The sequence below is a fragment of the Mustela nigripes genome, chromosome 6, assembly GCF_022355385.1.
Source record: "Mustela nigripes isolate SB6536 chromosome 6, MUSNIG.SB6536, whole genome shotgun sequence".
Classification (NCBI taxonomy): Eukaryota; Metazoa; Chordata; class Mammalia; order Carnivora; family Mustelidae; genus Mustela; species Mustela nigripes.
Genome location: NC_081562.1, coordinates 86,748,007 through 86,818,125, shown reverse-complemented (window position 1 = coordinate 86,818,125; position 70,119 = coordinate 86,748,007). Strand labels below are relative to the sequence as shown.

Sequence of the window (70,119 nt, the reverse complement as noted above, 5' to 3'; positions counted from 1 at the left end):
CTTTCCCTTGAGACCCGGTTTCTCCGAGATTCAGTGTACCTAAGAAATGATGCAAACATTATTTAGGTCAACTTGGAGGTGAGGAAAGGGAAGAAATAAGAAATAAAGAGATACAGGGGTTCCTGAGTGGTTGAGTCGGTTAAGTCTCCGACTCTTGATTTTGGCTCAGGTCAGGATCTCAGGGCTCTGAGATGGAGCCTCGAGTAGGCTCCGCTGGGCCTGGAACCTACTGGATTCTCTCTCTCTCTCCCTCTCCTTCTGCAACCCTTTAAAAAAAAAAAAAAAGAATAAAGAGATACAGGGAGCTGGAACATACTTCTGATACTATGGAGAACACCTAGGCCAAACCCTCTGGCTGGAAATGTAGTAAAGAAGGAAACAGACACAGCCCCTGTCCTCCCGGGCATATTCTTACTGCCCAGCAGGGGGAGACTAATGGTACACATCTTGCCAAAAAGGAGTAAGGAGTAAGTGCCATAAAGAGAAAATGAGAGGGCTGCCCCTCCAGGGGCAGACGATTGGGTAAGACCTACGGTGCAGTAAATCATTTGAGGCCTGGGGAAAAAGAGACAGAAAGTGAGAGAGGAAAAAAAAAAAAAAAACCTAAATGCAGGATGCCAACAAGATATTCAGTGGGGAACTGTAATTTAAAAGGGGTGATGGGTAAAGGAATGCTACTCCAAGGAAGTAATTTTTCAACTGAGAAGTATTTGTCAGGTGGAGTATGGGGGGAAGGGCCAAGTATTCCCAGGAGATGGAACAGTATGTGGGAAAGGCCGGAGCCCAGAGGGAGTTTGGTTCCTTGGAGCAGCAGAGGAAGGTGAATGGCCCGGGGCCCTGTGACTGGGGGAGAGGGCTGAGACGTGAGGCCAGAGAAGAGAGCCTGGGCCAATCCTGCAGAGCCACGTGCCAGGCATTGGGCCAAGTACCTTCCTTGCTTTGTCTCTTCCTTCTTTCAACAGCCCTCTCAGGGGTGTACTACTTAGTATTGAGGGACCTGAGGCTCCAAGAAGTTAAAGAACAGGCCGGATGTCCCACAGCTGAGAAATAGCAGGGCGTGGATTAGTATTCTCACCAATGTGGCCTCCAAGTCTGCGCCCTGAACTGCTAGTGTTTGCCTCCCAGATCAGAGTGTGTGGTTCAGGAAGGTGAACTGATTCACCTCGAATTTCTGGCTTACAGCAGAGCCTGGGATCTCCAGAGAGGTCTGCAGATTTTTCCCTTTGCTGTGAAGAGTGATAGGGCTCAAGAAGAGGGATAGGGACAGGGAGGAGAGGAAGGATGGGAGAAAACGTGTCCTTCCTGCCCAGACCTTGGGGTTTGCTGGAAATTCTCCTAGAACGTGGGGTTCCCCAAAGTGAAAATAGGTAGACGTTATTAAGCATCTGTCTCTGGGGGTCTGCTGGGAGCCGGCAGGCAGCCGCCTGCCGGGGCAAAGCCAGATTAGCTGGATCCTACGTGCTGTCCTTGTTGCCAAGCGACACCTCCTCCCGCTGTCACCAGCAGAGCCAGCTTTGGTTACCAGCGACAACTCCCAGGGGAGTGCCTGAAGAGACATGGAGGCAGACAGAACCAAAGAGGCCAGGCCCTGGGTTTACCCTGCAGTGGGGTAGGTGTCCCCTAACCCTCAGATGCACCTTTGGGGCCTGTCTCTTCTGTGCCTTCTGCGTGGGTCCAGAAGTCCAGGACTCCCAGGCACACAAGGAGGGTGGCAGGAAATGGCCAGTGCATCAGCACGAGCAGGGCTTTCCAGAGAGTGTTGCCAGAGTGGTTTGGTGGGGAGTCCTGCCCTCCCCTTGCATTAAAGGGCTATAGGTGCAAGGGCAGAGTGGGCTGTGACACAGGCATGGGGTTGGGGCAGAGTGCAGCTCTGGGACAACGCAGCCTGCTGCTCCCATGTCACCCTCTCAATCTCCTCTTGTTCTCTGTCCTGCCCCGGCCCCCTGCCTTCCCTGTGAAGGACCCAGAGAAGCAGACCTTCCCGCTGTCCCTGGTCCTGGCTCCAGGGATCCCAAAGCACTTTCTCTGGGCCAGGCTCTGACTCCCAGCATCCAAGAGAGGGCTACAGTGGCATAGCGTAGCGTTAGCCACTCAGGCTTGTGAGCAGGATGATCCTGCAGACACTCACACCATAAATGTCCAGACGCAGAGTCATTTTGGAACTGTCATCTGCAAGCCAGGCAGGGCCTCCTCCCCGGGAGGGCTGGGTAATCTGAGCTGCCAGCAGGCCCTCAGGTCACTTAGGGAGCGATCAGCTGATGCTCCTGGGGACCATTCATCATGCCCCCGGCCCAGCCCGGCACTGCCATGGCTATTTCCAGTCCCCGGGTATGGAACAGCTTATATAACAGGTTGGAAACCAGGAGCTAGGCTGGGGGCACTTGCGGTAAGGGATGGTGTTGCTCCCACCTCCCACTGTCAGGCCAGCCCCTCAGCACCCCTATTCTACCAGTGGAGGGGGGTGGGGGTGGGGCTCTCAGGCCTGGGTGGCAGCTCTGTGGACAGCCTGGTATCTACCAGCACCCTTCACTTCCTCCCATCCTGGCCCAGAAGGTGACCCAGCCTCCTTCCTTCCACCAATATGAGGCCACCAAGCTGCCTCTGTGTCACCCACTCGGCCCTTCATAGCCTCTGTTCTTTCACCATCCCCTGATCCTCAGAGGAAAGAGCAGGCATGTTGCTGCTGGCCGGTCATCGGAGAGAACTCAGTCCCCATCTCCGCAGCCCCTTTCCTGATATATGGGGACTGGGAGGTATCACTTGGTGTTTCAGCAGGGTTCAAATATGCTTGTTTACATCATGGCCTTAGGCACCCTTTGTAAGCTTGGTGAGCCTCCGTTTCCAACCCGGGAACTAGAACAATAATGTCTTCTTTACAGAGTGGTTGGGACCACAAGGGCTTGGGAACCTGATCTGGGAGGCAGATCGCTCAGGTGTGTTATCCCAGCCCTGTCTTTGTGGCCTTGGGCAAGTTGCTCAAGCTGTCTATTCCAGTTTCCTCCTGGGAAGACTGGAGACGATGATGGGACCCAGCTCCCCGAGCTGGGAGGACCGGACGGGTTGTATGCATAAAGAGGGCACTTGAACGGTGCCTGGCACAGGGCAACAACGTCTAAGTGTTGGCTATAATTAGACAAATGTTTGGAGATCGTTTTCCTCAGCCTTGGCTCCTGATAAGCTCTTGGTGAAAGGTAGTTGTTATTTTTAACAACTTCTTTCTCCTGCACTGTCTCAATCTTCTTCATAAGTCCACCTTAGTTTAGCCTGGCAATTCCCTTCGAGTGCCCTTGGATCTCCCCTCTTCCATCGCTGAAGCTGCTGCCATTGCCTGTAGAGGAGTGTGTAAATGACATTTGCTGGGTGTTTACTTTATAAGACATTTCACACACTCTTCTGTCTGGGCCTTGCAGCACACCAGGGACCAAGCGGTGCAGTTCACGTCACTGCCCTCCTTTGGCACAGCCCAGGACAGGGCATGAGCTTCCCCTAAGCATCCGCGGCTAGGATGAGTCCCCAGGGCCAGCAGTCAGGATATATTCCGACGTCGGGCACTGGAGCACCCCGGAGGAGGCGACCAGGGCTCTCCAGCGCCATGTCTGCCAGTACAGATTAGTACAGGAGACCCTCTTTCTTCCAGTCTGAGCTCTACTGAGAGCCTGCGGGGGTCCCATCCTAGCACGGGCCAGACCACCCCAAAAAAATGCTGTGCGGTGGTGCCCCCTGCTGGACAGAAGTGGCCTCTAGCACACGGTTGCCTCTGAAGGGAGAAAGGTGAGGGGTGCATTTATTCGTATTCACAAAACAATCTCTGCAAGGCAGTCTCCTAGGAGCCACAGAGATGGGGGAGCGATTAAAACACTCCAACAGTCTCTGCTTTCCTTGGAGATATATTGGCGGGAAGAGGGGAGATACTGATAAACACATATGTAACATAACACCTCAGACCGAGAAGTGCTAGGAAGACAGGGCAGGTAAGTGACTACAGAATGGCAGGGGCTGCTAACTCTACAGGAACAGTCAGAGGGGCTTCAGGGAGTAGGGACCCCAGGGAAGTGAGGGAAAGAGCTCTTACCTGGGGAAAAGGCCAGTGAGGCAGAGAGGCAGCGAGGCAAGGCTCTAAGAGGAGGAAACTCTGAGTGTGCTGGAAGGATAATGAGACCCATAGGGCCAAGAGCAGCGTTGGGGTGGGGACAAGCTCAGAGATGGAGATCGCACCCTTTCTTACTACTAGGACACGTGTAGAAGGAAGAACATCTTTCACGCTCCAAGAACCATGGGACTGGAGAAGATTCTTGCTCAAAATACAGGCACGAGACAGCACCTGCTAGCAGGTTCTGAGCTGGATATGCCCAGGGCCTGTGAAGGGGGTATTCCTGGCATTAATGCCATTATGTAGATGAATAAACAGGTCAAGAAAGGTAGAGGTTATGTGGTTTGCCTAAGAACAGAAAGACTTGAAGCCAGTCTGTCTGACTCCAGAATCCAGGCTTCTAATCATAACTTGTGCACTTGGAGGGGGGAAGAAAGGTCAGATAAAAAACAGCACATAGGGAACGGTCACATTTGTATTAAAACCCTTTTCTATATATATATGCTTCTATCCATGGGGAAAAGACTAAGACTTTGGCAATTCACCAAAATGTGATAACCCCTAGAGATGAATTGTGCCTCTAGTTCCACTGCGGGCCAAAGACAGGGAGAAAGGTGGTCTCCCATAGCTACACCCAGAAAGTATGAAGGACTGCGCTTAGCATTAACTACATCTACACCTTGTACCCAGATGCTCCCTTGGGGTTTACAAAGTGTCACTCACCGTCCTGCCTTGGGTCATCATGACTGCTTATCACCAGGAAGAAACCCGAGCCTAGCCTGTGGCATAGCTAGCACTAGGACCAGACCTACAAATTCCGAGTTCTCCAGGGGTCGGGTAAAGGAAAGAAGAGAGATTTCAGAGAGTTCAAGGAAGGTCCCAAACCAGGTGGCCAAGGGGGCAAAGCAAAGGAAGGGACGACCTAGAGGTGAAGCAGTTCCCAAGTCTGTCCAGCAGAGGGCGGCAGCTCCCCAAAGCTCTGCGAACTTGCCCGGGCCACACCCCCTGCCCGGACCGGCCCCTCCGGGGACCCCCGGAGCAGCGAGCCGCGCCGCTGGGCACCTTCCTGCGATTCTAAAGGGTCTGAGCGGCAAGAGGGCGGAGAGACGGTGGGTGGGGTGAGGCAGGGGAAGAAGTGGGGACCCGCCGGAGAGGTTGCCCGGGGGCACGGTGTGGGTGTCTGCAATGGGGTCAAGTGTGGCTGGGGCGCCGCACGTCTGCGCCGGAAGAGCGAGCGCGAGAGCGAGCTGGAGGTGCGGAGCCCGGGTGGGCGTTTGCCAGGAGAAGGTCCCGGCGTGGGCGGGGGGAGGGGGTGCAGCATGTCTGTGGGACTTCCTGGGGCGGCAAGATTTGCTGCTCCGGGGAGGCGGTTACTCACTCAAGCTCTGCCACCTGCTTCCCTCCCAGCTTCCAGCCAAACACAACCCAGAGTCCCCATCTCCACCCCCACCCCAGCTAATGACGGCTGCTCCCCCAGGCTGGAACCTGCCTCTGCAATTCAGCCCTCAGCCTCTCAGCTTTAGAGTGGGCGAGGACAGGGAGGGGGGCCCCCGCTGATTCCACGTGGTGCACTGAAGTGGCACCCCCACTCCCACCCCACTTAAACCAAATCCAGAACTTGAAGGTCAATCCTGCAGCCCTGGAGGCAGCCCGTCGGGCTTCTCCCCCAAAACTACCACAAGTGTGATTTCCTCGTGCTGACCCCCAACTCTTGATCTAGACATGAACCCTTAAGGAGCAACCGCCTGCAGGGAAGCTCTAGCCCTGGGGTCCCAGCCTCCTCTCCCCTCCCCTCATCCCTGAGCACGGACCACGCACAGCCCCACACAGGTCCCCATACTTCTATAGTGTGCCCACACCGGCTCCAGCCTACGTGAAGACACGCATGTGTCCAATGGGATCTCCCGCCCTCCAAGAGCTCCCACCTAGCCTGGGGGGCAGGAGCCGCCACCACACCATGGAGCAGAAGGGGCCAGTGGAAGGCACAGGTCATCGGCTCCCTGAGGATGCTGTGATCTCTGGGGAGCCAGAGTGCTGTTAGTACTTGGAGTGCCAAGGTTCTAGGTGGGAGGGAGCTCAGAGGTCTCTAGAACCATCTTTAGTCAGCATCCATTCAGTAATTCCTTACTGAGCATCTGGGGTGTTTTTTAAAGTGTGGAAGCCTTAGCTTACCATGGAACTTTGGAATCAGAATCTTAAGGGAAAGGGTAGGGTGCTAGATACCATTGAATGTCCGCAGTTGATCTGTTCCCATAGTTAGTCATCACTGCTCTTGGCCTCACTGAACCAGAGACCAGTATCTCAGAGAAAGTGGGGTGAGGGCCCGGCCTTGGTTACAGTGAGATCTGGAGAGAGCTGAACATGCTATGTGTGCTGGGACCTGGGAGACTTGCCATTCTGGTGTGTGTTGGGGGGCGGGGGCTGCTGCCTGGACCTGGACAGCTGGAGGGGGTGGTGGGGAGGGGTACTTTTGAGTGACTCTGCAGAGGAGCATGGGGAAAGAGCCCCAGAGGGCCACTATTCGCATACTTTTTACTTAAAAAGAGGTTTTGTTCAATTTATTAAAAAAAAACAAAAACAAAACAATAATCCTCAGAACAGCTCATTTCTCCCATCCCCCACCTCCTGCCTCTTGCAACCACCAATTACTTATCAGTATCTAACAGCTTGGGTTGTTTCTGTTTTAGATTCTATATACAAGAGGGATCACATTGTCTTTGTCTCTGTCTGACTTATTTCACTCAGCATGATGCCCTTGAGGTCCATCCATGTTGTCGCGAATGGCAAGACTGCATTCTTTTTTATGGCTGAGTAATACGTATATATATATATATATACCCCAATTTCTTTATCCATTCAGCCCTTGATAGACACTTAGAATGTTTCCATATCTTGGCTATTTTAAATAATGCTTCGGTAAACATGGGGGAGCAGATAGTTTTTCGAATTAGGGTTTTCCTTGTCTTTGGATAGATATGCACAAGTGGAATTGTCAGAGCATATCGTACTTCCAGTTTTAACTTTTTGAGGAACCTCCATACTGTTTTCCACAGTGGCGGCACCAGTTTGCATTCCCAGCAACAGTACTAGGGGGTTCCTTTTTCTCCACCTCCTTGTCAGGATTTGTGGTTTTTCTTTTCTTTTTTGATACTAGCCATTTGGACAGGTGTGAGGCGATAGATAGCTCATGGCAGTTTTGATTTGCATTTCTCTGATGATGAGTGACATCGTGCATCTTCTCGTGAATCTGTTGGCCACCTGAATGTCTTTTTTGGAAAAAATGTATATTCAGATGCTCTGCGCATTTTTTCTTTTCTTCTCTTTTTTTAAAGACTTTATTTATTTATTTAACAGGCAGAGATCACAAGTAGGCAGAGAGGCAGCAGGGGAAGTAGGCTCCCCACTGAGGCTTGATCCCAGGACCCTGGGATTATGACCTAAGCCAAAGGCAGAGGCTTTAACCCACTGAGCCACCCAGGCGCCCCTTTTTTTTTCTTTTAAAGCAGGCTTCATGTCTGGTGTGGAGCCCAGCTAGGGGCTTGAATTCAAGATCTGAGCTGTAGTCAAGAGTAGTTTGCTTCACTGACACAGCCATGCAGGTGCCCCCCCCCGCCCATTTTTAAACTGGATTGTTTATTTTTTTGCTATTGACCTGTAGGAGTTATTTACATATTTGGGTATTAGCCCCTTATTAGATACACGATTTGCAAATATTTTTTCCCATTGAGTAGGTTGTCTTCTCATTTTGTTAATGGTTTCCTTTGGGGTGCAGAAGATTTTCAGTTTGATGTGGTCCCACTTGTTTACTTTTGCTTTTTTCACTTTTGTTTTCCATGTCAGATCATTGTCAAAATCTATGTCAGGTTGATTACCACCTACGTTTTCTTCTAGGAGTTTTATGGTTTCAGGTCTTACATTCAAGTCTTTAAGCCATTCTGAGTGAATTTTGTGTATGGTGTAAGATAGTGGTCCAGTTTCAGTTTTTTAATGTGTGGCTGTCCAGTTTTCCCAAAGCCATTTGGCGAAGAGACTGTCCTTTCTCCGTTATATACTTTTGGCTCCCTCGTAGTAAATTAATTAAACACATAAGCATGGATTTATTCCTGGGCTCTCTATTCTGGTCTATTGATCTGTGTGTCTGTTTTTATGCCAATATCATACTGTTTTGATTATTATTGCTTTGTAATATAGTTGGAAATCAGGGAGTGTGATGCCTTGATGCCCTGATGATGTTCTTTCTCAAAGATTGCTTTAGCTGTTTGGGGACTTTTGTGGTTCCATACAAACTTTAGGATTGTTCCATTTAACGATTGCTTTGACTCTGTAGATTGCTTTGGGTAGTGTAGACATTGGTTTACCAATGTAATTCTTCCACTCCATGAACATGGACTATCTTTCCATTTATTTGTCTTTTTTTTGGTTTCTTTCATTAATGTCTTACAGGTTTCAGTGTACAGATCTTTTACCTCCTTGGTTAAGTTTATTCCTAGGTATTTTATTCTTTTTGATGAAATTGTAAGTGGGATTATTTTCTTAATTTCTTTCTGATAGCCCATTATTTGTGTATAGAAACATAACACATTTTTGTGTATTGATTTTGTATCCTGCAACTCTACAGAATCTCTTCATTAGTTCTGATAGTCTGGGAATGGAATCTTTAGGGTTCTTATATATAATATCATGTCACCTGTGAATACTGACAGTTTTACTCCTTCTTTCCCATTTGGATGCTTTTTTTTTTTTTTTTTTTTTTAAATCTTACCTAATTGCTCTGACCAGGACTTCCAATCCTGTGTTAAATAAAAGTGGTAAGAGTAGATATCCTTGCCTTGTTCCTGATCTTAGGGGGAAAGCTTTTAGCTTTTCACTGTCGGATGTAATGTTAGTCATGGGTTTTTCATACAAAGCCTTTATCATGTTGGGGTTCCCACTTTATTCAGAGTTTGTATCATAAATGGATGTTGAACTTCGTCAAATGCTCTTTCTGCGTCTACTGGCTCCAGCTAATTGAATAACCGTATGATTTTTGTCCTTCATTTTGTTTATGGAGTGTCTCACATGGACTCGTCTGTGAATGTTGACCCATCTTTTCATCCCTGGACTAAATCCCACTTGATCATGCCATATGATTCTTTTGATGTACTGTTGAATTCAGTTTGCTAATATTTTGTTGAGGACTTCTGCCTCCATATTCATCAGGGATATCGGCTTGTAACTGTGTCTGGTTTTAGTATCAGAGTAACGCTGGCCTTGTAAAATGTGGAGGGAAGAGTTCCCCTCTTTGGTTTTTTAGAAGAGTTTGAGAAGGATATTAATTACTTAAATGTTTGGTAGAATTCTCTGGTGAAGCCATCTGGTCTTAGACTTTTGTTTGCTGGGAGGTTTTGTGGGTTTTTGTTGTTGTTGTTGGTTGGTTTGGCTTTTTAAAAAGATTTTATTTATTTATTTGACGCAGAGAGAGAGACAGAGAGCACTGGCAGGGAGAGAGAGAAGCAAGCTCCCTGCTGAGCAGGAAGCCCTATGTGGGGCTCAATCCCAGGACCCTGGGATCCTGACCTGAGCCAAAGGCAGAGGCTTAACCAACTGAGCCACCCAGTTGCCCCTGCTGGGAGACTTCTGATGACTGAGTCCATCTCCTTACTAGTAATCAGTCTGTTCAGATTTTCTATTTCTTCATGATCCAGTCTTGGTAAGTTGCATGTTCTTGGGAATGTACTTCTTCTAGGTTGTTCAGTCTGTTCCATGTAACTGTTCCTAGTGGTCCCTTTTGATCCTTTGTATTTCTGTGGTCTCGGTTGTAAAATCTCCTCTTTCATTTCTGATTCTATTTATTTGAATCCCCTCTCTTGTTTTCTTCGTGAGTCTAGCTAAAGGTTTGTCAATATGGTTTATCTTTTCAAAGAACCAACTCTTGATCTTTTTCTATTGTCTTTTTTTCCCTCTATTTCATTTATTTCCTCTCTAATCTTTGTTATTTCCTTTCTTCACTAAATTTGAGCTTCATTTGTCCTCTCTTTAGATCCTTGAGACATAAAGTTAGGTTGTTTATTTGAGGCTTTTCTTGTTTCTTGAGGTAGGCATTTATCACTATGAACTTCCCTCTTAGAATTGCTTTTGCTTCCCCCCCCCCCATAAATTCTGGTATATTCTATTTCTGTTTGCATTTGTCACAAGGAATTTTTGTTAAGTCAGCTACCCGCCCAACGTGGGGCTTGACCTCACCACCCTGAGACCGAGCGTTGTGTGCTTTACTGACTGAGCCAGCCAGGTGCCCCTGTGTCTCCTTTGATTTCTTCTTTGGCCCATTGGTTGTTGAGGAGCCTGTTTCATTTCCATGTACTGGTGGATTTTCCAGTTTTCTTCATGCAATTAATTTCTAGTTTCATGCCATTGTAGTTGGAAAAGATGCTTGATATGATGTCAGTTCTCTTCAATCTAGTAAGACTTGTTTTGTGGCCTAACATGTATCATCTCTCCTGGAGAATGTTCCTTGTGCATTTGAGACGAATGTATATTCTGTTGCTTTTGGGTTGAATGGTCCATAAATATCTGTTAAGTCCATCTGGTCTACCATGTCATTTAAGGCCATATTTATTGTTGACTTTCTACCTGGATGATCTATCCATTGATGTATGTGGGGTATTAAAATCCCCTACTATTACTGTTTTGCTGTCAATTTCTCCCTCTGGTCTATTAATGTTTGCTTTCTATATTTAGGTGCTTCTATGTTAGGTGCATAAATATTTACAATTGTTACATCCTCTTGCTGGACTGACCTCTCTGTCATTATGTAACACCCTTTTTTGTCTCTTATTACAGTCTCTTATTACAGTCTCTGAGACAGGACTCAGTCGTTAGGCGTCTGCCTTTGGTTCGGGTCATGATCCCAGGGCCCTCGAATCAGGTTCCCTGATCAGAGGGGAGTCTTCTTCCTCTCCCGCTCTCCCAGCTTGTGTTCCCTCTCTCGCTGTGTCTCTCTCTGTGCAATAAATAAATAAAATCTTTAAAAAATAATAATAAAGTCTATTTTATCTACTAGAAGCCTCTCTACTGGGGCGCCTGGGTGGCTCAGTGGGTTAAAGCCTCTGCCTTCGGCTCAGGTCATGATCTCAGGGTCCTGGGATTGAGCCCCACATCGGGCTCTCTGCTCTGCAGGGAGTCTGCTTCCTCCTCTCTCTCTGCCTATCTCTCTGCCTACTTGTGATCTTTGTCTGTCAAATAAATTAAAAAAGAAGAAGCAGCAGCAGCAGCCTAGCTACTCCAGCTCTTTTTATTTGTTTCCATTTGCATGAAGTATCCTTTCCATCCTTTAACTTTGAGCCTGTATGTGTCCTTACAACTAAAGTGTTCTCTTGTAGGCAGCATATAAAAGGGTACAGGTTTTTTTTTTCTTTTAAATTTATTCAGCCATTATGTCTTTTGATTGAAGAATTTAGTTTATTTACATTTAAAGTCGAATAGGTAATAGGTATCTACTTATTGCCATTTTGTTCATTGTTTTTGTAGTTCCTCTCTGCTCCTTTCCTCTTCTGTTGCTCTTCTCTCTTATGGTTTGATGACTTTTTTTAGTGGTATGCTTATGTTCCCTTCTCTTTATTTATTTTTGTTTTTACTATAGGTTTCTGCTTTATGACTACCACGAGGCTTACGTATAACAACTTATAACAGTCTGTTTTAACTTCATAACGCCTTAAGTGTGATCCCATTCTAAAGCTCAACATTTTTACTCTCCCCCACCTAGGTTTTGTGTTTTTGATCACATTTTACATCTTTTGACCTTTGTATCCCTTAACTAATTATTGTAATCATAGTTATTTTTACTACTTTTGTCTTTTAACCTTCATACTAGCTTTATAATAATTAATCTACTACTTTTACTATATATTTACTTTTCCAATGGGATTTATTCTTATGTGGTTTTTTTGTTACTAGTAAGCACCCTTTCTTTTCCATACTTTTTACTTGTACACATTGGTGCGCTCTCTGTACTCCAGGAGGAAAACGTTCACAGATGGGTTGTGTGGTTCAGAGGGGGCTCCACTTTGTGAGTGTGGGGCAGGGCTGAGGAAGTCCTAGAGAGGTGGGCTCTAAGGAAGGAGAGCCACCCTCCCGCACTTGGCTGACAGGGCACCCTACTCCTGCTAGGTCCCCTGCCGGTAAGGTCAGGACGGAGAGAGATGCAGTGTTCCGAGGGCACCACTAGGGGTCAGGCATGCCTGCTCTAACTCTGCGGTGTCCTCTCATTTTTTGGCTCTTTCTTGGCTTTGAGGAGCCCTCCTTGGTCTCCAGCCTTCTCCTTGCCCCAGGCTCTTTTCTCTCTTACTTGTCTCAGACCAGCCCTCCCTTCTTTAGACCACCCCATCCAGCCATCAGATGCAGGGCCAGACAGCCTCCCAACTAGACAGCTTGGCATTTCTCCTGACCTTTGGGGAGTCCTGCAGCCTCTCACTTCCCCGATTTGGGGAGTGACTAATTGGTGAGCAGAAAGTGCCTTCTCCTATCTTATCTCTTCTCCTGCCACCATTCAGCTCAAGTTCTACGGTTTTGTCTCCAAGCAAAATGGGAGTGTTTCTGGATTACTCCTTCTAACATCTTTTCTTACATGGGTCAACAAAGCTCTTCTCCAAGCCCAAGCCCTTGGGTGGCCCCCAGAGCCCAGTTTCAAGAGCCCCTCAATCTTTTGATGAGAAGGTTCTCACCTCATTCCAGCACAACACCCACATAAATGGAGACTTGATCCTTCTGGACCTGATCTTCATTTGCTCTCTGGCACATATCAGACTCTATTCCCTCAGGTCCCACTTTCATCCACCCTCCATGCTTCCACTTTCCCTCCCCACAGGAGAGCCCCACAGCCTTAGAGGCTCAGCTCCTCTAAACGGTTCTTTACCATCTTGACATCCGTCCTCATACTCCTTCCTCCAGGAAGTCTTCCCTCTGCCCAGTCCAGGTTCTAGAGACAACCCTATATGAGGGAATGCTGACTCTGCCAGGTACCAGCTAGGCTACCTTAACCTCTCCAACTCTTAGCTTCTTCTTCATCTGTAAAATGGGGACAGTGGCACATGGTTCTCAGATATGCTGTGAGGCCCGAGTGGTCGAAAACTCTGGAAGTGCTTCACACAGTGCCGGTACCTAGAGGTGCTCCAGGAGATAGTCCCTTGTCTTTTCCTTCAGGTACAGCGCACCCCAACTCCACCTGCTGATGGAAGCCTGTCCTTGTCTCTGTGCACTAGTTCTTTCTGCTCCCCCACTCCACTCCTGAGCAGAGCTCTGGCCAGGGCTGAGCAGGGAGAACCAGGGAGCTCAGCGGCATGCAGCCACTGTGCCAGGGAGATGGGGGGAGGTGCAGGGCTCTGTAGGGACCTCAGACCAGAGCTCCACCTGCAAGGCTGTGTCCTCACTCTACCATGAACAAGACCTAGAGTGGCCTCTACTCTTCTCCCTGGAATTATTCGGGGTCCCTTCTGGCTTGGCGATGGGAAAGGTCTCCCAGAGTCCCCTGAGGCACTGAGAGGACCAGAAGGCTGGTGGGAGACGAAGGAGAAGGAAGGGAGGCAGGGCAGGGGAATACCAGCCACACACTATTCCACGTCCCTGCTCCCTTCCCATCCACCCCCACCCTCCACCAAACACGATCCCTGGGTTAATTTTTAGCATCGCAGCTCGCACATTAGTCACTCCCTGTCACCCACCTACACGGCAGGAGGCTGCTGTGCTGGTGCCGTCATCCCATCATCTGTGAGGTGGGATTCAGCCCCCCTTTGGGCACCCCCTCACCCTCCTTTGTGCACGCTGTGGCCAGGAGTCCCCTTCAACCTGGGTGAGGGCTACAGGACATCACTCCTGAGACTAGATGCAGGGGAGGAGGGGAGGAAGAGGCTGGTCACAGAGGGGCTGGGTATCTCTGCTGGAAGGAGAAAGCCTTTGCAGAGCCCGCCCTCAGCAAGGTGCTAGGCTTTGCTGGGGCAGCTGGTCCCCTGGCAGTCCTGGGCTCTGGGAACAAAGGTAGGGAAGGGCCCCTCCCCAAGACCTGAGCCTCTGGGAGCTGCTGTTTGTCATGGCTGCAGAGCAGCTGTTCAAACAGGGAGCCTGGGGAAGCTCCATTTTCTTAATCAAATGTTCTCCCTCCCCGAGGAACCAGGGAGGGCAAGGTAGCCAGGTGCAGGTGCCTGAGCTGGGGCTGACGCCCAGCCCCAAAGGGATATCATGAGAGGGGCCCACAGGTGCCAGCATCGGCTGGAGCAGGGAGGGGCTTCTTCATCACCCCTACCCCAGGGCTGAGAACAAGGCGGGGGGGGGGGCGGGGAGGGAGGTGGTGATCACCTCTCTGCTGGACTGCCCAGTGGATGAATTCCTATTTATTGAGCACCTGCTGTGTACCTCACTGTGTTAGGCCCCAGAGGTACAGTGTAAACAAGGCTGAGTTTCCTGCCCTAGGGAAGCAGAAGACCTATCTGTACAAAAGAAGTCATGTAATTACCAATGGGGAGTAAGTGCTATAAAGAATATAAAGAAGGAAAAAAACAAAAAACAACAACAACAAAAACTAGAGGAGTCAAGGTAAAGAATGATGAGGACAGGAAACTACTGATCTGATCTGGGAAAGCTCTGTGAGGAAGTGTTTAAGCTGAAGCCGGAGGATGAAGAAATCAGTCTTGTAAAGAAGAATAGTCCAGGCAGAGAGCACACGGTGGGCAAAGGGCGAAGACAAGAAAGGGCTGGGCATATTTGAGGAATTAGACTCAAATATGGAAGAACAGTGTGGCTTAAACAGAAGTGACATTGAAGGAGAAACAATTTGAGCTTGAAGAGAGAGATAGAGACCTGACCCCGGAGGGCCTCCTGCAGGGCATTCCAGTACGCTTGCTCGCAGATGTTGTGCACTGCACAAAATCTCCTGGTTACCACATTCTTGGGCCTGTATGGCTGCTGTCAGCTCAGAGGAAGGGATGTCTTTTTGTCATTTGTCTGCCCAGGAGGACAAGATGTTATGGATAAGCCGTAGGCAACAGTTTGGATTTTATTCTTTTTTTTTTTTTTTTAAGATTTTATTTATTTATTTGACAGAGATCACAAGTAGGCAGAGAGACAGGCAGAGAGAGAGAGAGGAGGAAGCAGGCTCCCCGCTGAGCAGAGAGCTTGATGTGGGGCTCAATCCCAGGACCCTGGGATCATGACCCAAGCCGAAGGCAGAGGCTTTAACCCACTGAGCCACCCAGGCGCCCCTGGATTTTATTCTTTTATTCAGGGGATGCTGTGAGGGGTTTTAAGTGAGGAGGGTTATGGTCAGATTTCCTTTTTGGAAAGATCGAGCCCACACTACTAGGTGAGGGGATGGGCTGGGGGCAAGAGAGGAAGCAGGGAGCCCATTCAGGAGGCAAGTGCAGTTCCATGCAGGACTAAGAGGGTAGGAGATGGCCTGGCTGGGTAAGGTGCCACTCAGACCCCTTAAAGCTGCCCTTGTATGCTGGTCACTGCCAGCAAGCACTGGCACAGGAGTCTCACGTCCCAGGCCTAGCTCCTTGCTTTCTTCGTGACCCTAAATGGGTCACTTGCCTTGGGTCTCCTCAAAGAATGGTCCACCTCCCAGAGATGCTGTGAGCACGTGCTGTCGTTATTGGGGTCCAACTGTGAGCTAGTAGCAGACAAGAATGAAAGTGGCAGAGAAGACAGGAAAGGTCCCCGGAGGGCTGCTGTGAGGAGTGTGCATTGTCACAGGGAGCCAGGCCAGGCCAACACGACTCCACAGAAGTCAAGAAAACTATAGAGGGTGGTGAGTGGTAGGACAGAAAAAGCCAGGGCTCTGCCACAGGGGAAGGTGTGACTGTATTTTCGACTGGGTGGGGAGTCCTTTGGGAAGCAGAGCTGAGGACTGAGGAGGTCAATTATGGGAAGAGTGAAGGCAGAGGGCTTGAGCGGGTGGGATCTGAAGCATTCCGGATATAGTGAAGGGGCCAGAGAAGGAAGCGAGGAGACAAGAAACTGAGGCAGGCGGGGGTGTCAGACAACCCAGCATGGTAGTCAGAATCTTATTTTAGGAGTACAGTGAGGCATTCTAGAGCAATGGAATAGTCAGTAGTTAGGCCTGTCACAGGTTGGGGGGCTGGCGGCTGAGGCCTCCTCTGTGGGAGACCAAGGTCCAGCGCCAAGAGGGTTCCAAGCACAGGGATAGTTAAGTCCTTGAGAGGAGCCTTGGTCACCCCCTGTTGTGAGGATTTGGGAAGGGAAGTTCAAGACAACCAGAAGCCCAAGTTCTGAAGAGGGGGTGGGGCCTCTTCCTCAGGTTCATAAGTGGAAGTCAAGATCCCCCAGACTATGCCCCTGGCTGCAGGCTCCAAGCAAATAAGATGTAAAATACAGTGTAAGGGTGTGTGTGTGTGTGTATGTGTGTTAGGGGGAGGGGTGTGTGGTAGAGTCAGAGCTTTCTGGAGCCCCGTCCTGCCCCACCCCCCATCACCAGGCAGTCACCACGCTGACAACAGATGCAAAAAACCGTCAATTTTATACAGTTTGTGGTTCAGAAGCAACAATATGCAAAACGGTGGAACAGTCTGGGCTGCCCCTATCCCACCTGGACATGCCCACTCCTGTCCCCCAAGGGGCAGAGAACCCAGGACCCCAGCCCGGCAGGACCCAACTTAGTTACAGGCCCCTAGGAGGGGCCAAGCCCTTAGGGGTCGAGGCCGGGAAGGAGGGGGCCCAGCACCTTAGGCCCCTTCAGGGACCCACTGGTTAACTGGAACTGTGCATGTGTGTGGAAGGTAGGGGAACGACCGACGGGGAGGCCATTTCTCCCCTAGGCCAAGGGTGAGGAGCAAGTAAAGCTGAGGAGAGGGCTTTGCGGGACAGGGTTCCTCCCCTCCAGAGGGGTTTTCCTGGACACCCCACAAGGCACTACTGACCCTGATGTAGGATGAACGCCCCCAAACCTCTCCCATCCCCAGCTTGCCTGGTTCTCCCCGCCCCACCTCCCACTGTGGTTTAGGGGAGGATGAGTTGAAAAGGAATCTGGAGCCCCGGGCTCAGCAGCGTTCCACAGAGACAGCTAGGCACCAGCAGACCGGCTGGCGCTGGCAAGGACCCTCTCCCGCTGCGCTGGGCTCCTGGGGTCCCTTGGGGGAGGGCAGGTACCCGCCCCTCCCCTCGCCCCCTTTCTGCACTGGCTGGATAGAATAAATAAATAAATACCTTCCCCACCCACCCCGCCCCTACAGCTGGCTCTCCTCCTCCTCCAGTGAGCGGTTGAGTCCGGGGATAAACTTGAGCAGCCGCCGGCGGAAGCTGCGGTACTTGGCTTTGCGCAGGCCGGGGCCGCACAGGGCCTGCTCCCGGGCCTCAGTCCAGAGCGCGCCCGGCGCCCCGCCGCCGCCGCCGCCCCCAGGGCCCGCGCACCGCACGCTGGCGCTGCGGCTCAGAGCGGCCCGGAGTGTGGACGCCGGAGCCTCGGCGGGGCCTGGGCCGGGAGCGCGGGCGGGGGGCGGCGGCGGCGGCGCAGGCGGCTCGGCGCCCCCGAAGAAGCACGTGTGGTAGACGGCGTCGTCCGCGTCGCCCCCGGCCCGTCGCGCGGCCCCGCGGGGACCCCCGGGCGCGGCCAACAGGGGCCCGAAGGGCAGCGAGCCCGGGAGCAGGCCCGCCCCGTACAGGCAGGAGCGCACCGACTCCAACGTGTCGTAGATGCTCGGGTCCTTCACCACCAGGCCTGCCAAGGAAGAAAGGACAAGAGGGCGGGCCGTCAGAGCGCCCGGGGAGGGGACCTTCGCTCCTTCCTCCCGACCATCCCACTTCCCTCCTCTATAAAACAGGACTGTCCACTCAAGTCCTTAGGAGGACCGGCCAGGGTGCAAGGGCGCCGAAGGTATGTGAAACCCGCTCAGTGAGCCTCGCCGCTCCCATCTGTGAAATGGAGATACCAAGGCTTTGTTGAAGGCCATCATGAGAATGAACCCAGAATGTGTGTGCAGTGTAGTAGCCCAGGGCAGCGCTGTGCCGGGAGTAGTAACCTCTCTCCACCTGGGAGAGGGAAGGAACACTCTAGTTCTGAGGGCCAGCGGGAAGGGGGGTGTGGGTGGGGGCCAGTTCCACTCACCGTGTACCAGCCGCTGCTCCTGCACCATCAGGGACCTGTATTCTCCCCACTTCTCATACAGGGTTTGCTGCAAGAGACACCCCCCCGGCTCCCTGTCAGCAGCTAGCAAGAAACAAGCAGGAGGTGGGAAGAGACAGACTGAGGGGGCGGGCAGTACACAGAAGAAATTTTAAGGTTAAAAGCAGGTTTGCACAGGTAAATGGGCCCCTAGGAAGACTGATGCTGGAAGGGGCAGGGACTGGGGGAGGAGAGGGCCCAGGGGGCCATTATCCGGGCTCTCTTACCTTTAGGTACTGCAGTCGGGCCTCCAATTCTGCCTTCCGAATTGATGTCCCATACAGAGTTTCCAGCCTGGGGAGGTTGGGGAATCAAAAGGCTGTGTAAACCCACAGGGTGTGGAAACTGAGAGAAGCTGAGCTCCGGGATCCTCAGGGACTGCGGCACCTGGACCTACCTGAGAACGTTTCCAGATGCCTTAATGATGTCAACGATCTCTCGATGCCGGATGCCTTCCACATTCAGGCCATTGACACTGGCAATGGTGTCCCCTGCCAGGCAGAGAGGGGGATCAGTATCTGTTCCTTGAGGTATGGCCTAAGAATTCTAGCCCCCCACCCGAGCTGGAAAGGGTCAGGGTAAGAACCTCACAGAATGCTCCTGAGCTCCCTCCAGCCACTCCTCATGGTTGTGGGGGAAACCTCGTCCTGGCCCAGCACACCCGCTGCAGGAGTCAGGCCCTCATACGCCCACACCTTCACCCCACCCTCAGGAAAATGTCCCCAAAGGCTGAGCCCTCTCAGATACCCTGGGCTGCCCCTGGAGCTGGTTACTTCTGTCTAGTCCACAGGGGGTCATGAGACTCAGCCAAAACAGGGAGGGGTCAGGATGAGCACAGAGCTGGGACCTGATACCAGCACCCTGGCATGAGAGGCCTCAGCTTCTGAGAGCCTCAGCCACCTAAGAACCTCCTGACTTGAGGCAGGGGAAGCCATCCTCTCCGAGGGCCCACTTCCCATCTGTAAAAAAGGGGGTGTGGATCCCTACTGTGGCTACTTCTGGGATCCACAGGGAGAGTGGATGTGAAGGTATTGTGCAAAGTTGAAGTATACCAGTTGGCCAGCAGGGGCTGCTGGTGAGTGGGCACGGAGGTGTGGCTCAGGGAAGAAAGTGGTAATGGAATCGGGAGAGGGGCAGTGAGTTCGTAGGGTCTCAATCCCCTCCCTGGGTCCTGGGGCTCTAGATTTGGCCAATCCCAAGAGTCCCCTAGTGGAAGCATCATATCATCATTTCCTTGTTAAAGGAAGGAACACAGGTACCCCAGAGTCGGGCCAGGTCGGTGTGGGATAGGTCCTGATCTCCAATACCAAGCAGATCTAAAGGAACGTTGCACCTTTCCCAACTCCTGCCCTGGGATGGAGGGCCAGATTGCCAGGAGGAAGGAAAACAGCAGCAGAAACATCTGCCATTAACCAGGCCCTGGCTCTGTGCCTGGGGAAACCCCAGGCATGTTACTGCCCCCATTTTGCAGATTGGACTGCTCAATATCACACAGTAAATGGCATCTTTGCTTGGATCCAAAGCCTAGATTCTATCCATTCTTTTTGGCCTTCTCAAAACAGGAGGAGGAAGGGGACTGATTTCAGAAGACATTTCTCAGCCCCTCTGCTTGGGAGTAAGGTCATCCCACCTGCCTGAAGCCCTGTGTCCTGGGCTCAAGCCTCACCTGGTGTGAGCCCAGCCAGCTGGGCAGGGCTGGACTCATGAACCCGACAGACAAAAGTCACCATCTCCACACGCTGCTCCTCCCGGTGATGAAGGCCGTATGTCTGTCAGAGACAAGGGAACAATCCGCCAGGGCTGTGGCAGGGGCCAGCCATCCCTGGCCTCCCGATCCCTCACTCCCTCGGTACCCAGCTTCTCCCACCTGGATCTCAAAGCCAAAGGTCTGGTTCTCTTCCTTCTCCAAAGTCAGCACTTTCCTGCAAGGGGACACAGGGGCCATTTCAGGACTGTCATGATGAAAAGGAACTTGCTGGTCCCATAGCGTGGCCTTCCACTGATGTTGGGGGTCTATTCTAGAACACCCAGGCAGGACTCATCGGTCTCCAGCCACAACCCACTCTCATCACGGGTTGTTGGAATGCCCGTCCCAATCCCCAGCCCAGATCAGCTTCATGGAGCCACAGACAATCAATCCAACCTCCGGGGCAGGGAGGCACTGGAAATAGCTGGCCCCCAAAGGGAATGGACTCTCCGAGCTTTTGAGCTACTCCTCCAGCTTTCTAGCAAGCCCTAGGGTACCACTCACTGACTCGCTGAGGCCCTGAATTCGGGCCCCAGCCCTGAGCCTCTCCACACGGCAGCCTTGGGGAGAGGGCTGGCCCCACCCCCGGAGGCCAGTCACGAGGCTCAGCCCAGACCACAGCTGCTCCTCCCAGCTGCCCGGGCCAGCCCACCAGATGTGAGGCTGGGGGGAGGGGAACCTCAAGGCCGCCCCTTCCCGCACTGAAGGCCTGCCCACTGGACACAATGGTCTGGAGCCGCTCCAGATCCTCGCCTGCTGGGGGAGCCCAGAGTTTCCTCTGCCCACCCCCACCCCCTTCCTTCCCGCCCTGCCAGAGGCCGAGTGAAAGCAGCCTCCAGAGGCTCCTTCAAGTCTCTGGCCTCAGAAAGGCCATGGAGACCCAGGCCCACAGCTCCCAGCTTGATCCAGATGCCCCCAAATGCTGACCAGCAACTCCCAGTCCTAACTTGAGCTCCTCCCCACCAGGAAAGAAGGCCTTTACCCCCACTGTGTGTGTTGTGCGTTGGGCCGAGGAATAGGGTGACTGAAGTTGTGTATTACCCCAGTGCTCTCTGGGTTTCTGCAAGTGTTGGCCAACTTTTTTCTGCAAAGGGCCAGATAGTACATATTTTAGGCTTTCTTTGCGAGCTCCATTTGGCCCCTGTCATAGATTGTTCTTTGTTGTTATTTTTACAACCCTTTAGAACTAGAAAAACAACTCTTAGCTCAGGGGCCCAACAGGCCAATCTGGCTAGCGGGCTGTCGTCTGCTGATTCCTTTTAGCAGCCAGGCCCCAGTCTGCATGGGACTGAGCAGTGTAGGGCCTGAGGTCAGCACCTACTTCAGCCCTGGCCCCAGGATGGGGGCAGCAGAGGACTAAGCTTTTGGAGGCAGGGGTCGCTGGACTCAAACAGCCGGACACAGCCAGGCTAGGGTCTGGGCCCTAGGGTGGGCTGGGACCAGGAGAGCTCAGGGGAGACCCCGAAGACTTCCACTTCCTCCACCTCCCAGATCCGGATCTCCCTGGGGAGGGGTAACTGGCAGGACTGAGGGTGGCATGAGGAGCACCTGATGACTAAGAATCCCTACCTCCTTTCTCTGCCACCCCCTTAACACAGCCCACGCCCCCACCTGCCCCTCACTCCTAGCGAGGGAAGCCTGCTGAGAGAATGACTCCCACTGGGCCGAGAGCGGTGTCCTGCTGCTCTCCACCCCCAGCCCACCTGACCCATGAGGACCAGAGCAGGGGCTGGGATGCTGGCGACTCACCGCTGCTGTTCGGGACTCTGGCCAAGATTCTTCCAGCGGAATCCTGAGCCCTGGGTGGGCAGATACAGAGGAAGGAGCAGGTGAGGGGTACTGTCCTCTAGCCCATGCTGACAGTCCTACTCTGGCAGGTCCCTCCCCTGGGCTCCAGCCCTGGACCCAGCACCTCACTTCCTGTCGCCTGCCTGTCTGGTGCCAGTTCCATACCTGCTTTGGGTCCAGTGTAACTATTCGCCAAGCACCGCTGCGGCATCACCACACAGAGCTCTCCCTAAGGCTCTACCCCATAACTGAGACTGTGGGAACACAACAGTCTACTGGGTTCCTGATGCATGGACTTCTAAGCACTGTGCTAGCCCAGATGGCGAGGGGGGCAAAAGGGGGACTCATTAATCTAGATAGAATAGTCTCTACCCTCAGGGTGCATGTCTGCAGGACTCAGAGCCTCCAGACTCTGAAAGCTGAGATATGGGTTCTTTCCTGATGTTCCCAAAGAAGGGCAAGGGGACCCTGGGCTTGCTTATCAAGGTACTCCAGAGACACCACCACTCCCACCACCAGTTGGGCATCTCCTTCTATTTTCTCAGTCGCAAACAGAGACTTGGGGGTATTGGGGTCAGAGACCCAGGTCTGGAGGGCCAGCAGTTCCAGCCTGAACATGAAAAGTCAGGGGACAGTTGGGCCACCCCTCCTCCCCCAAACTACAGGCCGTTTCAGGAACCAACTGTGGATCCCAGCAGTAGGTGGCCAGCTGCACCCAGCTCCACCTGGATTTCTCCACGTTGCCATATTATTTTGTTGCACTCTTGGACAAAACAAACAAAAACCAGACCTCAAAGTTGTCCTTAACTCTCACTATACTTAGGAGAGAGACTGGGAGGGGTTTTTTTTTTGGGGGGGGGGGGTCAGAGCTGAAGATTCCTCCTTTCTTGGGACCCTGGAGCAACTAGTCTCTCTCCTTCCCTAAAATTATTGGCCCTTGGAAGAGGCTGTGCCAGACCAACCCCTGTCCCACAAGCCCTAAACAGCCCAGGGCCTTCTTGGTCCCTTCCCTAGTTAACCCTCCCCCCAGGCTGCCCCAAGGCTAGGAAGAGAAGTGAGCCCTCTTTTTCCAGAACCAAAGACTGGCCTCAGGGGTGGGGGCAGTTCCCAAATGGGCCAGGGTGGAAGGACTGGGCAGCATAGAGAGAGACCCCTTTGTCTTTCAACCCGATTTTCATAAAATGCAAATTCTCAACAAGCTGTTCATTGTATGGGGGGGGGGAGCCAAGGGCCTGGAAGGGGGGGGACGGGCTGAACGGGGGAAGGCCCCCCCCCCCCCCCCCCCCCCGCCCCGCAACCTGGGTCTGTGTCCCGACTTCTGAGCGTTCAGGTTCACAGGCCAGAGGAAGAGCCCCGCAGAGGGGGCGACTCCGAGGGCGGACGCGGCTCGCATCCTTCCTGCCCCGCGGGCGCCCTGCGACCCCTCCCACCGCGTCCGGTCCCGGCAAAGTCCCGGGAGCCATGCCCTCGCGCCCAGCACCTTCGTCGCGGGGCAAGGCGCAGGCCCGGAGCCCAGCAATCCGGGCGTCCCCTCGGAAGGGTGAGCTCTCGGGAGTCCGCCGTGCCGCACGCACTTTCTCGTCCACCCGCCTCCCTCTCCCCCACGGGCTCTGAGACCCTCAGCGTGTCCCGGCGAGCGGCGGGACCGTAGCCCTAGGCCTCCGCGCTCCAACTGGAGAAGCCCAGGCGAAGGGTCCAGGGGGCTTCGAGACACCCGGGCGCGGGAGGTGGGGCACAAGGGTGCTGAAGGCCAGATGGAGAGAGCCGGAGAAGAGGGTGCTCGGGAAGGAGAGGAGCGAGACGAGACGGCTGCGCGTGGGGAGCGGAGTGGGGAGCCGACGAGATCGGGGGCGGCGTGGAGGCGGGGGAGGCTTGAGCCTTTGGAGGAGAGGGCCGAGGAGCCTGACCGAGCGACAGCAGGTTCAGAACGTGTCGGGGGGAAGAGCGGGCTGGGGAAGTAGGTGGGGGACGCGGTGGTCCCCGAGGAATATGTCGTGGGGTTAACGAGCACAGATGCCGGATGTTGCGGGGCTGAGCAGGTCTCGAGGAAAAGACACCAGAGGGTACCAAGGGCTGGGGGGCCGTTGGAGTTGGGGGGTGGGGACGCACCTTTCGGCGGGGCAGGGTGCCCCCGGACACGGCGAGCGCGCGATACAGCTCAGCCGGGTGATAGTCCTCCAGCGCCGCGTACAGGTCGTCTCCGGGGGCCCCAGAGCTGGCGGCTGCAGCACGGGGGCCCGAGGCCGGGGTCGGGGCCGGAGTGGAGGGAGCGACTTCCGAGTCGGGAGCCCGCGCGGCGGGGTCCGGAGCGGCCGCCGCCTCCTCTTTCTGCTGCAGCTTCCTGAGTCGGCGGAGGGTCATGGCTCCAGCGCCCGGCGACCGGGGACCCTCGGAGGCGGTGCTCGTGCGCGCGACAGGGGTGCTTGCGGCTAGAGGGTGCCAGCCGGGCGGGCCCCGGGTCGCTTCCCTTTATAGGATCAGCGAGCTGGGCGGGCTGGGGGGCGGGCGGGGAGCGGCCTCGGATGGCCTCGCCCCTAGAGCGGCAGGCCCCGCCCCCTGGGGGGGCTGCTGCCCAGGAGCCCCGCCCACGGCGTCCACCGCCCCGCCAGGCTGGGGAAAGCCTAGGGACCTGAACACTCACTGGGGAAAGCCTAGCCACGAAGGAGGGAAGCAGGACGTCCTCGGACGGGGGTCTCCCGGATACCTGACGTGTTTGTGTGTGTGTGTGGGGGGGGGGTGTTCCCGGATACATGGTGTGTGTGTGTGTGTGTGTGTGTGTGTGTGGTTTTAAGGAAGGAGGTTTGGAGGCTCAGGGGAAGATTCTAGGAGATCCAGAGGGCTGCAGGAGACTTTGGGCAAGGGGAGAGTGGCAGCAGCGCTGTGCAGGGGTATGTACAACGGGTGGGATGAAGTCCCAAAAGAGGTTAGAGATACCCCTTACTGTGCAGAAGCCCCTAGGGAGTGACGGTCAAGGATATCCCCTTTGCACAGCTGCCCAAGAAGAGGTGAGAGAGGCTCCCTCCCTGCTCAAGGGGCAAGGGAAGCAGTGGAAACCCAGCAGCCGTGGGTGTGGGCATAATTCTGGCCTGTCCCTTAAAGGGTCAGGAGTGGTCCCTCCTGGATAAGCCTTTCCCTAGCTCCTGATGTTGGAGCTCAGACACCCCTTTTCCCAGTAGAAAGATCTTAACTATGCATTGACTCATGGGGAGGGGAATGTGCCTGAGCCGAGTGGGTGCTCAGGGCTGGGGCAGGTGCTCCATCGTTCTCTGACCCCCTCTTTGGGACCAGCCCCCAAGACTCTCCCGCCCCCCCACCCCACCCACTGCCTGTGTTACTGTGGCTGCCAGGCAGTGGGAGAGACTGGGATGGCCCAGCTGAAGTCGCTGTCGTCAGAGGTGCCCAAATAAGAAGTGAGAGGAGGAAGTGGAAGGCCAGTCTTGGCGTCTAAAGAGCAGCTAGCCACCACAGGGCGTCAGCACCACAAGCTGGGGGCCTCCACATCCCACCATGGGCCACTAAAGAGAGGCTGGGGAGGTACGGTCCCATCTGTCCCTTTCTCCTCCAGTCTTCCCAAACCTGTGTTATGCCTTTACAACTGACATTTATTGAGCAGTAATCCGGGGCCGTTCACATTGTTGTGTGTGTGCGCTGCATTACATACATGTGTGAACTCACTTGGTCTTCCTAATAAGCCTATGTAATCGGTACCTCACAGATGGGGAAACTGAGGCCCAGAGAGGTTGAATAACTCGCTCTAGGCCCCTGAGTGGCAGAACTGAGACTCCAACCCAGGGAGCCTGATTCCAGAACCTGGGGTTTTAACCCCGTGTCATGCTGTCTCCTTCAGTTCCCCATTCGCCCTACATTTCCAGCCCTGCTCCAGGCCAGGTGCTGGCTGGGCACTGAGCTTACAGAGGCTCTAGGTCTGGTTACGTACACGTTCCTGTGCTAGTTCTGAGGGCCAGCATGAGAGGTACGGAGAGCCAAGTGGCCATATCTACTTGAAGAGGCCAGGAAGGGCTTTCTGTCTCCTGTCTGTCTCAGTCCACAGGTCTGTCTCAGTCTCTGTGCTTCTGTGTCTCCTCGACTCATGTCACTGCCCCAGCCCCAGGCCCCTGGGGCCCCAGCCCCTGAAGGAGGTGTGGGTGGGAGGGGTGCTTTGCCACCCTTCAGTAATTAGCACAAGTCCAGATGGCAGGATGCTTGTTGGGTGGCGGAGGTAGGGGGGGGCACAGAGGGTGGGTTGGGGACTGCTGGGAGCCAAGAGCTAGCTCCCTTAGTGTCTTCCTCTCCCTCCTCCCACCTACCCCTTGGCACCACCAAGTGGCCATCAGCTGAGGGGCCGAGGGGGTGTTGGTGGGGAAACATGGGACTATATTGTGAAGCATGAGCACAGATGGACCCCTGGACCGTCTGCTGCCTGCTCCCGACAGACGGCATCTGTGGTGCGGGTGGGGGTGGGGTGGGGGATGGGGAGGCGATAGGCATTGGTTTCTATTCTCTTCACTCCTGCAGCTGTCCCCAAAGGGACCAGCAAAAGGGCACCTTGTACAGTCTCTTGTGGGAAGGACTACCACCCCAGCTATCACAGAGGGCAAGCCCACAGACACCACCTTGTCTGAAAGCCGAAGTGGACGCCTCAGGTATCACGGCACCAGCGTCTCGAGCCCTATTAAGACAGTCCTCCTTCAGGCTGACGTGGAGGCAATCTGCAGGTCAGTCTGCCTTTCTGCCTCCGAGTGAGGGCACAGCACCAGAGAACTGAAGTTCACACAAGTTTCCCTCTCCTATAGGGAGGGCTCGGAAGACGCAATGTGAGGCTCATTGTATGATTTGCTTAGATCCTGGAGTTGGAGAGCTGGAAAGGAAGGGTCTCATGGCCCCGTGATGATACAAGGAGGTCCAAGCACTCATTGAAAGGAGGTAAACTGAGGCCAGGGAGGAAGGATGGTGGCAGAACAGGCACTAGAACCCACGAGATCCAAGGTCTCCTGACTCCAGGGACTGTTTAATTCAGCTGCTAGCAGCTCCCCTGAGAGCTCAGAGATCCTCGCCTGCTTCCTGCTCCACATCTCATCAGTTTCTCCAGGGAGGGAAAGGGGAGCCCGGGGAGCCCAGGACGCCGCACTACGGGGTGGTGATGCCCTCTGGTGGCCATGTGTCTCTTGCTGGAAAATCTTCAAACGGGAGTGAAGGGCTGTCTGGTTCAGTGTCAGGCTCCTCCTTGAATCTGAGCAGGGTTCCCGGATCATCCACGTCTCCTCTACTGCGCAAGAGGGTCTGTGTCCCACCGAGATGCCACGCTGCACTTTGGTTGGTGTTCGCCGAGTTCTGGAGTCCCGCCGAAGTCGCAGTTCGGAGGTTCTGTTTTTGCTCTCCCCCAGGGCTGCTGTGCCGTCATTGGGGAGATTCAACAAACAGTGGCAGACAGCTGGTGGGCCTCCTCTGTGCTACAACCCCCAGAGGCCAGACACGCAGGGACCCTGAAGCTTTGCATTCTCCCTCCCTCCACTCCTCCACGACTTCCTCCTAAGCCTGAGTCTCTTGTCTAGCATCTGTTCTCCCCATCCTATCTTCTGCAGCTTCTTAAAGCTCAGGGGTGGCAAGGAGGATGGCGGGGGGTGGGGAGGGGGGAGCATGCTGCACCTTGCCCTCAGGGAGGCCTCCTTGCAAATGCCCCAGGCTCTGGGACCTCAGACATGTGCACTCCATCTGTATCCTCTCCCCGAGCCAGTCTGTGTTTCAGAATGAGCTCCCCAGCTTTGCTTACTTTCCCTCCAGCTGCCCTGGTTCTTAGCTCTCAGGATAGGGCCTGCTGTGTGTGGTGAGGGTTCCTTCCACTCATGGCCAAGGCCCGAGGAAGACCCCTTCTCTTTGGGACAAGTCCCTGCTGGGATACCTAATAGTCAACGGGCCTGGTGGAGGAAGCGGGGAGAGCTGAATCTTGTCCCCACAGGCGGGCTCAAGCTCTCGGGAAGTTAGGGTACTTGGGGGTGAGAGCTCCAGCTGCTCAGGCTGCTCTGGAGTCTAATGCAGTGTCAACTTGGGCATTTGATTCCAGAACAGGGAGGAAGAGTAATAGGTCACTGAGACTTCTATCTGGGTACTGCCGCTGCTCCTGAACCGGGGAGGCGGGGAGAGGGGGGCCTTGGACTCAGCTGGTGCTCTGGTTGGGAATGAGGGCCTGGGCCCCCTGCCTGCGGGACACCGAGGGAGGCAGAGACAGCCGGTGGGCAGCTGACGGGGCAGGGAGTGGCTGTTCTTCTTAATGGCTCTCATGACCCAACAGTTTCCACTGGGTAGTGTGGTGCTGGGGCCCAGGGGAGCCTGGCAGTGGGGAGGATCCAGCACGGCCCACAGAGCCAATTCTGGGGGGTCTGGGAGTAAGGGCAAGGCAGATACAGCAGCTTATTTGTTCTAGATCGGGGTGGCCTCTGGGTCTAGTTTGGCCAGAGGCCTGGGACCACCTTGCCTCTTGGGTGGGGATGGCAAGGTGTCTCCGACTTGAACAGGGGAGACTGACGGAAGAAGGGAGGGTTGGCTCCCCAGCTTTCCTCACCGCATCCACGCGCTGCTATTAGAACTTAGGGAACCTGTTGCTTTACCTTGGCTCCTTTCAGGATGTGGAGATAGTGAGGGCAGAAAAGGGCGGTCCTCCAGGCCTCGGACACCCCAGCCTTCCTCCCTCTGGGCACGGACAGCTGCTGGGGAGCTCATCCCCGGTTCCCTTTCCGGGGGGGGGGGGGAAGGGGGTGGAGCACCCAAGTTTCCCCCACCTACTCCCAACTGACTTTTCCCCGCCCGACTCCAGAATCAGCTCCCCTCTTTCCCTCTCTGCCTCTGGTTAGGCCCCAAACCTGTGTGTTCTTCCTCTCGTCTCTTCCTTTCCTCCAGCTGTTCCCGTGCGACCGTTGCCGCTCGTGACATCTGCGAGGTGATCTTCCCCGACATGAACAGGATCACCTCATCCCTATTCCCTCCGTGAGGGAGCTGGAACTTCAGAGAGGTTTTAACCTATGGGCAACTCCACAGAAGCATGTTGCTGAGAAACATTTCTGGAGACTGAGCCCAGGCTCAAGGGAACAAACCACTGATGGGCAGAGTCTGAGGTAGCTGTCACAAGTGATGGCACTGTTGGCCCCCAGGATGAAGTCTTTTTTATCTCAGCATGGGACAGCCCCCTTGCGCTAGCCAGCCATAGCAGAGGACATCTGTGGTTCTTGAATGGTGACACCTCTAGAACCCTCTCCTCAGTCAGCAGGCTGAGGCCTACAACAAAACAGAGATGTCACCTCTCTTGACCCCTTGCTTACTGTCTGTCCTGTGCTCCTGGGTCATTCTCTATCAACCACTCTCCTAGCATGCCCCTTGCTACATTGTGGTTGTCTGTCTACTAGTCCAGTCCACCAGTCAGGGAGCCCCTGGAGGGCAGGGATGCACGGGGTTCCCTAGGCACCCCGTCTGTGCTTCCATGACACGTTACATATAGTTCCATAAGGGGACTTGCCAGACTGCCTTATTGTTCTTTCTGTACAAACCATCTCTCTGCCTTGAAGAGCAAGGACCATAGACTGTCTTTGTATTCTCTCTGCATTAACACATTAAGGTTGCTCAACAAATTAAAGAAAGCCTAGTCCATCCGATTGTTCTTTAAACCTTCCTACCTTATTAGCCCCCTTCCGTGAGTCCCAAGGAGGATTCCTAGATGAACCCAAGGCTCTCTGCTATATTCCTTAAATCCCATCCTGTCTGACCATGGGATGCTCAACGACTTCCGGAATGTGGCGTCAGTTGTTTGGCTGAACCTGTCTAGAAGTTGCGTGAGGGTGTGCTTTAGTTGTGATTAACGTTTAAATCAGCAGATTTTGAATAAAGCAAAATACCCTCCTTTATGTGGATGGGCCTCGTCTAATCAGTTGAAGGCCTTAACCAGTTGAAGTCCGTGAGGGAGAAGGAATTCTGCATCCGGAATGCCTTCAGATCCAAGACTGCAACATCAATTCTTCTCTGGATCTCTAGCTGTTGGCCTGATTTCAAACCTGCCAGTCCCCATAGTCAAGAGTCACATCCTTAAAATATCCATCCACCCAACCATCCATCCATCTATCCATCCATCTCATTGGTTGGGTTTCTCTGGAGAACCATAGTACACCATTTCCCCCTCCTGCCACCTTCCTTATGCACCCCTCCTATGTTCCCGAGTGTCTCTTGAACTCTACTGCTTTACTTTTAATTTTGTTTTGGTTGTATTTCGCAAGCATGCTCTCCAGCCTGTAAAGATCAGAAGACAGGACCTGGTGGGGACAAAAATTGACAATGTGTGAAACAAAAACACCCAAATGATACACTATTCAAAAGAATTCAGGTCTCCTGTGTCATGGGCCTTACAAAGGCAAAACATTGTTAGTAACTGTCAAGAGCACACAAAGGCGTACCCCATGGTTGCCATTCTTTCAGGATGGTAAAGTTGAAGCTGCAATCCACAGCCTAGTGGGTTTTTTGTCCATGCCTGGCCAGGTGATGGATTCTTCACAGGATGGCTTTTTGATGGGGTTGAGATTCCCCACAAGCCATGTCACCTTTCTTTCAACAAAGAAATCCAACAGTCACAACAATACCTTGCCACTTCAGAAAGATATTTGGACTTGTGCTGTTATCTCTGTCCACAAATGAATTACCGGGAGGGCACAAGGACAATTTAATTAGCAGCTAATCCAGGTTACCGGGATATGTGCCAAACTTAAAGCCAATTTTTAGAGGTCAGTTACTTGATTTTCTCCAGCCCAATAGTCTCAGACGGGAGAACAATGGAAAACTCTGGATAACAATCAGAATTTTTTATTTTTTAGATTTTATTTTTAAGTAGTCTCTACACCCAATGTGGGGTTTGCACTCAACCCGGAGGTAAGAGTCACATGCTCTCCTTACTGAGCAGCTAGGTGCCCCAACAATTTGAATTTTTAAATCTTGACAGGTTGGAGCCATGAGCACATCCTCTGGTAAAACTTAATAGGGCAACTTTACAGGTCCTGCACTTGAGTTCAAAAAAGCAGTTTCCTGTGGATGGGATGAAGGAGGTGGCTGGGCTTCACTCAGCCCATGAGATGGGAGTCCCAGGATCCTCAGATGGGACCCACAGGAGTCAGGCAGTGTCATTTGTGTCCCAGTCTGCACTTCAGCTAGTGCCCGAACGGGATGCTACGTGCCCTTGCTGGCCCCAGGGTTTTGTGACATTCAGTGGAGCGCAGCTGGCAGGGCAGAAGAACATGGAACCATGTGGGCAGGACAGCACACAGGCCAAGAAGCCACAGTCTGTGGTCAGACATCCCAGGTCCAACGTCTTTTCCTGTCCATGAGCTCCATGGACAGCTTACTGACTTCTCTAGCCTTTGCTTCCTAATCCACAAAGGGAGGAGAGTAATGCCCACCTTGCACGCTCTCTGAGGATAAGGGCAGTGAATATATGTAAAGCAAATTTTGGGGCACTGCTTAGCACTGACTGTCAATGTTAATCAACAACACTAACTGATGGTAATGGAAGGGACCTCCCAGGACGAGAGAGTAACTGCTCTCGCCCGCCCTTGGAGAAGACACGTGGAGGCTGCCTGGCTCCCCATGACGAGGGGCTTGCTACTGAGCAGATGGCCTACAGAGAAAGGCGTGGGCCTCCCAGTAAGTGGCAGGGGGCTGCAGGGGAGCCCAGTGCCTGACACCAATACACCAGGCGACCTCTAGGGTCCCAGATACACTTGAGCTTCCATGACCCCGAGGACTTGATATCTTGGGTTCCCGTGGCCTAAAGAAAGGCATTCACTGCCACCCACATGCTAAAAAGCCAAGCAGCCACTGAAGATTCCCATCTCTAGGTCACCTACGTGCCCCCAATTCACATTTATTCTCTAATTGACAAGGGGGAAAGCACAAACCCAGCAGAGCTCTTCGGCTGCCTTCAAGGCTACGTGGTTGGTGACGCACTGGGATCAAGACCCTCTTTTGTACAGATGAATAGGCTGAAAGGCAAAAGCAGCTACAGACGAAGACTGAGAAAAGATGAGTGGTTTGCTCCCCCTCCCTCGTCCAGGCTAGGCCAGGCTGCCTGCCGTGTGTCAGAGAGGGAAGAGGGCTGTGTTCAGGCCAGCTCCTCTTCTGACCCCATGACCGTGACCGGCTGTGACTGGTGCATGTGGGAGGGTAGCACCACCTCCTCACAGTGTCTGCCTCCTGCCCTCGCCCCCGACCAGAGCTGGGCAGTCGAGCTACACACACAGAAGACAGCGGGCACCAGGAAAGCTCTGTGAATAAAACTTTAATAATGTACAGCAGAAATTGGACAGGCTCATTCTTATATTAAAACAAAAGATTTCCTATATTACAACTTATTTACATTTGCATACTGAAGAGGTAAAGTGTCTAAGTGGCTATTTTACAGTCCTTTCTAATAAAATGTACAAAAACAAACAGAAGTACCGAGAATGCCGTTCGGGGGCCTTGATGGCGACGTGAGAACGGGCTTGGACTTGGTCTGTGAATCCAGAATCCAGAGGTGCAGGTAGCCCTATGGATCAGGGTTAGCCCCAGAGGCCAAAAACCACGGCTTTAGGCCTCAGTGTCTCCCCAGCTCTCCAACTCCTAACTCCTGGTGTTAAGAGCAGTGGGGAAGAGGGAACTTCCCCAAAGACTGCTGAGTCTTCCCCAAGGTGCAGTGAGGCCAGAAGGGCCTCCCGGGGAACAGGCCAGTGGCTTGGGAGGCCCTAGGTTGAGGAGTGTTGGCAGATCCCAGAGGCTGGTTGTGACTGGGGCACGGGAGTCTAAGTTCCATCACCGCCTCTACCCTGCCAGGTTCTGCTGTAGGGCAGACAGGCAGGGGATGGGGGGGGGGGCATAGGGATCAACAGGAGTGGGGAAAGAAGGTCCCCCTAATGACACAATTGGTATTCAAGGGAAATCAGTCAGTAGCCAGTAAATTGGCCCAAAGGGTGAGGCAAAGATCTCCTTTAATGCAAGGAAAGAAGCAACACATGGGGAAAATAAATAGGAAGACCAGGAGCATTTGGGAGACCCATGTAAGCAGGGAGAGGCGTGCCCCTCCTCCACAAGCTTTGGCAGAATCACTGGGCTGGAGGAGGGCCCCGCTCTCAGGCTGCATACATCATGTGCCTCCCCTGGGGGCAGGAGGGGGGGCTTAGAATGAATGCAGTGATTTAGGGTCTCACTGTCCACCACCGGGCTCTTTGGGGTGGGGCGGCACCCTGCTCCTCAGTGATCTTCTCTGCGAGCAATCATTCCAGGTTCAAAAGACTCTCAGAACCAACTATACAAACATCTGCTCTTGAACCAGGCACCCACTAACTGGGGTCAGCCCCTTCTTCAGTGCTCCAAGAGGGGGCCCACGCCTGTCTTGCTCATGTATAGTATTCCAAATGCCCAGCACAGGCACTTGGCAAACATCTGGTGAATAAATGCTGGAGGAAAAGGTGTAACCAGCTGAACAACGCACAGAAGGCTAGGGCCCTGATGCAGAAACCCCTCACAGAACTGGGGGCTGGGGAGGGGGGCACAGTGCAAGACAGACTGACCTCCAGGGCAAAGAGGGAGGAACTCTCGCTGCTCAGTGGGAACAGGCTCAGGTACAAGGACAAACATTTCCAGTGTGATTGAGCTGTGTGCGTTTCATTGAAGATTTTTTTTTTTTTTTTGTGGTTGTTTCGTAGGAATTTCTTTAAAAACAAAGAGATTGAGAGGTAATCATCACATAGAGATGGTTTTCCTTTTATAAACAATAATATTAAAAAAAGTTAAAATTCAGACCCTTCCAATAAAATTAAGAAAGTAAAAGAAAGAAAGGAAAGAGAGGAGAGAAAGGAGGAAGGAAAAAAGAAACAAACAACCCAAATCACTCCAGTTTAAAAGTTATGGCTTCAAAGTTATTATATACCTAAGATATGCTGAGCAAATCACCACCCACAACCGTGCTTCTAGACGTCATTAAATACTATACTCAGGTTAAAAGAACAGATTTGGCTCGGGCTGTTCCCTTTCACAGGGCCCCTGAAGTGGGTGCAGGTCTCACATCTTCCCTCCACCGTAATCAGATAATCCAGTAAAAGACCCATGCAGATGCCTCCCTCCCACCCCGGACTCCCTCCCCACTCCTTGCCCCCCTCTCCCTTCCCCACCCTAAACCCATCACCACCAAAAATATACACTGCTGTTTCCAGAATCTGGGATATGAAAGACAGATGTGACATTCCAATCTGAGTCCCAGGATCTGCGCTTCAAATCCCTTGGCCCTTCCTGCTGCTGCTGAGGACCATGCCCTTGGGCTGGCTCATTTCCCACGGCTGCCACTAACTGCACCGCCTGACACTTCCGCCAAGATTCTTTCCCTGCCCACCCCCATGCCTCACATTTGGACCCAAAAGCCTCGCCTGACATGAACAACTGGGCCAGCTTTGGTTCCACAGTCTGAAGTGGAGGTGTTGACATGGGGTGGGTGGGGCAGCCTGCTGGGCAGGGAGCCCCACCACGGCATGGGGTTCCTGGGGCGGGGAGGGGCTGGGAGTAAGACCTCTGGGAAGGGCACCAGGGAAACCAGACGCTGCTCACTACCGAACAGAGGCACCAGCACGCAGAGACGGCATGACAACCACACCCCCGACCTGCACATGCACAGAAAGCTCAAGCAGGTAAGTGCGCACCTACAGACACACACATACACACACACATATGTGTAAGGGCGTGGCACGGACCAGGCACAACAGGGGACGCACCTCGGCACATGCACACACACACGGCTGGACAGACAGGCGGCAGATCCCGTCTCCACTGGGGGGCCCTCCAGATGTCCTCAGGAGGGAGGAGGGGAGCCTGGGGCCCAGAGCTGCCTGTGAGAGGGCGCTGTCCTCTTGGTGCCTCTGGGCCACCTCGGAGTGCTGGGGTTGGTCCCTGGAGGAAAACCCTCAGTGCTGCACGGCACTGGTGCCCTGGCGACACTCGGCTTCGTCCAGGCGGTCCAGGCCACCCGCCAGCGCACCAGGGTTGCGGACTTCCCACCACAGCCAGCTCAAGTTGTGGCATCAAGTTCTCCACACCCTTCGCTCTCAGAGTCTCCATGCCATTAGGAGGTAAATATAAAAGGTGTCTGTGTCTCAAACCCAACATGGGAGTGAGGGAGTCTCCCGGGCTCGGTCCCTCTTTCGGGCCAGGACTCCTGGCCGCAGAGGGCTGGGCAGAAACGAGAGGTAGGCCTCCATTGTACGCTCAACGTGGCAGCTCTGCGTGTAGTTCCCGCTGCCCAGGGCTGCGTGCAGGGGAGGGAGAGGCTTAGATCTTCACATCTTCCTGCACGCTGAGCTGTGAGAGGGTCTTCTTAATGCGCAGAGCGGTCAGGCGGGCCGCGCCATTGGCGTACCAGCACTCCCGCATCATCTTCCCCATCACCCGTAGAGCCTGCACAGGGAGACCCAGATGGCGTCAGGCGGACTCTCACCCCTGCCCCGGGGAGGCCTTCCCAACCACCTTCCTGAGCCCTGGGACCTCTGGGGCAAGCTTCCCTCCCTTTGTTCCTCGGGGGCCAGGAGAATGCTGTGCCTGGAGAGGGGCGATGTGCCCTGCAAGTGCCCTCGGCCAGCCATCACTGGGGTGCTCTGAATGGGGGTCCCAGAAATAGCCAGGGCTCCAAAAATCACTTCTGTCGGGCTGGAGACTCCCTCTGCATGATTCTGTCCTAACTGGTTTTCTAAAGCAGCACGTGAGCCAGGCACAACAGGGGCACCTCTGGGCACGTGCACGTCTGCCGGCTCACAGGCACAGACTAGGGGTGAGGAGCAGCAGCAACGGAGCCCCTGAAGGCAATCCTGTCAGAGGCAGAAAGCTCTGGTTTCTGAGGGCCACAGAAGTCCCCAGTGGCTACCCTAGGCCAGTGGTTTTCAAAATTTCAAAGACTGATTGAAGGGTGTGTGGAACAGGGGCAGTTAAAGACCAGCTCTTTTAACCTCACCCTCATCCTCGGAAACCCTGACCTGAGGGCTCCAAGGAACATTTTGGAAAATGCTGCTCTATTATGCAACAGGAAGACATCACGTCAAATGTAAACTGAATGATTTTGTTCTTAAATGCACCAATGCCCCCTAGTGGTTTGAATGCCTAAAAGCAGCGCCATGAGGGCCAAGGAGGCCCACGTGCACTTGGTTCCGCAAACCCTGCTCCTGGGAAGACTCTAAGACCCCAAAATGCCATGTTTATTAGGAACCTGCATTATAAATTTGCTCTCATTTCAATTCCCCCCCAAATGCTGTCCCCGCCCCACTTCAGATGCCACCTCACCCAAACTCCAACCCTACACACCCTCCTCCCCTCCTGAGTTTTTAGAAAAGCCGCCTCCCTCACAGACATGCCTTCTCCCTAAGTCCTGTCCTGCTGTTCTTCTACATCCAGGCTAAGCTTCTTTCCTGGATGCCTCTTCTAGGCTCTTCCACAGAGCTCAGCTCACCCCTGTGGTTCCAGAGCCATTTTTCTAGCTAGGTCTAACGCTCCCCGCTCAGTTTTTGTTTCTGTCTCTTGTTGACAACCTCACTTGGCTTGGTCCCCAAGACATCGATTTTTCTTCTTCTAGGCTGTCGATCTGCAAGGGAACCCACAGTGACCAGGACAAGGCACCATGGCCCCTCAGGACTTAGTATAAGACAGCACATGGTTGGTCACCTGGGTGGCTCAGTGGGTTAAAGCCTCTGCCTTCAGCTCAGGTCATGATCACAGGGTCCTGGGATCGAGCCCCACGTCGGGCTCTCTGCTTGGCAGGGAGCCTGCTTCCCTTCCTCTCTCTCTGCCTGCCTCTCTGTCTACTTGTAATCTGTCTGTCAAATAAATAAAATCTTTAAAAAAAAAAAAGACAGCACATGGTTGTGCATAACTGACACACTCAGAGGTTACCTCTGGGCACAGCCTCCTTGTTGGGAAACCCTTTTTCTTTTCTTTTTTTTTTTTAATTAGGAAACCCTTTTTCTAAAGTAGAAAAATCAGGCAGATGGAAAATCCACAGGAGGCAGGGAAGCTTCCTACCTCATAACTCTGCCACCAGTTGGGGATGTTGGGACGGAGCTTCTGGTCACATACGACCTTTCGCATTTCCTCAATGGAAGGGTCAGAGGGCACTAAGTCATAATACGGCAGCTGATATTCTTCATGGACTCCTGGGAGAAAAGAAAAATATCCACCTGAGTTATCAACAGAAGGAGGCCAGTACTCTAAAATCTACAACAACACTTACACTGTGATCTATAAATATCACTTCCCGCTAAGAGGAGCCAGGGCTCCCTGGAGAGGTGGGTGGGTTCCAGGAAGGGGATAAGAGATACACGAGATTAGCCAGGAGTATCTTTTCCATAGGAAAACTAGCGAACTATCAAAGACTACTAAGGTCGTGTCAAAAGGCACAAACTTGGAAAGCTCCCCTGTGGCCAAAGATGAGAACATTTAAGCAAAAGTAGGACAAATTAATCACATCAATGGATTTTAATCCACCAGTTCACGATCTTTTAAAAAAAAGGGGGGGAGGTTATTCGGCTCAGGTCATGATCTCAGGGTCCTGGGATCGAGTCCCACATCAGGCTCTCTGTTCAGCAAGGAGCCTGCTTCCCTTCCTCTCTCTCTGCCTGCCTCTCTGCCTACTTGTGATCCCTGTCAAATAAATAAATAAAATCTTTAAAAAAAAAAAAAAAAAGAAGAAGAAGAAATCCAGGGGTGCCTGGCTGGCTTAGTCAGGAGGGTATGCGACTCAAGAGTTATGAGTTTGAGCCTCATGTGTGGAGTAGAGTTTACTTAAGAAAAAATTATTGTTTAAGTTTTAAGAAATTAAATAAAAAATCTAGCTAATATTTCAGGATTGACAATATCAGAATATTGGCATTTTTCAACCTCTAATGAATGTGGATTTGGACAATGATCACTGATGGCTATTAACATCACAAAGAAGACAGAACCCGCATTATGTGCCTGGTAACAGAACAACTTTGGGGGAAAATACTGTGTGTGTGTGTGTAATTCTCATCATTAGATGTAACTATCACAGGAAATCCACAGGAATAGAGAACATGTGAATGCCAGGAAAAGGTAACTGGCAAAATCTAGATAGGAAAACTACAAGGCAAATGACCTAGATTCTGCAATGGAATAAACTGCAAAGGAAAAAAAAGCAGAGGGGGGACCTGTACATTATAAGAGACTTAAGATGTGTGTCAGCCAACTGCAGCTGATGGACATTATTTGAACCCTAATTTGAACAAACTGTTTAAAAAATCTGGAGACGCCTGGGGAAATCTCAACCTGGACTGGTTAAATGATAATACTATTCACTTTTAAAGTATGATAACAGTGTCATGTTTTTAAGTTCTTATCTTTTAGAGCTACAAACTGAAATACTTTCTGTAATAAAAAGCTAATTTAAAAATTCCAAGGTAACTTTCCCTGCCCTTTTCCAGGAAAAATTCTACTGTTCTGAGCTAGTGGGGCAGATCTATAAACAGAGTCTGACTTGGTAATTATCTAAGGGGTAGCTGAGAAACTATGCTCTGGCCTCAGTCTGCCAGTGTTTGAATCCTAGCTGATTAGTGTGACTTTGGACAAATTACCTAATTTTGCTGTGACTCATTCTCATCTGTAAAATTATGAAAATAATAGTACCCACCTCTTAGGTTCTGCAGGACAGATTCAGTGAGTTCATACACAGTGAGTAGTAAGTATCATTATTACTAGAATACTCAGCCCCAACTTCTGGGGAAAAAATTAACTTATTCACAGTTTAAGACCTGTGTGACCAGATTTTTCTTAAATCTGTCATATCTGTATATAATGATCCACATTTCAGGGGTGCCTGGCTGGCTTAGTCAGTAGAGCACACGACTCTTTAAAAAATAATAGTAATAATTTTTTTTTTTGTCAGAGAGAGTGAGCGAGCACAGGCAGGCAGAATGGCAGGCTGAGGCAGAAGGAGAAGCAGGCTCCCTGCCGAGTAAGGACCCCGACGCGGGACTCATCCCAGGACGCGGGCATGATGACCCAAGCCAAAAGCAGCCATTCAACCAACTAAGCCACCCAGGCATCCCAAGCACAGGACTCTTAATGTCAGGATCATGAGTTCAAGTCCCATGTTGGGGGCTGGGGGGTATAATTTGCTTTAAAAATAAATTTTTAAATATGTTGTATGTGCAATTCCATGAATAATACCTGGGTGCCTGCTCCATAATGTGAATCTTCCCAAACACATGAGAGATGGAAAAGGTGAGTAAAACAGAAGAGCGTTCCACTGGAAGACTTAACAGTTCTTTTAAGTTCACTTAATTTTTATTTATTTCATTTCCATTGACCTGGAATCTTTTACATCAGAGACAAATGGCTGAGGGAAAGATTCTAGTGGTTCCTGAATTTGTTCACATGGCAGAAAAGTTAGAAGTCACTGTATAATACTGATGTACTAAGCTAATGATAAAAAATGTTTCCTGCTAGATCTGATACTACCTTTTACTGGATTCTGGTATGGGGGAGCAGTGCAAATGCCAAAGGTGTAAGAAACAATTACAGAATAAAAACCTAACTCATTTTGAGAAAATCCTGTATGTTAATAAACTTTCTGTTCCAAATTCAGAAATTACCACCATTATCTGATCAGTACTATGGCCTGAGAGCTGGTGTCAGAACATACTCCCTGCCTCTCATGGAAAGGGAGGCCCTGCATTAGTCCTGGGCTATTCCTGCCCGGGGCTTTCCCAAACTCTGAGGACAAGGACAATGTGTTTAAAAAAAAAAAAAAAAAGAAACAAACAAAAAACCAAGCCAAATAAGCCTCCAGAATGGTTACCACAATGTAAAACACTATTCTACAGGGGCACCTGGATGGCATGGTCGGTTAAGCATTCATTCAACTCTTGATCTCGGTTTAGGTCATGATCTCGGGGTCCTGGGATTGAGTCGAGTTCCAGGCTGTGCGTGGAGCCTGTTTGAGAGTCTCTCTCTCTCCCTCTGCCAACCCCTGAACCATCAGCACACTCACACTCTCTCTCTCAAATAAATAAAAATAATTTTAAAAATAAATACAATTTTGTAAAAAGCACTATGCAACAGAGTCGACACACTTTTAGTACAATCACCTCCAAGATTCCCTCATCTTTGATGAGGACCCGAGGTGTGATGGGCTCTGGCTTTAGACACCCAATAGGTTGTAAAGAGAAAGGAGGCACAGAAACACCAGCTCCCTCAGGTGAGCTCCCTCAGTGGATCCGGCAAGCTGGACTGGGACGGGGGAGCAAGAGAAGGCAAAAAAGAAAGGTACCTCCAGAATTGCATCTCCGAGCAATCTCCCAATACACAAGCCCGAGGGCATAAATATCAGCACATTTGAAGGAGTCGAAGTGCTTCATGTTAATGGTTTCATCGAGCACTTCGGGGGCCATGTATCTGCAAGAGCAAAGGAAGCAAAATCACGCCAAGAAAACGATTTCTTCGTTTAAATCCAAGTAGTGATTCAGGGGCCCTCGGAATGTAGAAAGGCATCACCCCAAGAATGTTCCTTGGGGAACAGGAAGTGATCAATTCTCTTTACTGCAAACTCCCATGTTTTGGATTCGAAACTTCAGCCAGAGCTGGGTGATACTAGGCCGCTCTTTTTGTACCTCTATTTTTTAACCATCGAGATGTAAGCATGTTTTGCATGTTCTGATTTCCTGACAGTAGTATTTGTTCTGTGGATCACAGGGTAGTAACAACCCATAATATCTGGTGGCTTGTGGGGTCTTGGACTTTATTAAATGTAGCCACAGTGAAGGGTTGAGTTTAAATTTCACTCTGAACATCTTTTGTTATCTTACCTAATTACAGATAAAAATGAAATTAATTCTAGGTGATTGCTAATTCTTCCTTGATTAAATAGTACTACTCGAGCCAGTCCCCCTACCCCTTAGCATCCCCCCGACCTGAAGGCCAATGGGGGGGGGGGTCACCTCAGGCCTCACACTTTGGGGCCTAGGTAGCTGCACTCATATAGGTGAAGAGGGAGGAAAGCAGCAGCACACCTGAGTGAAATTCACTGAAATCTGGCAGATAAATAGATCTCCTCTTCTGTCCCATTACAAGACACTCCGTTTCTAACTCATGAAATCAATCTACAATCATAATTCCTTACTCCTTCCTTCACTTCTGTATGAAGCAGGAAGCAGACCCATAATCCTAAAGGTGCCCCAACTCTCCACCCTAAGTCACCTCTGCTCGGGGTGGGCAAACCTGCTCTGACCCCAGAGCAGACATACCCCTGCGTCAGCAAAGCACCCTTGGGACTACACATTCTTCCTCCCTGCCCCAGCCAAGTCTGTGGCCTGCCCCCTCTCAGATCTTTCTCCAGATTCTCTTGTTCTGCTGCCTCCCCTGCCCAACACCAAGAACAGCTACGTGTGTCTCGTTCTTTAGAGCCAGGCTCACGACACCCGCATCTGTTGGATGCAACCAGCACAGCTTTCCAGTGCACGGGGTGGGGCTTCGATTCAGCCACACCTCCATGTCTATGTCTCTTTCTCCTTTGCAGAGAGGGAGATGGGCGCTCGTGCGCGCCTCGGTACAAGGGCAGGGCAAAGTCAGAGGCCCAAGGCCTTCCTACCGTTTGGTCCCCACCCTCTGATTCGGGGCAATGTCGATGGTGTCCGTGACTGCATCATGGCGGACAGCCAGGCCCAGGTCTGCGATGGCACACATGCCATTTTTCTTCACCAGGATGTTCTTTGATTTTAAGTCTCGGTGAGCAATTCCAGGCTTCCCTGGCAGAGAAAAGAAAATATGGATCTTTATATAGAGAGAGCATACATGTTAAAAGCCTAAGACTCCGCAGCCAGACTATGTGGGTCCTACTTCTGGCTTTGCCTTCCACTAACCCCGTAACCCTAAAAGGCGACTTAACCCATCTGTACCTCTGTCTTCTCATCCACAACATGAGGCTACCCCAATCCTTACTTGACAGCTATGTGAGGACGAAACACATTAATGTGGGTAAGTGAAGAGCTCAGAAGGACATGCACATTAGTGATTCTCATGTCTCCTCCATTCTTTTCCCTGAACTGATACACTCCAGGATAGAACTGCAAAGGAATTCCAAGAAGAACTGCTGTATTTGCTAGACTCTCACTGTCAAAGAGGCGAAGAGAAGGCCTGCTACCGTCACACATGTTAATGGTTGGTTTCCAGTCAGGGCCAGCAAGAGCCATTGCCCTGGTCAACCAGAAATCAGGGAGCACACCCACAATATGGAGGAGAACCATGATCCCCCAGGGGCACCCGGGTGGTTCAGTGTGTTAAGCCTCTGCCTTTGGCTCAGGTCAAGATCTCAGGGTCCTGGGATTGGGCCCCAAATTGGGCTCTCTGCTCAACAGGGAGCCTGCTTCCCCCCCTCTCTCTGCTTGTCTCTCTGCCTACTTACGATTTCTCTCTCGGTGTCAAATAAATAAATCTTTAAAAGAAAAAAAAAAAGGAACCATGATACCCCAAAGAGCTGATGTCACAGTCAACCTACAAGGAAGCTTGAGGTCTGTTTCCTCCAGGAGAACCTTCCTAGATTAGAAAAAGCCCAGTGTCTGTAAGCCAACTGTCCCCAACAGCGAATGTGTGACGTGACTTTAGTGAACTGTGTTCCTCTGCCCTAGCTCCCTTTCTCCTCTGGGCTCCATTCTTTTACATGTGTGTGAAGCCTTCGGGGATGACAGAACACTAGCTCACCACTCAGCAATCATGCCAGGCCAGCCGTTGACAAACAATGGAAACTTTATGTTCCAGAGCCCTGAGAAAATTCTAAAGACAGAGGTGGAAAGACCCCACTGGAGACACCTCTTGTTCTCAAGGGAAACTCAAACCTCTCTCCCTTAGATTGGGCCACAGTTCTTGAGGCCCACCTCCAACCACCTCAGGAAAAAGGCGTTCTGGAAACTAAACCTGGATGGTACCGGCTTTCAAAGTCTACTCAACTTCCTGGCGCTCTGGCGGGGTCCACTCACCTTGGGTGCCCACAATCTCCATGTGCAGGTGTGCTAGCCCACTAGCTGCAGACAAGGCCAGCTTAATCATCCCCTCAATGGTCACTGTGTATCGGTTAAGATAATCAAACAGGGAGCCATGCTCATGGTAGTCTGAGACGAGCCACAGCTGTGTCCAGGTGCCATTATCTGCAGAGAACCACAGAGGAGTTCTGGAAGAGGCACAACTACCAGCAAAACGGTTAAGGCAGGAAAGAAAGAATAGGTGAACAGCATGAACTCCCAACTAGACGCCTGATTTCATGGTGGCCTCCACACCTCCTGAGCCTCCCCCTCTGTACCCGTTTCATCTATACTTGATCACCAGTGTGGGGGTCCAGGAAGGACAGAAGAATGATGTTCTTTCTTAGACAGGCTCCCTTATTTCTGGCAGGTGCTGTCAGAGTCTGAACACGACCTACTCATCTACTCATTAGACTGTGACTGGCTGCACCCGCTGTGGCCAACGAGGAAGGCTTTGCAGACCCTCCTCTGTGCTCCACGAGCCTGTGAGCATAGCCCAGCCCCCCAGCTGGCTCATCCGTAATGCTTCCTCTCAGGCCACTGCTCCTTCCAGGCCATGAGCTCTTTCTCTCTGGGAGAAGAGCAAAGAGCTCCTTAGTGTGTTCTTATATTCCAGACAAAAAAAAATGCTTTTCAGTGCATGAAGAGCACAATTCCAAGTATTGCAGAAAGGTCACCTTATCCCCAGAAGAGCAATGGAAGGTGGACAGCACGCGTTTTTCTACGGGGTAGGGGATGAGAGGCAGTGTGTAGTAGGAAGGAGGAAGGAGAAAAAGAAAAACCCAAAGCTGGTAATCTAAGGTAATCTAATTAGGTTATGCTGCTGTCAATAGGAAGATTGGAAATTGGATTGAGATCTCCAAATTCCAGGCCGGTGCTAGTTCCAGGACACCTATATATATATCATGCTAAAAAGGCAAAAACGAAGGAGTCCGATTTTTCTTCCTCCCTTGGCCCTAATGTGAGTTTTTACAGCCAGATCCCTATTCATACAGGCTGCCAGAATCAATACAGGGAGTGGCTTTTGGAACAGCACCAATTCTGGCTTCTCTGATTACGAACAAGGAGCCCACCCAACAACCTGCTCTGGCACTCCAACCAGCCCTGAAGTTGGGAGGACCCTGGCAGTAAGTCAAAGTTAGAAGGGAAGACATCTTCTGAGCCTTTAACCTGTATATAAAATTGAAGTGCTCTCAAAAGATGTTGCTGTTAAAAAATAATAATAAAAAGCATAATTTACTCAGAGGGAATAAACATGCTCTCTTCCCCTTCTTCCCCCATGTTTGAGTCCGAGCCTCTTCCACTTAGGGGCAGTTGGGGCCATATGACAATCCCCCCCACCCAAGCAATGCAAGGAATCGGCAGTCTGCTGTGGTCTTAGGAAAGAAGAATAAATAGTTAACATCTTCTGCAGGCTTTGGAGACACTAACTTCTAGAAACTGCCATGTCATGGGAGCAGCCTGTGTCACAGCTGTCAGGGCGACTCTCTCAAATGCACAAGCAAACACCTCCCGGTCTTTCCGACTTCAGGTGCGCTACCTGCCCACATGCCTGCCTCCCCCTCTCTCTGGAAGCTGCAAGGACAAGGCCCACGATTTGCTCCCTGTGACGATCAAAGCAGCTGGCAGAGGTCTTCCCCTACAGTGGTCAATGGCTGTTAGTGAATTAATGACTGAAATGCCAAGTACTCCCCACTATCTCAGAATAAACCGTAAGGCTCTCTAGGAGGCCCTTCACAGTCTGGTGGTGGCAGCCTCTCCACCCACATGACCTGCAGGATCCCAGACACTCCTCACCTCTACATGTGTGTCTGCAGTGCCCTTCCCACTGATTCTTCTTCCTGACGGACTCCTGACACCCTGGTCTCAATCAAGCTCACGTGGGACCTCCCTGACCCCCATCTCACTCCCAATTTTTGCTCAATGGAAGAGCTTTAGACTGATTGGCTTTCGATTAATCGATTAGCTAATAGATTGCTATGAGAGTCTAGCTTCCTAGAATTCCTCGAATCAACTATTCGTTAACCTCTCGCTCTGCTGGTCAGTGAAGCCCTCAAAAACAAGGATATGCCTGGCCACACAACAGAGACTCCAAAATTAAATGAAAATGAGAAGGGAGAGGAAGGAGGAACCAAGGGACCCCAGGTCCAAGCCGACCAAAAGCGGAGCCTAAAGACCATGAGGAGGTGACACTCTGTGGGAAGCCAGGTCATCCCTGCTATGCTGCCCGCTCCACTACACATGTGGTCACTGCCAATTACATCACAGAACATGGACCACACACTTTTCAGGGCTCTCCTGCCCTGGCAGGGGATGAGGTTGTAATTCTTCATTCTAGTGATTTTCAAGGTAAATTAACTGGAGCCCCTGCCGGGACTACATTAGGGGTGAGGGGAAGGGGTGTTAGGAATGTAGAGTAAGCAGGCAGGGGGAGGGGCTGATCTTGTTTATCTGCTTAATAGCTTTGCTTGCTGAAGAGCCTGGGTTTTGGTGTAAGCTTTTCATAGAAGAAAAGTTGGAAGGACTGTCAGCTTATTCGGATTCTCTTTCTATGGGAGTAACTCTGAAGGCGGTCCCATAGCTGTTCAACTTCCCCAGTGACCCCCACCCTCTGGGGCTACTGCTGGCTCTGGGATCCCCCCATACCCAAACCTGGCTCATTACCTTTATTGTCAGCAGCAATAAATCCAAGGATGTTTTCGTGGCGCAGCATGACCGTTTGGTATATCTCTGCTTCCCGGAACCAAGACCGTTCTTCACGAGAAGAGAAAATCTTCACAGCCACATCACCACCCCTCCAGCGGCCACGCCACACTTCCCCAAACCGGCCCTTGCCAATAATCTCCTGCAAAACGATGGTTCGGGCCACTGTGCGCTGGACAAAAAGGGGCAACCCTGTGGACCAAAGAATGAAAGGCAGATATTGAAAATTCGCTGAACTTTGCAACTCCCACTCTCACTGCCACACTGGAAAGGCCATTACCACACAATGCCTCCAATCCACCCTCGTCCAATGACCAAGGACAGCTGTGGCTGCCCCTGCACCATGGCTAGGTGAGCAGTCAGAGGGCTAAACCAGGCAGCAACTGGTAGTGAGTGGACACAGAAACAGAAACGCACGAGATTAGCTACGCCTTATCTAAGCAAATTTTTTTTTTCAGTTAGTATGGGAGACAGATTTGCACACATGTGACCAGATTTACCAACTCTGCAGTCGGCCTCTTGTGGGCCAGTCCACCCATATCTGCTTTATGCTAACTGAAGAGGAAAGAGGGCAGAGAAGAGGAAAGAGCGCTGGAGGACTGGGGGTGCCTCAGGCAGCTCCCCTCTACAGCCACTAGAGGGCGGTGCTGTGTGGCCCATGAAAGCCCAACTGGTCAGGCAGGCAAGGTTCCCACCTCTCTCCAAAGCTCTGCTCACAGGTCAAGCTCCAGATATGCAACAAGAGACAACCCACGCTTATCCTAAGAGTAACTTTACTGTCTTTCGCAGGGCTCATTTACTGCTTCATGTGCCCCCTTCAGTAGTCTCCCTATCTATCCAATCACAGATACCCTTAGGACTGACTCGGAGCTCTCTCACATCCTCTCCCAGACCAAATAAACATGTTATTAATCCCTAAGTCCTGTGGATGTGAATACCATTTACCGGAGGCTTACTGTGCACCAGGAACTATGATAAAGCTTTAGATAAATCATCTCATTTCCTCACAACCACCTATAAGGTAGATGGTGTTATTATCCCCATTTTACAGATGAGAAAACGAAGGCTCAAAAGGGAAAATTAAGTAACCCATTTGAACTCATACAGGCAGCAAGTGGCAAAGAAGGGATTTAAGTTTAGAACTGCCTGCTCCCAAAGTTTATGGTTTTGTTTTGTTTTTCTAAGATTTTATTTATTTGACACGGAGAGATCACAAGTAAGCAGAGAGGCAGGCAGAGGGAGAGGGGGAAGCAGGCTCCCTGCTGAGCAGAGAGCCCGATGCTAGACTTGATCCCAGGACCCTGAGATCATGACCTGAGCTGAAAGCAGAGGCTCAACCCACTGAGCTATCCAGGTGCCCCCTGAAGTTTATGCTTTTAACTACAACTCTGTAACCACCAACATGTCTCTCACATCAGACCCCTCCTCTCCATTCCCCTGAGCCCAGTTCTGGTCCTTCTTTAAAAGACTCCCCAACTGGTCTTTCCACCTCCCCTGTCTTCCTCCTCCTGCCCTGCACACCCACACACAGCCTTGCTTCACCCTGCCCTCCCTAATGGGGGGGGCTGGTGAATGAGTGAATTCACCCTCCACACCACTGCCAGAATTCCTTCAACCGGAAAACATGAATGTTTACTTTGCCACATGAAAACTTCCGGGAGATGCCTCTTGCCTTACAAGATAAAGAATAGCACCCAAGGTCCTGCCCACCCATGCTGTGCTGCCAGTCCCCACCCCCCAGTGTGGGCAGGGCATCCCTGTCTCTGTATTGTCCCCTGAACACATGGTGAGCTTCTGTGCCCTTTTGTCCTTTAGCTCAAGGGGTTTTCCTTGGCCTGGAATGTTCCCTGTCCTCTTACCTCTCATAAAACATCCAACTCCGTCTTCAAGGCCCCTTTAAAGGCACCTCCCCCATGAGACCCTTTCCCAGCAATCCCCATCTCTTCTATCTGATCCTGGGTCAGCCCTTGTCATCTTTGTTTACCTTGTGTCACCCAGAGGGCCTTCAACACATACGTGCTGAAGGGAACTGAAAGCCACATGAACACTTATCACTTTAAAAACCACAGTATTAAAAGGCCAACACCTTCAAAGCTTTGCATATTTGGAATTAAGAAGGGACTTGAACAAGGAGAAATCGTTAATATTATCATTTTACTCCAGAGGACTAAGTGACGACAGTGGACCTTCATTAGCTTTGGCTAGTTCTGATCTCCAAAAGAACTCAGAAAACCTGAGCTACCCTCCTGTGAAAGCAAATTAAGTCGCAGAGTCAGTCAGGCAGTTCTAACCACTGCCCTACCTCTTTCAGCAAAGAACAAGACATGTATTTTCTCTCTTCCTAAAAATATGCAGCTTTTAAATATATCCATCATTTTGGCACTCTCTACTGCAGAGCTTAATAAAGGCAAAACCACTGAAATTCAGGAGATGTCACAGCTCAAAGTATTCCTTGTGTTCAAGGAGGAATGTCTGGCCATGACTGATGGCATAATTTCCCTATGGAACAATAGTCTTTGTCACACGGCAAGGAAACATACGTAAACACACACAAAATTCTCACAATATAATTCTGTATGTTTTAGCCAGAATGGCAATAGAGTCCTTTGCAGATGATTTTTTTTTTTTTAACAAGGACAAAATACCACCATCACTAAAATGACTGTCTTCATAAAAACACTCTTCGGTACTCCTTTCACATCTAATAGCTAGCTGAGCTATGCCCTGAGACCTGAGCAACCCCAGTCCCTTTATCCTGAGTTCCGGGCTCCCACCAAGGTCCAGGGTTAGGTTCAATTTCCTCATCTAAGAAAGACTTGGTTACCAACAGGCCGTGCAGGAAACAAATGGTACTGATCCCATGCTGTCAGCCCAGGCTGCCTTTACGTAACCCCCACCAAAAAACCCTTGGGCAACTGGTACAAGTCAATGATTCACCAAACCCCAGCTCTCAGCTTTACTCAGTGTCCTTAAACTCCCCTTGTGGTTGCTCAGAGATCAATGATTAGCTATCACCACCTCACAGAAACTCGACACACTCCTGTTTCTCCAAAGGGGCCCTTCCATTGAGCACTCCACTGCTCAGCTGGAACCAGGTGAATTTTAATAGATGCACAGTTATAAGACTTGAAGAGAGGCGGGGTTTCTGGAATGGAGAGTTTTGCAGTTGACCTTTGGAATCCCAGGGAATGAAAGCTTTTCTGTGGGCCCATTATCTTATTATATATCAGACTCCAAAAGAAGGGGAATTAGGAAGCCAAATGCTTTCATGCTGGCAGAGACAAGCACAGGGCCCAGCCTTCTTCATAAACGGTCTATCCCGCTGGGAACCAGTGACGAAGACCAACCACAGACATAATCACTGAAGGACTTGGTACCTGAGCCAGACCCTGATGTGGAGAGATCGTAGACAAGATCCTGGAGCGTCTTGTCTTTGGAGAGACACATCTCGCATGAGGGATCTTCCATGTCCAGTCTCTGGCGGTTGTGATAGACACGCTGATGATAGTTAATGACAAGGAAAACAATGATGATGATGAGAAACAGGAGGAACACTGGGCCAGCAATAATGCCCACCAGCTCCACAGGGCCCCACATGGAAGGGTGCTCAGACTCCTTGAGGTGACCTGGGTCAAGTAAGAGAGGAGAGGGAAAGAACACAGTAAAAAAAGGGGAAAGCTCTGGCCTTATCTGTCCCCAACACCTCCCTCCACGTGAAAAATGCCCTTTCCCTCTGCCTGTGTTCAAGGTGCCCTTGACCTCCCTGGTCTTACCCGGCTGTCTATCTGCCCGGTGCTCTCAGATGCAATCCTCTCGAATGGAGGAGCCCTTTCCAACAGTCCGACTCACAATCCACTCTCTCATCCGCAGCATTTCATGGGACTATCCTGCCTCAGTGCCCCAGACAGAGGCCAGCTTCTGCTCTTCCACTCGTAACAGCTGCTTTAAGCCCTGCAGCTTTAAGTCTCTCCTCTTCTGCTCTCCCAGTAATGCCTTCTATATGGTACACTTGCAAAGGAGTGCCAGCTAATAACACTCCTCAGCCGTGACTGCTGTCCTTCTTTTCCAGCTCAGGTCTCTCTTTCCATCTTGCCATCACTCTTGGCCCGCAGCCGCCTTCACAGAGCTCAGGGGTTGTCTCCATACCTTCCCGTGGGGATCCCTGCCTGGCTCTCCCATTCCTCACCAGCTGCCCACAGCTGCTCAGCCAGCAGCCAAAACGCGGCTTTCCCTTTTGGGACTACGCTGACCATCTGCCTACCCCCAACCTCTTGTCCACAGACCTGACTGGGGAGGAATCCCACCCCCTTGTCACCCTGGAGAACATCTAAAAGGTACCTTCACCTATGGCCAAACAAAGGGATTGGGAAAGAGCAAAGGATGAGATGATGGGGGTGCCCTGCCTCCAGGATGAGCCAATAGTCCAACAAGGTTGTCCACTCACCACTGGGCACCCGCAGGTCAATCTTGTTGCAGAAGTCAGTATAGCAGCAGTGGGTGTTGCGGAGGTCCTCAGAGCTCAGGCAGTAGAAGGGCTTCCCGGCAGGGACCAGCTCCACTTTGGGGATGCAGGTACGCACGTGGTGCTCCATGCCATCCAGGTTGAAAATGGAAACCATGCAGGCCCCATCTGTCTCACACGTGTAGTTGGCCTGGAGGCAGCTGGTACATGCACACTGCAGAGCTGCAGGATTGGGGAGTACGCTGACATTAATGGGGAGATCTCCTCCTAGGTCCTTTTCCAGACTTAGCATATAACCCTTTAGCACACCTGATGTTCCCAAATAAGGAGCTTTTATACAGACAGGGCACGAAAGATGACACCATCAATGGGAGCAACAACTTTTCACCTGCTTATTCAGCTCAGAAACCCAGCTTCCAAGCTCCACCATTTTCTTCTAAGTGCCCTATCTAATGCCCATGAGAAACAGAGAAACCACCTCTTGAACTCTGTCTTAGACTCATTATACATTATTCTGTAGCTGGGAATGAAGTTTTCCTTTAAATATAGATCCCTGAGGAGAGAGGAAGGCACCTACCCCTTGGAGAAGATGACACCACCTCCTGCCCCAACCCTACATCCTCCATCCAAAGCCACACAGGCTCCCTCACTTGATGGTGGCTCATCATTCCATCCCCTTTCTCCGGCACCAGGCAGGCCTACAGTTTTCTGAATGCAGCATGCTCTCACACATTCTTTTGCTGCAGTGCTTTTTTCCCTGGCTACTTCTCACAAATCCTTTAAGATTCAGCCTGACCATCACTTCTCGTGAAAAGCTTCCCACCCACTAGTCCAATATCCTTCTTCTCCCTTTGGTCCATGGCAGGTGCACCTCTCACAAGGGGTGAAAAGAATAACCTCCAACGAGGATAATATTAATGCTTACCTCAAAGAGTTACTGGGAGGATCAAACGAGCTGATGCATAAAAAGTGTTCAAAATTAAACCTACTCTGGAAGGTCCCTGGATATCACTTGAAAATCTTATATATGTATGTAAAATATATACATATATATAAAATATATGAATATATGTAAATATATTTTACACACACACACGCACACACACACGTGTGCCCCCCAAATAGGCAGTGTGTACAATCATGTCTGGGACTAATGAGTTCTGCTGGGTGTGTTTTATACATAAGTGTGCACTATTGACAGGAAATTACTGTAAATGAATTTGGCGCCTCTGAAAGCCAGTTCAGCAGCCCTGGAATCTGAAATCCTTTATTTATCCATCTAACAAGAATAGCACAGACAGCAGCAGTTGGTTCTCCCCAACACTGTCTCCCATGAGCCTAACCCAGCCCTGACCTCTCGGAACAGGCAGGAGCGCGGCTGGGACACTTGGGCTGGGACTCGGTGCTGAATGAAGCATACGCCCATAGGGAAATGGAGGGGGCAGCCCACCCAAGTCCCACACTGGACACTCATTGACTACTATCTGGATACCGAGTGGGAATATATTCAAACCAAGCCCCCTAGAGAAGAGACGTTTATGACCAATCCCATGAAAACCTAGCCTGTTGTAACTCACCCCTTCAGGCTGTAAACAGTCTATCTTTGTCTCTTCCTGCAAGACACTGGAAGGCATCTCTCGGCTTTTCAGTTCCAAAGACAGATTCTAAATATCTCCGTGCCCAAGCCCCCTTCCTCAAGCTCTATAAATGATGCAATCTCTGGCCATTCCCACGCCTGGAAACAAAGGGGAGCGCACACTGACAGGTACGAGGCCGCTGCGGGGCTTCACGTAAGGCCTTTGATCAGAGCCCTTTCTTCTGGGAGAAATTCCAAAACACGCAGCTACCTGCTGAAGGGTGAGGGTAGTGTTCTATTTTAAGGGCAGGAAGTTTAAAGCAGGTCCCTTTAGACTAGAATCCAAATCATAAAAGCAATTTTTAAAAATAAGTTCTTCCTAAACTTCGATTCCAACCCTTTTTAGACACAAGAAAGACAAAGAAACCTCCTCATTTCCCCCCAAATACCTCTTTTTGCTCCCTCTTTTATTCTTCTTGCTAACTTAAATTTACTTCTGCATCCTTCTTAATACTCGAGCCAAACCTTTTACTCACACTGGAGTCCTGACCAGCCATCCAAGGAAGCTGACGCCCCTCCCCTCTGTGTCACGGAGGACATGGAGGCACAAAGGGGTTCCCCATGGAGCACACACCTCTCAGTACATGTGCCCTGACATCCAGCAAAGAGAACAGCACTGGGGCTATTTTGGGAAGCAAGAAGGGAAAACGAACAACTCCAAGAGGGCTATTCTGAGCATAGCGGGACACACAGGCCAGACCTGTAGCCGCCTTTTAAGAAGGAAAAAAACAAAACAAAAACAAAAAAGCTCACTTCAGAGTCTGTCAATTAGCAGACAGGAGAGCCGAGAGTCTCTGATTCCAGATACTTATTCTCCCTTCGTTGGTTCATGGCCTCTTTCACAGTGATTCATTCTGGAGAACGAACACACCCACACGTGGCTCATTATTTTTGGGAAGTACTTAAACAATCTTGGTGTAAGACAGGAAAGAACAAAAGTGGTGAAATCTATGTGAGACGGGATGAAGAACGGAACTGGGAGCAGGGCCATGTGGGTTTGTGATAAGGAATTAGGCAAGTCCCTGAATCTATCTGGGCCTCAGCCGCCTAACCAGAAAATACCATTTATCTTACAGAGATGGTATGAAGATTAGCCAAACATCCGCTAAGTGCTATGAGTGTTCGGAGAAGGACTCTTTCTGCACACATCTGGGTACCTCTATATATTTTACAGAGTGAGGGAGAAGTCTGCAACAGATATATCTTTAAGATAACCATCACCACTCCCACACCCTTGAAAAGGCTTCAGTTACTTAACACGCGAGCTACAGTGGGGTTATGATGGCAGGAGTACGTCAGAAAGACCCAAGGCTCAAATACCAGCTCTAACACCAATCACCCGACCTTGCGCAAGTTAGTAGCCTTCCTGCACCCCGGTTTCATAATCTGTAAAGTGGGACTGTTAATAATCGCTTTACAGGGGCGCCTGGGTGGCTCAGTGGGTTGAAGCCTCTGCCTTCAGCTCAGGTCATGATCCCAGGGTCCTGGGATCGAGCCCCGCATCGGGCTCTCTGCTCAGTGCGGAGCCTGCTTCCTCCTCTCTCTCTGCCTGCCTCTCTGCCTACTTGTGATCTCTCTCTGTGTGAAATAAATAAAATCTTTAAAAAAAAAAATAATCGCTTTACAGGACTATGCAAGAACCATACGAAATAATACATTTTAAAAAGAGCTCAGCAAGTAGGTGCTCAATCAACTTTACTCTCTCCTCTAAATGTAAGACTCAAACATAAACAGACACACACTCAGGCACGCACACATACAATGTCTCTTTAACCACTAATTAGGAAGTGGCAAGTTACAGTAAGACCACAGCAAGTGCAGCAAGAAACTGCTATGCTAGCCTCAGCTCTTCCAGGAACTAGCCGTGTGGCACTGGGCAAGTCACTTAACCTCTCTGAACCTCATTTTCCTCACGATTAATCAAAAAGAAGGCAACGAACTAAATGACCTCTAAAATCCTCCAGCTGAAATCTGAATCCAGTTTGTTTTTAAATTCACATTGTTTGGATCACTGATCCAACACTGGGAAGTTCTGCTTTAAATTTTATATACTCTCTCCTGAACTTTAAAGACAGACATTAGGGCTAGTCTTCTGTTAATATTCATTTATCAAAATAAGTAATAAAGTTATAAAAACATCTGAATTTACTATAAATGTACTAGTTCACTTAATCAGCAACCTAACCATGATTTCTTTGAAAAGTTAAATCTGGACTAATGAGTGCTAATAGCCCTTTATAATCTACTTCGTAGTCACTCACCAGGTTAAATCAGTCTACAAACACACACACAATATATATATACCTAAAACTCTCTGTATTCCACAACCAAGGAGTTATGTAGTAGAAATAACACAATTTGGAAAACCAATCACAGAGGAGTAACAAAATCACTTGAGACACAATCAAGTTAAAAAGTGGTCAGAACGAGGAGGCACCTTGGTGGCTCAGTTGTTTCAGCGCCCAACTGTTGATTTCGGCTCAAGTCAAGATCTCGGAGTTGTGGGATGGAGCATCTCAGAGTTGTGGGATGGAGCATCACGTCAGGCTCCCTGCTGGGGGTGTGGAGTCTGTTTAGGATTCTCTCAGCCTATCCCCCCACTAAAAAAAGGGGCCCAGAACAAATTTCTCACTAGCACAGCATTTTGTTATTAACAAGTCAGTCAAACCTTAACTAAAAACAAACCACCTAAGCAGGATTTGAATGTGGCTCCAAAATATGATCAGAAGGTGGTCTGTGGTAGGATAAAGATGCAAAATTGATTCATGAGAGAGTCTGTGTTTCGAAGAAGACCAATAAGTCCCAACTTGGACAGCGTCTGTCTAGCTACACTTTATGGAGGCACTGAGGTGGTTAGGTCTCAGCAAGGACAACCCCACTACAGGCAGGGCACTGGGGCTGGGTCCTCTCTCTCTCTGACCCACTGGGAGGACACTTAGCAAGGGTGTGGCTCATGGGAATTCACAAGAGCCACCATACAGGCATAGGCTCCTGGCCACTCAGCCCACTATTCTGCCCCAGAACACATCTCCAGGGGACTGGGTGTAGGACAGCACAGGGTGGTGGCCCAACCTTGGAAGGTAAGAGGCAAACCACAAAACATCCACATCTGTCCTGGTAGATAAAGACCCACAGATGTTCTAAAACATCTTAAAGCTACAGTATTTATGACTTGTAGCTTACATTAATCGCCCATTGGGGATATAAAGCTTCACTGATTTTGTACCAGAATGGGGCACTGTCCTGTTCAGGTATGCTAAACCTGCCTCTTCCAAAGCTCACTGGGTCACCTTCTAGGTCTGCAGTATCCACAATGAACTGCCCAAACCAGCTTGCGCAGCCCTTCCCCTTCACAACTTTCTGCCTCTCAGCCCTCCTCCTTCCAGATGACAGCCTCCATCAGACAGGCCAAACTGATAAGAATAGCCTATTACAAGGCATGATTATTTTAATTAGTCTTCCTTGGACCTTATCCAAACCCTCTACAGCTTCCTTAGGATAGAATAAAGACTTCAACTCTGAGTCCGAAGAGCCAAAATGGTCTTGGAGAAAAAAAAAAAGAACAAAGTTGGACGACTCACACTTCCTGATTTCAAAACTTACTACAAAGCTACAGCAATCAAAACAGGGTGATACTGGCATTAAACACAGACACATAAATCAATGCAACAGAAATGAGTCCATAAACCAACCTATACATTTCTGATTGACTGATTTTTGACAAGAATTTCGAGACTGTTCAGGGGGGAAGGCCTAGTTTTCAACAAACGGTCCTAGACAATTGGATATGCAGATGTGAAAGAATGAAGTTGACCCTTACTTCACACCACATGTAAAAGTGAACTCAACGGATCAACAGTCTAAATATACAAGTTATAACTTATATTTTAAAACTTCAAATTAGAAAATAGGGGTAAAGCTTTATGACTTTGGATTTAGCAATGGTATTTAGATAGCATACCAAAAGCACAAGGGACAAAAGAAAAATAAGCGGGTCTTCAACAAAATTAAAACCTCCCACGCCTCAGTGGACAGTATGAGAGAATACAAAGAAGAGGAGAGAATATCTGCAAGCCACATATCTAATAATGGCCTAGCACTCGGAATACATAAAGAACTCATAACTCAACAACACAAAACAATTAAAAATGGGCAAAGGCCTTGAGACATTTCTCCAAAAAAGATACACAAATGACCAACAAGCACATGAAAAAATGCCCAACATTATCTCAAATGCAAATGAATTTTAAATGCAGAGTCAAATCAAAACCACAATGAGACACCACTCACACCCACTAGGAAGTTCTTAAGAAAAAGAAAAATACCCAGCGTTAGTGAAGACTTGGAAAACAGGAACCCTCATACATTGCCAGTATACCACTGATCATAAAATGTTTCGCTGCTGCAAAACATAGTTGATGGATCCCCCATAAACTGAATGTTGAATTACCGTATTACCCAACAATTCCACTTTAGGTATACATTCAAAAGACTGAAAACAAGTGTTCAAACAAAAACTTGTACATGAATGTTCATAATAGTACTATTTATATAGTCAAAAGGTAGAAACAAACCAAATGTCTACCAAATAATGAATGGAAAAACAAAATGTGGTATATTCATACAATGGAGTATTATTTGGCCATAAAAATGAATAAACTATTGATACACACTACAATATGAATGAACTTTGAAAACATGACCTTTTTATTTTTTTTTTTAAGATTTTACTTATTTGACAGAGACACAGTGAGAAGGGAACACAAGCAGGGCAAGTGGGAGAGGGGGAAGCTGACTTCCCGCCAAGCAGGGAGCCTGATGAGGAGCTGGGTCCCAGGACCCTGGAATCATGAGCTGAGCCAAAGGTAGACGCTTAATGACTGAGCCACCCAGGTGCCCCTAAAAACACTGTGTAAGTGAAAGCAGCCACATACTGTATGATTCCATTTATATTAAATATCCAGAAAACACATTAGTGGTTGTCAGGAGCTGGGTAGTAGAGTGGGAGGGAGGATGGGAAGTTACTGCTTAACAGGTTACCAGGTTTCTTCTGGGGTAAAGAAAAAGTTCTAGAACCAGACAGTGGTGATAACATTATGAAGGTATTTAACACCACTAACTGTCCATTTTAAAATGGCTAAAATGATAAATTTTCTGTTATCTGTGTTTTACCACAATATTAAAAATACCACACCTTTCAAAAACAGTATGTATAATATAATACCAATTATGAAACAAAAACATCTAAACACCTCACACATGCATAGGGGGAAAAAAAAACCCTCTGGATGCCTGGCTCAGTTGGTCTAGCACATGACTCTTGATCTCGGGGTCATAAGTCTGAGCCCCAGGTTGGGTGCAGAGATTACATAAATACATACATAAATGGGGGGGGAACCCTGGAGGTCTAGCGTTCTTTAGACTGTATTCTTCCTGAATCCCCGTGCTCTCCAAGATGTCCAGGAATCTTTAAGCTCTATAAGGGGGGAGCCACTGCCCTGTGCTGCTTCGCCATTTTCTCACTGGTGTCTAGCACAGTGCCTGGTAGATAGCACTGGGTTTAATACATCTCAGCCTAGTAACTGGAGAGGGAAGGGGGCTCTGCCAGAGTGGCTTTTATCTGCTATACATATATTTCTATTGTTTATTCTTTTTTTTTTTTAAGATTTTAATTTATTTATTTGAGAGAGAGATCACTAGCAGGGAGGAGAAGGAGAAGCAGGCTCCCTGTTAAGCCCGAAGTGGGGCTCGATCCCTGGACTCTGGGATCATGACCCGAGCTGAAAGCAGATGCTCAACTGACTAAGCCACCTAGGTGCCACTCTACTTTTGTATTCTTTAAAGAGTTGCACTGCTTTAAAAACAAAGAAAAAAGGTAACTACTGATCTAGACAGCTACCAAAATGTTTAGGAAAATCCTGAATCAGGTTAAAAAATGGGATGTGTCAGGGCGCCTGGATGGCTCAGTGGGTTAAAAGCCTCTGCCTTCAGCTCAGGTCATGATCCCAGGGTCCTGGGATCGAGCCCCACATCGGGCTCTCTGCTCAGCAGGGATCCTGCTGCCCCCCCCCCCACCCCCGCCTGCCTCTCTGCCTACCCGTGATCTCTGTTAAGTAAATACATACATAAAATCTTTAAAAAAAAAAATGGTAGGTATCTGCCACTAAACTGTTACAAAACAGAGGTCATGTTTGGTTCCCCTGATAGGGGTGAGGGGGGACAGTAACTGGAAACTGACAATGTGCCAGGAGCCAAACCTCTAACCTAAGTAGAAACATCACGTAATGTTGAAGTAAAGCAATCAGATGCTACTGGTTGGTTAAAAAAAAAAAGACCCAAGTTACATTTTCACCCTTCACAATCATCAAAATTAGATTTTATTTTATTTAATATTTTAAAAACACATTAAAACCAAACCAAACCAAACCTCTCAAGTATCCAAAAGCCAAAATAAAGTCAAGTTTTACATGTGTAGTTGGGTGGTACCTAAAAAACCAAAGAATGTACTGGTAAAACACACTTATGAAAAACATGTAAGTGACTTAATAAAGGAAGCTGTTTGTATGAGGAGGGAAAAAACCCAGAGACTTAACAATAAGACACTTGATAAGCTTGGTATTTAATTCCAATCTGGGAAAAGGTCTCGGAATGGGGTTTGCATAAGAGAAAGGTGTTTGAAAAGCCAGCTCCACACTATCTATTCTACCAACTGCCTTTCTGACATTCTACTTGGAGACAAACCCAACCCCAGAGAGCTGTTTAAACAAGTTCACCCTTAAGCCTCAGGTCTAGAGAATGAAAGCTTTGTTCTCACTCAAAAGAGACGTTTGATGTTTATGCTAAGGAGACCTGTCATTGCAACTTAATTTATGGCTGACTGTAAATACCTGAATATCTTAGCAAGGGCCCACCTGCTGCCCAGGAGAATGTCAAGGTAAAACTGGAATGAGTGGTGCCTTACTACAGAGGGTGCCCAGTGTTCCCAGGACCTAAGTGTATGGACTGAGCAGTCATATTCAGACTATCTAGGAGTAACTTGGTATTTCTCCTTTACTTACAGTTTATAATGAACATGTAAAATCATTCTGCTTTTTCTCTTTGTTGTATTAAAAAAGACATATTTGTGGCTCATTAGGACAGGGGAGGATGTTTATGAGTGGTATTTTATATTTGCTTCCTGACCTATTTACCATCCTAAGGATGAGTGGAGAAGAGACAGTGTACGTCACAGTTTTGAGTGAGAAGAGGAATAGGAATGGTTTCAGGCAACTGGGACAATGAAGGAGAAAAAAAATCAGCCAGGGCTGAGAATAAAACTAATGAGGCTGAGATCAAGTGCATTTGGCTGGAATAAAATGGGTAGGTGGTAGAATAAAACAAAGATGAAAGCGGTGAGGTAGGAAGAGAGCTAATCATGTTCCAAGTAACTCATAAATGTTTGTAGCGTTTTGAGTGACAAGGATTAAAAACTCCATATAGAGGAGAGACTAAAAGTACAGCAGGACAGAACTGGAACTACTTACCGGGGATATTGCTGGGAGGATGAAAAAGAACTGAATGAATTCAATTAAACAACTTATTAAGTACTTAAAATGTGCAAGGCTCTGGGACAGGACAAAGCCATAGAAAGAATAAGCCAGTTCTGAGCATCCACTTTTAGGGGGCAGAGGCTGGGAGAGTGGGAGGAGCAGATGGACCAAAGAGAAGAGCGGAGAGGATGGAACCATGGACCACGGGAAGGCAAGAAGACAAAGACGGTCCCACACAGAGGATGGTCACTTTGGCTAAGAAGACAAGGCTGAGGCCAAGCAAAACACAAGGCATATTAGGTCCATGGTGAATGATCAGATGCAAGGTCCCAGCCAGAGACAAGGATAGTAAGAGAGACGAGACCAGACCAGACGCAACATGATGCCAGGCTAAGGGGTCTGGGGTTGATCCTGGAGGCCACATAAAAGCACTGGAATCATGAGACGCAGGGCATACCCTCCAACATTAAATCCAGCAACACAATGGATGACAAGTGGGAGACTAGAAACAGAGGCTGGTTAGAAAATTACTTTCACAGTCCTCACAGGATATGGTAGAGTACAGGATTTACAGCACATGCTTTGGGAGTCTGACAGACGTCTAGCCCACCACTGAACCTCACCGTGCCCCAGTACTTCATCTGTAAAATGGGGATAAGACTGCTCAAAGCAGATGCACAGAATAACTGTCCTTGGCATCATACCTGAGTATTTAGTAAGTGTTTAGATGCCTTTATTACTATTGTCATCCACTGCATGAGAAGGGTCTAAACTCTTCCTAGTCTTGTGGTTGTTTCAACAAAAAGAAGAAAAGTCCATTTGTGTGTAAATTTCTTTTTTTTTTTTTTTAAAGATTATTTATTTATTTGAAAGAGAGAGAGATCATAAGCAGGCAGAGAAGCAGGCGGGGTTGGTGGGGGGGGCGCGGGGAGCCGACTCCTTGCTGAGCAGAGAGCCCAATGCGAGGCTCGATCCCAGGACCCTGAGATCATGACCTGAGCCAAAGGCAGAGGCTTTAACCCACTGAGCCACCCAGGCGTCCCGTGTGTAAACTTCTTAAGGGCAGGGACAGACTCTTTCCTCAGTAACTCTCTCACCATTCAGCTTGCTCCTGGATGTTAGAAATGAACACAATTCAATCTTATGGACCACAATTATAAAATGTAATATACAAATGTACACCAGGACAACACATGAAGATCTAGGGTAAGGCAGGTTCACCACAACTACTTAATAAAAAAAAGATACACTTCAGTTCAGATTCCCCCGCTCAAACACTGTAACCACCTAAAAAAAACTTATCTCCAAAGTACCCAGAATCTCTCTCCTCCACTCACTCACAACTATCTAGGAAAAGGGAACTGGCAGTAGGTGAAGGCCACATGTAGTCAAAGGACTTTTCATATGCAAGGTCCATCAACAGCATGGCTGGGTACCAGGTCTCAAGTCTCCCTGAGCCTATCTTGGGTAGTTAGTTCCCTTCTTGCTTTCCTTCTCCTCACATATCCATCTGAGCCAACACACACACACACACACACACACACACACACACACTCTTGGGTAGTTTGTTCCCTTCTTGCTTTCCTTCTCCTCACATATCCATCTGAGCCAACACACACACACACACACACACACACACACACACACACTCACTCACTCACTTTAAAAAACACCACTTATTTACTATCTCAGTTTCTACAGGTCAGAAGTCCAGGCCCAGTGTGACTGGTGCTGGCCAGGGCTGCCTTCTCCTCCAAGGCTCGGACCTCTTTCAAGCTCGCTGGTTGTTGGCAAACTCCACTACCTTGTAGATGGAAGACTGAGGTCCTCTTTTGCCTCCTTGCTGACAGCCAGGGACCACTCTCAGTTCTCAGAGCTGGCCCGCAGTTCTAGCCACGTGGCCCCCGTGGGCAGGTCACACACGGATATTTACTTCTTCCAAACCAGCTGGAGCATTTCTGACTTCCTCTTCTGCAATCAGCTGTGAAAACTGCTTTCAAAGAGCTACCTACTTAGGTCTATCCCCTTAGCTGAAGACCGATTGATTTGGGACCTTCATCACATCTGCAAAATCCCTCCAAGGCATGCCTAGATTGGTGTTTAATAATAGGAAGGTGGTATAATCCAAAGGCAGGAGGAACTCCTGGGGGGAGGGAGCAGAGGGTGGATGGTGGTAGAAAGAATCACCTTATATTTTATTTATTGCCTATTTAACCTGCCAGAAAGTAAGCTTCACGAAGGAAGACCTTTGATGTCCTTTTGCCTACTGTTGTATCTCTAGCACCTACGACAGTACCTGGCACATAGTAGGTGCTCAATAAATATGTGTTAAAGGAATCTTTAGATCACTATATATCTACTTAGATCACTACACATCTATAGATCACTAACACCACTATATATACATACCTATATATATTTACTTCAGGTAACTATATTTACAGGCTAGAAATGGGACCTCTCTCTATATTCAAATTCTGGTTCAGTGAAACGATTCAGGAATCCTTGGAATTCCATATAATTTTATCCCTGCCACAATGATTTGTATGGCTTTAACAAAATACAGGTGATCCTCATTTTTCACAGATTCCATTTTCATTAAAGTTTATCTGTAACCCCAAAATCAATACTCTCAGTGCTTTCATAGTCATTCACAGACATGTGCAGAGTGGTAAAAAATGTTAGTCCCCAATGCACATGTCCCCAGCTGATGGTGAACAAAAGGACAATGCTCTGCCTTCTTGTTTCAGCTTTCATACTGTAAGTATATGTTCTTTTCATAGTATACTCTGTGCGATGCTTCTCACTTTTTTTACACTTTCCTGTTGGTGGGTGGAAATTTTGCTGTTCAAAATGGCCCCTGAAGGGCACCTGGGTAGCTCAGGCGTTGAGCGTCTGCCTTCAGCTCTGGTCATGGTCCTGGGATCAAGCCCTACATCCAGCTCCCTGCTCAGCAGGAGGCCTGCTTCCCCCTCTCCCACTCCCACTGCACTCGCTCTTACTGTCTCTCTCTCTGTCAAGTAAATAAAATCTTCAAAAACAAAATAAAATGGCCCCTAAGAATAGTGCTAAAATGCTCTCCAATATTCCCAAGCTCAAAGAGACAGTGATGTGTCTGGCAGAGTAAAATACATGTTATCAGGTAAGTGTCATTCAGGCTTGCACTATAGTGCTGTTGGCCTTAAGTTCAAAGTTAATTAAGCAAACAATATATATTAAATAAGGTGTCTTTAACCAGAAACACACACATGGCAGGGTTAGGTACTGATCTGTCAATGAAAAGGTGGTGACCACTGGCTCACAGGAACCTAACACCATCTTTCCCCTAGGAGCAGTGGTTCAGTATTTGCTAATCCAGTGTTCCAGGCAACTTTATAGACCATAAGTACCACGAATAATGACACCTGACTATATTAGCCTCATTTTACAGATGAAACAATAAAGATGAGAGAGATGTGAAATTTTAGCTCTCAGCACACTGTAGCACATCATTCTGTTTTATTTTCTCCAGAGCACTTAAGACTGAGAATTGTGTTTACTTATTTATCTTCAGTCTGAGCCACTGCTACTCTAAGTTCCATGACAGTTAGGGACTTAGGGATTTTTTGCCCATCTCATTCTCTCAGGGTTATTTCCCCAAGCCAAGAATCATTCCAGGCACATACCCAACCTAATGAATAGAGAAATCTCCTACATGCAATTCTACAAATATCAGGAGTGACTGACACTTTAAAGGGAAGGGCAGTTACTTTCATTATGTTAAAATCAAAATATTTAGTAAGACAAATGCAGGCTTAGGATGAAGTGGAGAGAGAAGAAAGAAACTGAAAAGATCCCCAGAGCTGCCTGAGGTGGCACTGTCTCCAAAACCCAGACAGCAGGTCAGATGGTCTGGGACGCAAACTCCACGGCTCAACCAAATGCTGGCAGCTCTACTGAGGAAGGGAAAGAGAGATACACTCTGAAATAGTATTTTTGCTTGGTGTTACATTTATCCTTGATGGAGAAGCCGGCAGGGAGAGACTAGGCTGGAGCAGGGATGGTACCTCCGGATCCCAAGCTCAGGTTAAGCCACGTGTGCAAGAGACACTGAGAGCAAAAGCCTGGAGCACGTAGGTAGGTATCTGAACCTGGTCACGAGAGGCGGCATCTACCGAGGGGGAGAAATGCAGATCAGACTGCGGGTCTGAGGAGCCCATTCCTTCAAAGGCTTCAGCATTCCCAGTCCGGGCAGAACTGATGGGCTACGGATGCCAGCAGCACTTCCAGCGTCAGAGGGATGGATGAGAAAGAGTACTCTAGGATTTCCTTTTCATAAACACAGAGAGGAAAATGAGATAAGACCCTCTTACATCAACTCCTACTGTAACAGACAAATAACACAAGAATTCAAGACAAAGAGGCGGGATTCCAGAATTAATGTTCACCGCTGCCCCGAGCAAAAATTGAACAGTAAACAATAAGGATTTCGAAATTAAAACAAAAGAGCCACTTTGGTATTCTTTAACCTTCAAAAATAAAGAAGATCTAAAGCACCATGAACTGAGAATTCCATTCCACCTCAACACCCTTTACTCCTGAGTTATTATGAGAGCAGACTGCAACGCAATTCAACTCCTGTTCCAAAATGCAACAAGCAACTTCGACAGGACATGCCGAAAGCAGCAACACGGCTCCTCGGCTCCTCGCTTACTGATTCATATTTTGGTAGCAAGGTTACAATTAGCTCACCGGTGGAGAATAAACCTATTTATAACACGGCAGTCCACCTGAAAGACACAATCATCTAAAAAGGTTTTTAGAGGAAAATGAAGTGCAGTTTCTTCCTGTGCTGATTGCAGATTCCCAAGGTCCTTTCGGATGAAGTCCTCAGTCTAACCTTCCTGTGTTCACAGGCACCATTCCAGCCACCTCTCAGCCTCCATGTTCTTATGTAACATTTACATAGTGCCATAAACATACTCAGAGTTGCGTAAGAATTAAAACGTTGCCAAACCAATAAAACCTAAAGCAGGTCACTCCCTCCAGACTGTCTTTGATTAGCACAGGTACGCTGCCCGGTCTACGATGTAAGAGCCTGTCAAAAGACAGAAATTAACTTGAGGAAATCTGAAACGGTCTACAAAAAAATGCACAAATCAGAAGAAATTAACCACACTGTGGCCTGTGGTGCTTCTATCAATCCCAAGAGTATGTTATTCCACTCCATAAGATAAAAAGTAACCCAACATTGCTTGTTCCCTGAAGTCAGAAACTGTGTCTAAAAATACCTCCCAGCCAACTGGCTATCAGTAAGTTAGTCTCACAAATGTCCCAGTAAGAACTGCACAGGCTATTTCCTTACTGTACAGAGGGAAAACTGAGGCAGTCACAGAAAGGTTAAGCAAGTGACTTGTTCAAGGACAACCTGTTAAGGGAGCAAAGTTCTGGGGCTGAGATCTGGCTTCCTCCTTCCATCTGGCTCCAACCTTTAACCAGAGTTGCCATTTTATTATGTTTTAATCACATTTGTTCCGGGAACTCTTTTAACAAAATCAACCAGAGATTCTCTTTCTCTCTACAAGAGTTCACTTTTACTGTACTTCAAATCCATGTCCACTCAACAAAATTATAAGACTTGGCCTAAAATTATATTTTTAAGTCTGTTCACAGAAATCCAAAATGTTCCTTTCAGAACCTCAAACGTCTCCCTCATTCCTTTTGTCTTAAGAAATTTATGCCATGTTCTCCCACTATTAACTAATGCAACTTTACATTTTTAAATACTGATGTGAAAATCCCAAAGTGAGACCTTAAAACCAGTTATATTTATCAAATGGATGCTGCCTCTAACATGGCACTCATTCTTCTTGTCACTGGCCTTTTACTAAGCTGCAGCTAATGCACTAATAGGAACACCTATCCCTTGCTGCCCTCATGTCATGCCCAAGTACCAGCTATCAGAGCTGCCTGGCTCATTCATTCCTTCAGCTCACCTAGAGGAGTACAGAGAGGAAGCTCAGGGGAGGAAAGCAATCAACTTCTTGTTAATCCCACAGCCTCTATTTTCCCAGAACTGACGTTTGACTTTAAGCCTTTTGCAACAGTGGTCTCTGTAGCATGCACTATTGGCAACTACATGTGTCCCGGAAAAAACTGTAGCGTCTGGCCAAGAAGTTTAAAGGCCTTCGAGAATGTTTGCTGGACACACAACCTAATTTCCAATTTACCAAAAAAAGAAACTAACTCCCTATTATGCCCACCCATCCTCACCCTAACAAACATCCATTTTAGGAAGGTTACAAAAAATGAACTCTGCCCTATTCAGAACCAGCTGGATTACCAATTAAACATTCTTAACTAGGCTCACCACAAGAAAAACCCCAGACACTACACCCAATCAACAGGGAAATCGCTGTTAAAAAACCTAACTATATTGGGACAGTATAAAAAATCCTAAGGAAAGAATGTAAAGATTTATTCAGACACATAGAAAATGACAAACCTGATGGCTGAGTCTCCTTATTTACTATCCTACTAGAGAAATAACATTATGTTACACATTCCAAAAACATGGCCCATAATAAGGCCCAGCAGACATTATTCACGAAAAGCATGATCTTACCCCAACTGTCAGTCCCTGTTCGTAGACCTTCACCATGTTTATCAGACCCACCGGCATATTACCCATGCACAGAGCAGCAAGACCCAGGAACACACACGAGGTGCTTAACAGAAGCATTAGCCAGTGAACAAAGACCCCACTGCACAGGCTACACCACTGGGAACAAATATCAAAGCTGGAGATAATGAACTTGTTTTTGAGACTCCAAAGTAGGATGATGTCTTTTCTTGTTTGTCTGGTTTATTAAAGAAGCCTGAACCCACCTGAGAATCATTATTTTTAGTGGAGAGGAGAGCCACAGAACACACACTTGATCTCCCATAGCTGGAAGGTTAGGGGCTGCTGAGAAGTCAAAGCCCAGGCTTTGTACATCGGGAGCGAATACAATCCTGATCGTCTCTCCCAGATCCATCTGTGGGTCAATAATCACTTCAATATAACTGCCAAATATAACCTTCATCTTCTCCCCCAATGCCAAGACACATTTCAGAGGAGACTATTAAATTAAATATTTTAGGGTTTCATGTGCTCTTCTTAGCCCCCAAAACCTCATAAACAACACACCCAGTCGAGTGTCCCACAGAGAGGTACCCACCTCTATAGTGAGAAGGGTGGGGGTGGTGTCAGGGAGCAGAAGGCTGTGGGGGCTGGAAGGTAAGGGGTGTGTGAGGGTGGGGGAGTGCGTGGGGGGCAGGGCTGGAAAAAGGGATCGTGTGGGAAGGTAAATAAGTACTGACCAAGGGCCGGGAAGTGGGTCCAGTGGTGGGATCTTTAAATAATCTTGGGGGTTGGAGGGAGGTTCTAGGATTTCACCTGAAAGGCAGCCACAAAGTGATTAACTGAATGGGCCCCCTGGGGTGGGGTGGGGGAAGCGAGGTGGAAAGCAAATACACCTAGATGCAGATTAACCGTTCTGGAACCAGGTTTCCTAGGGTTAGAGAGATTCCAAAGCCAAGTTCCAAAAACGTTTAGGGGCCTGTGGGTCTCGCTTCCTCCAAACAGCTTCCACAGGGCATGTGTATGGGGGGGGGGGGTTCTGCCCCATTGAACTCAAAGGGGCTGCGCGAAGGGGAAATGTGACTCCCTTTCCCAGAACATTAGGGAGGAAGCAGAGGGAAGGAAAGAGACACCCCAAATGCAGGTCCTGAAGGAAAGGTTAGAGACCCCTTCCCCTGTCACCTGAGGTGCGCAAGGGCTCGCAACATCAGGATACCTCAGAGAAGCAAACACCCATCGCCTGAACCCCTCAATCTTGGCGGGAGAAAAGGCACCCTTCAAGAGCATCTGGAGGGAGGGTATGAAGACCCCCACCCCTGGACATGCTGAATGGCAGAAGCACGGACCTCCGAATCTCAGGGAAGGGAGCCCGCACTCCCCACTATGGAACAAGGGGGTGCTGGGAGTGCGATCCTGAGAGCTCCCCGAATCCAGTTCCGCCTGGAAGACGGCTCGGGTCCCCAGGGGCCCCGCGTGAGCTCGGTCCCGGCGGGGCAGCCGCACCTCGGAGGTCTGGGGACGCCGACCGCGGGTCACCCCGACTCCTCCGCGCCCCCCACCCGGCCATATTGTGCGCGTGGGGAGGGGGCGCGCTGTAGCCAGGGGCCGCGGCTCGAGGCCTCGCCCTCGCCCGGCTCTCTCCATCCCGGCCTCCGCCCCCCGGCCCGGGACTCACCCTGGATCCCCCGGGGCCCGGACCCGCCGCTGCCGGCAAGCAGGAGGACGACAAGGGGGAAGAAGGAGGAGGCTCTGGCCGACTCCGCCATAGTAACCACCGCCGCCGCCGCCGCCGCCGCCGCCGCCGCCGCAGCCCAGCAGCGCCCAGCGCGCGCGCGCGCGCCCCCGGCGCCTCCCCTCCTCCCTCAGCCCCGCTCCCGCCTCCCTCTCCTCCTCCCGGCGCCGGCACGTGCGCTCCCGGCCGAGCCGGCGCCGCGGCCGCCGCGCGCGTCCCCGAAGGGCGGGGCCGGGTGCGCGCGGGCGCCCGCCTTAAAGGGGAGTGTCCCTGTTAAAGGGGTGGGAGGGGCTCGAGCCTCGGCCACCTCACGGGTGGGTGCCGAGCTCTCCGCTGAGAGGCCCGGGTCTGACACGCGGCCCCCACCCTGGCCTGCACCTCGCCCTGCGCACAGTTATCAGCACCCACCCCCCTCCTCCGCATCGAATGCCATACGGGTCGCGTGCGTGTGTTTCTGTTCCCTCCATCCCCACTGCTTCGCCTCAAGCCCCCATCACGTCTCACGTCCTGCCGGGGTCCTCGCAACCCGCCTCCCTGTCCCGCGCGGCAGCCTGCGGCAACCTGTGTGATCACATCCTGGGGTGCCCCTTTGCAGAACAGAGTCAGGTTTTTAATGCTAGCGCTCAGTCTTGGGGAGGGTGCTGCGGGAGGCACTCCCATTCTGCTGTTTACCTTTCGGTAAACAGTTTGACATTATATATCAAATGCCTTAAAATATCCATACCCATGGGCTGGTATTATTCCTTGTCTGTCTTCCAAGAAATAATAGAGATGAGGACCAATATGTATGAAAAATGTTAACAGCTGCATGTTTATCATCATAAAAAAGCTGGACCCTTAAGGAGGCAGTAATAGAAGACAAATAAATGATGGCCCATCCATGGGATGGAGCATTATTTAGTAATTAAAAATTAAATGTATAAAAACCAATAAGGTGAGATGTTTGTGAGATAATGTTAAATGAGCAAGCAAAATACCAAACTATTTACAGTATTATTCTAATTTTGTTGATAATATATAACTGTATGGGGAAAAGACTGGAAAGGAATTACCCAATATTATCAGTAGTTATTGCCAGGATTTTTTTTTTTTTTTTTTTTTTTACTTTTCCTTAAAACACTTCAATGTTTTCTAAATATTTTACAGATGAACAAGTATTACTTTCAAATTTAGAAAAAAGTACTTAAAGAAGGCTAACTGGGGGCGCCTGGGTGGTTCAGTGGGCTAAGCCTCTGACTTCAGCTCAGGTCATGATTCCAGGGTCCTGAGATAGAGCCCCACATTAGGCCCTCTGCTCAGCAGGGAGCCTGCTTCCCCTCCTTTCTCTGCCTGCCTCTCTGCCTACTTGTGATCTCTGTCTGTCAAATAAATAAATAAAATCTTTAAAAACAAATAAAATAAAAAAGTTTAACTGAATCAATTGCCCATATCTTTTTGAAAAGAGTTTGCTTTCTTTAGCTTGAGAAACAGTTTTAGATCTTGAGGAGGTCAGAGTCTTTAGAACCAGAGCTCTGGATCTGAATTTTCCCTTTCTTACTAACTGGTATGAATGCCTGGGCAAGTTTCTTTAACCTCTCTAAGTACAGTGCATCATCATCCAAGACCTAGGGGTGGAGAGGATGACCAGAGGTGGGGAGCAACATTTCCCAAATGGAACCCTCATCCTCTAAGTTGTTACAAATCTGAAGAACACCCATCCTCTCATCCAGAAAAAAAAACATGACTGCAGCCACACTCCTCAGACAACTCACACACAAACACACAGGTGCAAAGTCACGCAGAGATGCAGTCTATGAGCTGGTCAGTAGCTGCATGAGTAAACCCCTTATTTTTATACTGCTCTCCCTCATCACCCCAAAATGGTCACCCCCCGAGTCCATCTAACTGGTCTCTCAAACTCTGTCCCACCCATTCTTACGGTGCCCAGCTGCTGGGTTATGCACAGTGCTGGGTTACTGTCTTAGTTTCCTAGGGCTGCCTTAACAAAGTTCCACACACTGCTTGGCTTAAAATAACAGAAATTTATTCTCTCACAGTTCTGGAGGCTAGAAATCTGAAACCAGGGTGTCAGCAGGCCCATGCTCTCTCTCTCAAGCCTCTGGGGAAGAATCCTTCCTTGTCTCTTCTGGCTTCTGATGGTTCCCAGAATCCTTGGTGTTGCCTATCTTGCGGAAGCATAATTTCATTCTCTGCCTCCATCTTCACGTGGCCATCTTTTCTCCATGTATCTCTCTGTCCAAATTTCTCTCTTCCTATAAAGACACAAGTCACTGAATCAGGGCCAACCCCAATCCACTATGAGCTCAAGTAATTTTAATTTGATTATATCTGCAAAGATCCTGTTTCTAAATAAGATCACATTTATAGGTTATGGGTGGACCTGAATTCAGGGAAGACACTATTCAATTCAGTTACATTCACCAATCCCTGTGGTTGCTTTATTCCTCGACTGCAAGGTCAGCTGTGTACCTGAATATACAGCCTGGGAAACAGAACACTGGGGTGACAACCCCAAACCCAGCTCCACTGTCTCACTTGATAGCATTTGACTTTGGGCAAGGTATTTTGCCTCCCTAAGCCTCGATTCACTCATCTGCAAAACGGAGTTGATAATAGT

At 49.8% G+C, this 70,119-nt stretch overlaps 2 protein-coding genes and 1 long non-coding RNA gene across 4 annotated transcripts; 1 reads left to right on the top strand and 2 right to left on the bottom strand.

Annotated features, from left to right (window-relative positions):
- Positions 1-16,576: 16,576 nt before the first annotated feature.
- Positions 16,577-24,244, bottom strand: TAMALIN (trafficking regulator and scaffold protein tamalin). Its single transcript, XM_059403166.1, has 8 exons — positions 23,881-24,244; positions 21,733-21,782; positions 20,104-20,158; positions 19,903-20,005; positions 18,634-18,727; positions 18,464-18,530; positions 18,180-18,246; positions 16,577-17,792 (listed from the first exon to the last, which is right to left on the bottom strand). Exons 1-8 carry the CDS (start codon positions 24,130-24,132, stop codon positions 17,302-17,304), a joined length of 1,179 nt encoding a protein of 392 aa, XP_059259149.1. The 5' UTR covers positions 24,133-24,244; the 3' UTR covers positions 16,577-17,301.
- On the top strand, positions 23,223-30,088 carry LOC132019696 (uncharacterized). Its single transcript, XR_009404837.1, has 4 exons — positions 23,223-23,311; positions 26,287-26,486; positions 26,565-26,694; positions 28,666-30,088. It is a non-coding gene; the product is annotated as an uncharacterized LOC132019696 (long non-coding RNA).
- A 1,974-nt stretch (positions 30,089-32,062) lies between these two features.
- Positions 32,063-67,590, bottom strand: ACVR1B (activin A receptor type 1B). Of its 2 annotated transcripts, XM_059403165.1 has the most exons (10): positions 67,446-67,535; positions 66,037-66,185; positions 49,987-50,226; positions 48,920-49,168; positions 45,504-45,734; positions 42,798-42,965; positions 41,414-41,570; positions 40,097-40,221; positions 36,832-36,962; positions 32,063-35,220 (listed from the first exon to the last, which is right to left on the bottom strand). In XM_059403165.1, the coding sequence occupies exons 3-10, from the start codon at positions 50,159-50,161 to the stop codon at positions 35,095-35,097; spliced, it is 1,362 nt and encodes a 453-aa protein (XP_059259148.1). In that variant the 5' UTR covers positions 50,162-50,226; positions 66,037-66,185; positions 67,446-67,535; the 3' UTR covers positions 32,063-35,094. The 2 variants fall into 2 exon arrangements, with proteins under 2 accessions (XP_059259148.1, XP_059259147.1); XM_059403164.1 differs by lacking the exon at positions 66,037-66,185 and having other exon boundaries at positions 67,446-67,590.
- Between the last annotated feature and the right edge of the window lie 2,529 nt (positions 67,591-70,119).

Excerpts from the sequence above, each read along its gene's own strand:
- TAMALIN (XM_059403166.1), bottom strand. The coding sequence starts at position 24,132 with ATGACCCTCCGCCGACTCAGGAAGCTGCAGCAGAAAGAGGAGGCGGCG. Across the intron at positions 21,783-23,880 it reads GCACCCTGCCCCGCCGAAAG|GGCTCAGGATTCCGCTGGAA; the intron begins GTGCGTCCCCAC and ends CTGCCCACCCAG. Across the intron at positions 20,006-20,103 it reads CCTTTGGCTTTGAGATCCAG|ACATACGGCCTTCATCACCG; the intron begins GTGGGAGAAGCT and ends TGTCTCTGACAG.
- ACVR1B (XM_059403164.1), bottom strand. The coding sequence starts at position 67,536 with ATGGCGGAGTCGGCCAGAGCCTCCTCCTTCTTCCCCCTTGTCGTCCTC. Across the intron at positions 41,571-42,797 it reads GGAGATTGTGGGCACCCAAG|GGAAGCCTGGAATTGCTCAC; the intron begins GTGAGTGGACCC and ends TTTCTCTGCCAG. Across the intron at positions 35,221-36,831 it reads ACTGGTGGCAGAGTTATGAG|GCTCTACGGGTGATGGGGAA; the intron begins GTAGGAAGCTTC and ends CTCCCTGTGCAG.